This window comes from Centruroides vittatus, unplaced genomic scaffold, assembly GCF_030686945.1.
Source record: "Centruroides vittatus isolate TY-2023 unplaced genomic scaffold, ASM3068694v2 contig_290, whole genome shotgun sequence".
NCBI lineage: Eukaryota > Metazoa > Arthropoda > Arachnida > Scorpiones > Buthidae > Centruroides > Centruroides vittatus.
In genome coordinates this window covers 1,678,619-1,750,707 of record NW_027121846.1, presented here as the reverse complement: position 1 = coordinate 1,750,707, position 72,089 = coordinate 1,678,619, and the positions used below count along the sequence as shown (strand labels likewise).

Sequence of the window (72,089 nt, the reverse complement as noted above, 5' to 3'; positions counted from 1 at the left end):
CCAAGTGATACCCAAAAAGTGTAACATTAAACTTCTGTAATATTGATGTATGTGGCCACATCAGAAATTTCCTAACAATGTGACATATATTCAATATTGCAGCTCTCTGTAGTACCAGACATATATATATGTTACCGGCCAAACCCGATTTCAGGCCAAACTAGTTTGTCCTAGGCCGAACTGATGTATGTATTATAAATAGGTGCCAGTGTAAAAAAAAATGATTTTGTGTAATTTGAAATGCCACCACAGTACACCCTGTAAAAATAAATAAAAGATAAAATATTTTATATGTTACGCTAAGAAGCACAAATAAGTTCATTTTTAATTTCAGTTTGACTTTAAAAGTTATTTTTATTATTTCGTTTAAATTTTTGAAAATATTTTCAAAAGTTAATTACCTTTAAAAGTGCATGGCTTAAAAAAAAAAAAAATACAAACTGATAAGTCCTGATTAGCTTATTTTTATTTTATAGTTTTGTACAAGTGTTGTGTCACTTCTAATCAATAATTATATCATTTGATTTCAAGTGATAAAACAGTTCACTTTTATCCAGGAATCCCAGGACAAGCAAAAGACCGGGAAATGAGAAACCCTAACAGCCATACTTGGACCAGTGCTGATTTCACCACTGATGGCCAAAAGAGACTTATGACATATTTTTCAAATGTGAGCCTCTGAGACATCAACTGCAATCTTGTTAAAGCAGCTGATGTCTGAGCCATTATCACTATGTGGGTTCAGTCATTCATGGCTTCATTTCTCTCCATAAACGTCTTTGGAATGGGTAACCTTACCAGAAGCAGATGCTCCTGCCAGCTCTGTGGTTCATCAGAATTACTGAGCTCTCTCACCACAGCAGAGTAGTGACTGGCAAGAGTTATCATCATCATTTTCATTATTATTATTATTTAGATTATTTTTATTCAAATATAATTTTTAAATTTTTTAATATACCTGGTACAGTTGCTTTCTGAATTGCAGAAACCCATCTTTCTTCATTATCATTTCTTTCTTGTATATAATTTAAAATCCTGGAAAATATAAGATTAATATTTTATTGTATCAGAATAAACAAAGTTCTATTTGTCAAAGTTACAAAACCTACGATCCCCATGCTCTATAGCCTTCTTGGTATTGCATAATAGACCAGAAATTATGTAATTCTTCAGAATGAGGTTGTGTATTTGGTCCAAATAATTCACAAAGTCTAAAAATAATAAAATATTTAACATTTGTAAATATAAAATATTCATACATATATTATGTAATTTAATTTTATACAGGAATCTAATTTTAACATTTAAATTATTTGTAATAAATTTCTTTGTTCACAACATTCTAGAAGAAAGCAAAATCATTAGAAATGTTATAAAGATTCATTTTAAGTGGCTATACAAGGGTAGTCCAAGAAGTACCCGACCTAACAAAGAAAACAAAATATTTGGGAAAACATATCTTTATTTTTCAACATAGTCTCCTTTTAGCTCGATACACTTTTTCCAGCAATGTTCAATAGCTTCAATCCCCTGTTTATAGTGAAAACTGTGGAGCTTCTCAAAATAGCCATCAACCGAAGAGTCCACCTCTTCATTGTTGGCAAATCTTTTACCACCAAGCCATTTTTTCATGTTTGGAAAGAGAAAATAATCCGAGGGGGCTAAATCTGGCAAATAGGGTGCGTGAGGAAGCAATTCAAACCTTAACTCATGGATTTTTGCCATCGCAATAACAGATGTGTGAACTGGTGCGTTGTCTTGATGAAACAACACTTTCTTTTTCACCAAATGTGACCGTTTTTTTCTTGATTTCATCACTCAGGCGCTGCAATAAATTTGCATAATACTTTACGTTGATTGTTTTTCCTTTTTGAAGATAATCAATGAAAATTATCCCATGCGCATCCCAAAAAACTGATGGCATGACCTTGCCAGCAGATGAAACTGTTTTCACCTTTTTTCGAAGCTGATTCTCCCCTTTCAGTCCATTGTTTTGACTGTTCTTTTGTCTCAGGTGTGAAGTGATGGACCCATGTTTCATCCATGGTTATGAATCAATGCAAAAACTCGGCTTTGTTGCTATGAAACATTGCCAAACACTCGACTGAAACATCCTCACAATACTGTTTTTGTCCCAATGTGAGCAAACGCGGCACCCATCCTACGCACAGCTTTCTCATGTCCAAATTTTCAGTCAAAATGCAATGTACAGCACTTTTTGAAATGCCTACTATGTCTGCTAGCTCTAGCACTTTGAGTTAAGTCATCCAATACCATTTTGTGGATTTTTTTCACCATTTCTGGCATGGTCACCTCACTTGGTCAACCACTGCAATGTTCGTCTTGGCATCTCGTATGGCCTCATTTAAACTCTGTAACCCAATATTTTATTGTTGTAAACAAGGGAGCAGACTCCCCCAGAGTAGAATCTAGCTCAGCTTTAATATTGGTTGGACTGAAACCTTTCAAATGAAAGTATTGTATCACATAACGATAACCAATTTTTTCCATGTTTACAAATTCACTGAGATTGTTCACTATTGATGGCTGTCAAACAAATATTGAACAATGTAGCATCTTCTAACTTCAAACTTAAGCTTTATGAGGTTGATACTTTCGAACACAGTCGTTTTTTCAAACAAGTACTGCCATCTATATGTCAGGTCAGGTACTTCTGGGACGACCCTCATATGTGTTGTGATAATTTTACTTGTATAATGTAATGTATAATGTACTTGAATAATCTACTGTGTTTTTCCTTCAGAAAGAAGATCCAAGTCAACCCGTAGGGGCAAAGAAGGAAGATCAAAGTCAGCCCATAGGGGGGAAGAAGGAAGATCCGAGTCAGCCCATGGGGGGGGCGAAGAAGGAAGATCCAAGTCAGCCCACAGCGGTGAAGAAAGAAGACCTGAGTCAGCCCAACAGGGCGAAGAAAGAAGATCGATAGTCCATGCTTGGAAATGGTCAACATGAACAACTTATCCTGTTAAGAACTCTATTGTACAGTATATCTATTGATATGTGATCTGATATACTACTGAGTGTCTACTGAGAATTCAGGATTACTTATAATTATGTAAATTCGTGAATCATATTATAAAATGAAATATTGTATTCTCCTGAATCCTATATTGGGTCAGATTTTATAAATAATTTTATTCAAGTTTTGTGTTTATTAACAAAAACTATTGGCTTAAAATTAGTTAAAATATTTAATGGAATCATATAATACTCGACTTCCTAATGCATTATATATATATGAGGATGTTTGTTAGTTTGTTTGCTATGAGCACCTAGGCTGTTCAACCAATTGCTACAAAACTCAGCAGTTATGTTCAAATAGTTCTAACTTAGATAATGTTGTACATCTCACCCCAAATTATCAATTGGATTTCTATACATCAATTAATTACTGTCTACATTTGATTGTTAGCTTTACACGTAGCACCATCTACTGGAAAAAATTTAACAAGCTAATTAATTAAACATAATTCTTACAAAAAAGGATATAATTTTTAAAAATATATATTATACTCTCTGAATTACTACAACAATGATATTTTGCAAAATAGATGTACCATTACGCCATTACTGTGACAGGTAGCAGGTAACCCTTGCCTGCGTGTTTAGTAGTGTTTTGCTCCTGTACATCATACTTTTCCAGTTAGCAATAGAGTCGTGTTGGTTATGTATCTATCCCTATTCAGAAGAAAATTTTTGAATTGAAATAATGTGACTTGCGGTACAAATCAGAAGTTCACATATAGTTATCCTGGTCCTCTTGCTCTTATGCTTTCCATATATGGTCTCAACTTTCATCTAACTCTGTTCTCCAGATTCAGAAAGGACAGAGATGGATGGATAATAGTGAAAATTTATAGGTCTACAATTTTTTCAAATTGCAGCCCAATAAGTACCTTCAAGTAACCAAGTGGTTAAATAAGTTAACGTTCAAAAGACTTGATATAAGACTTAAGGTTATCAACTTTGATCACGTGTGGGATCATTGCAACCTATCCAACACAGATCACATTCAATTATTAATAGTAGACCAGTATTAATTAGAAGTTGTTGACCATCTTCTCTCCCAGGAGGAGGGCAACTACTGCTTTTGGTCGAATTAACTTCAAACTCCATCTGCAACAGCCCCTTCTTCCAATCGGACCCACCGGTATGGTGGTATTCAAATAGGAGAATTACAAAATACGAGGTTGCCAACCTGCTCAAAATATGATTTGTGTTGTTTTCAAGAATTCTGGGATTAAATATTTGATCCATTTCTCACAAAATTTGATTGACTGACAGACCACCATTTGATATTCGGCAGTGAATGAAACAGTTGTTAATGCTAACATTAGAAAAAACACAATATCTTAAATTTCTTACAATATCGTATTTTCAATTGGTGTTTACTTGACCAATGAAATTGTGCCATTTCATACCATCCAAGTATCATGATAAATGTGACAATGGAAAGCTAAAATAACCAAACTCTTTACATAGTTTTTGTTTTAATATTTGTTATATCATAGTATTTGATTTATATAACTACAAACATTTTTCTTACGTAAATGTTTATCACCCCAAGTAACCAATCTGACACATTTTAAAAATTCTTTATTCCTTTTCTGTACATATTGTAAAGAATTTTTAAAATGTGTTAGATTGATCAATTGTGTAATAAACATTTATGTAAGATAACGTTTGTAGTTATATTTTATTATATCATAATATTTGATTTATATAACAGAAGGGTTAGAAGCATAAAATAATCTAATAATCTTAATGTTTGTACTTATGTTTTGCCCAAGCAATCCCGAGCTTACCTGCTAGTCTTTTATATAATTACTTATTATTTAAAAATAACTACTAATTAATAGAAATATTTTAGAAAATTCTTTTTATAAATCAGACCTAGAAATACGTCATTTAAAATGTTTGTTATAGACTAATTTGAAAAATTGATGTTCCTTTCTTATAGACCTAATAAAAGATATGTTTGAGCTTCAATAATACTCTAGAGCAACGTTTCTCAAAGTGGGCGATAACGCCCCCTTGTGGGTGGTGAATAAATCTAGGGGCCGCTGGAGGCAGGGTATTGAACGGTGATCAAAGGTAAAAGTTCCCTTTCTTCTGTCAAACGGATAAGAGGAAACATTGCATTTAATGTTTTCCAGATGTCAAGAACGATGTACGGTAAGGGCACAAAATGTGAGATTCATAGAAAAGTTTTCCTAAGAATATTTCCAATCCTTTCTCACACGGGGGGCGTTGGGTATAACTTTATGGAACAAAGGGGGTGGTGGATCGAAAAAGTTTGAGAATCACTGCTCTAGAGCAACAGTCGGCAACCGGTGGTCCTAGGACCATTGATGGTCCATGAGAAAATTTGGGTGGTCCATGGAAAAATTTGGACAATTGTTCAACTGAAGGTTATGTGAAGTATTACAAAAGAAATGCAAAATGCTTAGTTGCTTTTTCAACTCTTTGGGGTTTTTTTATTTGAATCTGAAACCAAATATGAAGTGATTGTTATCAACAAATAATAAACGATAAACAATACTGTGAGTGCGATTGTCATCCTTCCTGGAAAAGCACTAAGAATCCATAAACTTATTTCAAACAAGCAGCAATGAACTTTAGGCTTGCATTAATTTGTTATAATTAAACACACGAGTTATCATGCCACTTTTAAATGCAAATTAATGGGTTAATGTTACCTTAGGATCCAAAATAGCAACCGGGGAAATTTTTCCCTACTTCGGAGAGTGTGACGGGGAAAAAATTTTTCACTACAGTCGAAACGTCGACGACATGGGGATTCTTTCCCATTCGGTTTCTACCCTGCGTTCGACATTGCCGAGTATCCTGTAACCTCGAAACGGAGACGGTAATGTGTAAATTTGCGACGGGAGAGGGAGCCGTTTTGTGACGTCGTGCGAGAGTAAAATCGACGGGAAATTCGTAGGGGTGTTACGAACGAATATGCAAATGCATGATCTGCGACGTGATTTCTGTTCATTTCTGGGCAATTTTATGCAAATCGACTAGTTTCCTGTTGGAATCGTTTACTGCTGTGTTGCGACGAATTGTGTATTGGATTAATTGCTGTGTTTTTTTTTTCGTAACGATATTTCATCTGCACACAAATTGCTATCGGTGAATATTTATTATTATTAATTCCTCCAGTATTACTAAGTATTGTTATTTCTTTTATTACAATTTAATCCTAAAAGTTAGAGAACCAAGTAATCAGAAATTAAGGAAAGACAGTGTTTTTTTCCTCTCCTTACCTCCCCGCGTTTAGTTTATTCCCAATTGTCCGATAATGACTAGTTTTGCCGATTTGAGTTGCAACGACAAATTTTGGTCGAGATACACTTCCCGTGATTTCTACAAGTTAATGGAAGACGACTTTTTGGAGCTAGGTTAGCCTCCCCGTATCGATAATGCATCGAATTTTGCTGTAAAATTAAGCATACAGCCGACCGAGTCCGTTTGCATTCATTGCGATGAAGATAAGAAATGCTTCATATGTCAGGTGAATGACAGATCAGAAAACACTGTGAATTGGATCGTTTGTAAATACGTGAATTCTGACAGTACGATAATAATGGACGAATGGAAAGGATATATGCACATTGATGACATAGAAGGAGTAGCGGTCGAACATAGAACAGTCAACCATTCGAAAAATTTCGTTGACCCCCAAAGAGGAGATCCTACTCAGAATATCGAACAATCGAAAAGTGAGTAAAAGACTCCTCTTTTTGTTGTTTTTTATTGTTTATTTCGGTTAAAAAATCTGCGGAGTCTGCAGAGAAATTCAAGATGGCGGCCGGAACCGCAGCCATCTTGAATGCAGGGGAAAATTTTTTCCTCGTCGCAGTCTCCGAAGTAGGGAAAAATTTCCCCGGCCGCCATTTTAATTAAGTATCATATTGTATCATAATGTTAATGATGTAAATAAAAATTACTAATTTAAATAACTGTTACTGTAACATGCTGCTATTTTTGGGAATAACAAAACTGCTTTATTTAATTCACAATAAATATAGACAAAAATAATTAAGTTAAATGACAAGTAATATGGCAATAGAATGTTTACAAACACAACTTTAAATCATGCGATTTTTTTCTGTGGAAATTTAATTATAGGTTCAAGTGTGCCATGAGATTAAAAAAAAAGTTGAAAAATATTGCTCTAGAGCAAGGGTCGCCAAACTTTTTTGATCATCGACCCCCTACAAGTATTCGAAATCTCACATCAACCCCCACCAAAAAGTTTGTGTTACAAGCAAAAAAAAAAAGCACTTACTATTTTAATACATTTCTTTTAATTTTGTATTTTTTTTTCATTTATTGTATATGTGTTAATAATAATTTTTGTAACTGACAATCAGTAAGACAGAAAAACTTGATCCTTAGCTTAAGCTTAATAATCGACCCCCCAATAATGTTATATCAACCCCCAGGAATTGATATCGACCACTTTGCCAACCCCTGCTCTAGAGACTAAATAAATTAATAAAGTGAAATAAGTAAAAAATAAAAACTATAATTGTAAAATATTTTATAAATTTAGAACTTACCCAACTCTGACAAATGGAAAACTTATTAGTTTGGCTGTTATTGTTCCTATTATAGGTAACATTAATACCTAAAATAATGTATTTAACGATTCTTTTAGTAACTAATAGCAACAGTATAAACATAATAATTATTGTAAATCATACTTTTTGTGAAAGTCTTGGATAATATTTATCTGGAAATATTCCTACAACAAAAAATTCTTATTATAAAAAAAAGTTTAATTAAAAATTTTTTAATATGGAACTTTTATCTTTTAACTAAATATTTTACATGCCTACAGAATAAATAAAATTTCCAATAAGATTTGTTGTTAATGAAAAAACAACAATCTTATCATTCATGTTATTTAGATTTTATTTTGAATGTTGTCTGGTATTTATATACAGTAGAGCGTTGTTTATCCGAATCAATTGGGAACTGGGGTTCATTGGATAACTGACTTTTCGGATAACCGATTATGTATGAAAAAATATATTAACCTATCCGATGTTGAAATTTTTCTCCGTTGTGTGTCGCTTTGTGTTGAATTTTTGTTGATTTTAAGCCTAACGAAAATTTTTATAATAATAATCAAGGCTATTGTATCAAAAATTATTTCTTTATTTTGTACAAACAAAATAAATATACTGAAAAATATAAAAACAAAAAATTATACTTTAGAAGTTTAGTATCAAAAACATTCAATTCAGCACAACACAGTCCGACTGGAAAGCTTTCGGTTGACTGGCTTTCAGATAAACGACGCTTTACTGTATATATATTTTCTTCTAACATAAGATTCTATTACTTAAATAATTCACTTCGTTGTATTAAAAAAATATTTCCAAATATTTTTTTGAGACATTTTGTTTTTAAATGCAAGGAAATGACTATAAAGTATTACCTCCATTAAGAAGACAAACAGAATTAATTTTAAATGGAAGAAGTTGATTTTGATCTCTGAAAGTAAAGAACATTTTATTAAAATAAAATAATATAATCTCGTTTAACAAAAATTAAAAAATCTCTTTACGAAATAGATAATAAATAACTTTTAAAATATTTACAAAATTAAGATTACTTTATGAAAATTTAAAGCATTATTGAAAGTTATTAAAAATATTTCTGATTAGCTAAATATTGATATATTGATATATCTAAGGCCAGGAACACACATGCGTAAAATTTCGCGTAAAATCTAACGTAAAACAGAAAGCATAAAAATTTTTCTGAAATTTTGGCTGAAACAGAAATGAAAATAGAGTAGAGCATGTCTCTACTTTTTATGCCAAAATTCCTCCAATAAAGAGAAGTCTTTTCTGTGACGTCAAAGTAGACACGTGCTTTTTATTCTAACAATGGCAGCAATGAGGGTTAACCCTACAATTGTGACGATCTCAAAAAAACAAAAAATAAATGAAATAGAGGAGTTTATCGAATCCATTCAACCACATCAGTGTCATGTATAAAGCCACTATATTTAAACAACATTTATGGATGGCTATAGGTGCAAAATTTCAAACAACAGGTAGGTCTAGTAGAATTGATTTATAGGCTTAGTATTTAGATTACATGCATGTTCTTTATTTAAATTCGGAATAAAAGTGTATTAATTTAAATTTTCTATATTATAGCAGAGGAAGCAGAAAAAAATGGAAGGTACAAAAAAATAGATATATGACAAGAAAAAATTAATAAAATTAGCACTGTTGGTGGCAGTGGTGTTTCCTATTTGGTCAGAATTTTTACGTATGTGTGTTCTGGCATAAAAGCGTAAAACAGAAACTGAACTGAAAGCTGATTTCTGATTCAGTTTTCTGCCACACAATTTTACACATATGTGTTCGTGGCCTAAAGCTAGAGAAAGTAAAATTAAAGATCAAAAATCAAATTAATATTTTGCATCCCTTGATGATAATTAAATGATATATTATGTATTATTATGTAGAAAGTATTTTAATTTCTAATTAAATGCTACAGAATTATTCTTTAGCAGAGAAAGCTGTTTAGTTCTCTGTGCTAAAAAATATTTCCTATTAAAATATAAGAAACATAAACACTTATCTGTGAAAAGGATGAATCCATTGTCTTATAAAGAAAAAATCTTAACAAATTTCTCTAACTTCAAAACTTTATTAAAAAATATACATTTCTACTATAATACAATTGCAGTCTTGAAAATCATTGAATACTACAATTGTAATTATTTAAAACTGTGTATTTATTTAACTGATCTGTGAAGTAACAGGTACTTCACAGAACAATTATAAAGAATTTTAGTTTCATAATAACAATGAGATTCCTTTTACTATATTTTACTATATTACTTTGCTTCAATTTGTAGCTCTATTTTTAAATTTTAAAACTGATTTTATACAAAAAGTCAGAAAAAACAGTGATGAAATAATCAGTAATAATTTTTTTATAAGTTTAATTCAAATTTTTTATGGATTTGAAAAAAACAAAAAAAGCTTTTAATTAAATTTTTGTTAATACAGTAGAGCATTGATTATCTGAACACTGATCAACCGAAACATTGGTTAACCAAAAGCATTCCAGTCGGACTGTGTCGGGACGTGTGTCGTGCTGAATCGATTTGATACTAGATTAACTTCTAAAGTATAATTTTTTATATTTTTCAATATATTTATTTTGTTTGTACAGAATAAAAAAATAATTTTTAATGATACAATAGCCACAATTATTATTATAAAAATTTTCGTTATGCTTAACATCGACAAAAATTCAATGGGAAGCGACACACAATGAAGAAAAATTTCAACATGGGATATATTAATATACTATTATTGGGATATACTAATATACTATATTAATAATGTATTTTTTTGTACATAATTGGTTATCTGAAAAATCAATTTTCCAAACAACCCCAGTCCCCAATTGATTCGGATAATCGATGCTCTATTGTAATTATTTAATTTTCTTGTTTCTGAATTTATTATTACCTCTTCTTGAACACAAAAATGGAACTATTCCTAAATTAAATAATATATTTATATTTACAATATGCTATTTTTATACTTTTCAACTATGTCTATGTAATGTTCCATAATACCATTGCATATACCCACCCTGTTAATTACATAACACACATTGTCAATGAAACCCCTTAATTGCACTAAAAAATAATACACAGCATGGAGTACTGAATGTTACATTATTTTATTAATTACATATATAATATATAAAGTAGTGATATAAAATATGGTTTGCTATGAAACACTTCAGAAACAAAAATGAATCATTCTGTTACCCGAGGTACTCTAACTTTATGTAAAATTTTTGAAAACATTGCAACCTCCTTGTAATGCATCATAACGATTACCTTCATACCCACCATCATATGCATTATGTAATTTATGGACAACCATACATTTGAAAACAAATCATTAAAACAGTCCATAATTTGACAGAATTACAATTACACTAAAACTAAAAATCCTTTAATCCATTATTATCTTGTGAATTACAGCAAATATGCCTTTTGAATATAAAATATTCCTGTTCAGATTGTATATTTATGAAATACATACACTTAATGGCACAATTAATTTTGCTTGACAAAATGGCTAAGTTAGATAAATTAAGACTTCTGTATCTGCTAAGATGTTCATTTATATAATATCCCAGAAAATATTTTGTTGCATATTTATTATTTATGGTTTTAGAATAAAGGATTATCAAAAAAATAATACATACATTGGATTGAAATAAATGTTATTATGTACAGTAAAATGTAATACTTGAACAATTTTTAATTGAAAGATATGTACACTACAAACTAAAAATCATTTAAATCTTAAAATAATGACTCCTGTCAAAAATTTTAAAAAATCAAACTAATAAATTATAGAAATCATAAGTTTCATTTAATAGGAATGTTTTTAATCCTCACATCAACTATATTCTAAGAACAACAACTTCTAAACAATATTTTTTTAATATTGAATTGGAAAGTTTGAAAGTATTCCTAAATAAAACTGTCTTCTATACTTTTGTCTTGTCTTATCTTGTTTTATTTTTAAATTTAAATTAGTTTAAAAAATCTACTATACTACAGGCAGCATAATAATGCATATAATCAAAGAACATGTAATAAGTAAACTTTTTCCAGAAACTATTTTTAACAAAAATCATAAAAATTTTTCAAACTAACTTTTATATTGTCTTCAGAAATCATACAAACAGCAAAAATTATGAAAGGTTTCAATAATATAATATAGGTACAAAATATATATAATGTATATTAGCAAATAAACTACACCTTCAAATAAAAATCACAGTCCTATTCCTACAAAATGAATAAATGCCATGGCATTTAATTAAAACATTAAGGGTCGATTTACACACAACAGTGACGTGCCAGCACAGTGCAGTAAGCCTCGATAAATATCACACATAGCCAATCAGAGTTTCATGTACGACACTTGTATGATTGACAGAATACAGATCATGTGTCATAGATAAAACTCTGATTGGCTATGTATGATATTTATCAATGTTTATGCATCAAATGGTCACTGTGCCAACACATCACTGTTGTGTGTAAATCAACCCTAAAACAAACAGTTTTCTCAAGTGTGCACTTTCACTTGTTGATTTGGCTGAGTCCTTAGCAAATAGTGTGACAATATAGTACAGTAGATTACAGTATTGAATGCATGTTATTGTTCACTAAAGTTTATTGGAACACAATAAATTAATGCTTATTTTGTTTTTTCGATGAAAATGCATCACCAGAATTGTCAACCACAGCTTTACTCTATTTCACCTATTATATGAAATGGAGACAAGTTTCAACTATTGATTACCTAGTGCTTTAACACTTCTTCTAGCAATTATTTTCTTAAAAGACAAACAATTTTTAGCCTCTTCATCAGTCCTCTTCAGGTATACAAGGAAAAAAGAATCTAATTCAAATTATTTTTTCTGCTTGTATACTTATTTCAGCTGATAAAGAGGCCAAAAATGTTTGTTTTTCATAAAGATAATTGCTAGAAGAAGTGTTAAAGCACTAGGTAGTTATTAGTTATTTCATTTCCAGCTTCTATTTGACAAGTTTCAAACATTCGCGTAGCATATTATACACAAAAACTAATGGCCAATAATGTCAAACTGACAAAGTTTTTATTAATTTCTTTCATATTTATTACAATAATGACCCATTTCAATGCCATTCAGATAATCTGAGTCTTTACATTTTTTAGAATTATATATTCTAATCATAGTATACATTTTACTCAATACCAAAAAATCTATAATAGTCTTTCAAAAAATAATAATGGTTAAAAGAACATTTAAATAAATAGAGCAATGGATACATTTGTATACATGAAGCACTGTCCATGGATATTGATGATGGACTTACTAGTTAGTCAAATAGCAATCAAAATGCATTGTCAAAATGACATCTTTTATACAAAAAAATTATATCAAATGATACTCCTAAAAATTTATCTGTCTTGATTTTCTTATTGAAATTTTCTTACAAGTCCAATATATATTATATTGTGCATTGTCTGTCTATGTAATTGTTAATAATACAGTAGAGCGTCGATAAGTGGAACGTCAGTAAGTGAAATGGCCGGAAAGTGAAACGATTTTCAGTCGGACTGTGTCGTGCTGAATCGAATGTTTTTGATACTAAATTTACTTCTAAAGTATAATTTTCATGTTTTTTATATTCTTTAATATATTTATTTTGTTTGTACAAAATGCAGAAATAATTTTTAACGATACGATAGCCTCGATGATTATTATAAAAATTTTCATTAGGCTTAAAATCGACGAAAATTCAACACAAAGCGACACGCAACAGAGAAAAATTCAACAGGAAGCGATACGCAACGGAGAAAAATTTGAACATCGGACAGATTAATGTATTTTTTCGTACAAAGTCGGAAACTGGAACAAATCATTAACTGGAAGGACCCCAGTCCCCAATTGGTTCCACTTTTCGACACTCTACTGTATATACTTTTTTTTAATTTTAAGGAATAACAACACTATTTTTTGAATATTTTATCAGATCAAATAATAATAAAAGTAAATACTTCAATTCACCTGTATAAGAGTTCTTGAGCAACAGTATCTCCATAATCATGTGCTAGTATATGAACATCCTTGATCTTTTCAAATGATAACATTTCCTGCACAATGTCTGCTTGTTCAAAAATTGAATAGGAATGAAATCTCTGTAAATTAACAAAATTTAATAAAATATAATTACATTGTTTTGGTTGGAGATAATATATATTAAATAACTTTTTTAAAATTCTTATTTAAAATATTTTCTTGAAATACAGTAGAGAGTCGTTTATCCAAATCAATTGGGGACTGAGGTTGTTCGGATAACCGATAATGTACGAAAAAATATATAATTAATTTCAACATTGTAAAAATTTTATACAATTTTATACAACATTTTATATTTCAATGTTGAAATGTAAATAATTTCAACATTATAAAAATATATAATGTTGAAATTTTTCTCCGTTGTGTGTCACTTTGTGTTGAATTTTCATCGATTTTCGTCGATTTTAAGCCTAACGAAAATTTTTATAATAATAATCGAGGCTATTGTATCATTAAAAATTATTTCTTTACTTTGTACAAACAAAATAAATATATTGAAAAATATAAAAACATAAAAATTATACTTTAGAAGTAAATCTAGTATCAAAAAAATTTGATTCAGCATGACACAGTCTGACTGGAAAGCGTTCGGATAACCGGTGTTCGGATAAACGACTCTCCAGTATTACATAAATGAATATTAGTCTTAATGTAGCTTATACTAATTTAGACAATAATTTAGATTAATGTGTAACTAATAGATAAATCATCCAAAGATCTAAACTACTGGATTATTAATAAGCTATAATAATGCTATTCATTAGAAAATAAAGCCTGAAAAGAAATTAACTGTGATAGATAAAGGCAAATACAGCGCCGGATTAAGCCTCTAGCGGGCCCTAGACAAAATTTAAATTGGGGCCCCATTTAAATAAGTTGCTTCTAAACAAATCTTATATAATGTGACATTAGCGTAGCTAGCATGGGTGACACCCGGTGCGGATATCGTGGTGTCACCCCAAGTCACACCGTAGTGTCACCCTTTTTAACTTTTATAAAACACTATTGAATTGTAATATCTTCGCACTCGAGCAACTTGAATGCTACATCGAATATGCGATGTCGCGATGTATAAGTTTAGATTTAGAAAATAAATCATAACCATACAGCGAGAGATCTCGTGGCGCACATTACTTCTGACGCATGGGTGGCTGTTGACCTTTTTTTTTTGTTGTTTTTTTTTTTTAGATAATAGCTAGTCTAACGGAGCTTAGTAGGAATTGTTAAATACAGCCTTTTCTTTTAACTCACTTTGAAACATAGAAATCTTCTGCACTGAAGCCAGGCCCCTCCGAATTACGGGCCCTAGACATTTGTCTACTTTGCCTATTCGATAATCCGGCCCTGGGCAAATATATAAGTATATTGAAAAAAATTATCAAAATTTACAATGTTTTTTCTTTAAAATACCTAGATCTATTTAATTTCAAAACTAAAAATTATTTCTTCATATAAAGAATTTAACATCTGTTAGTCATTTCTGACAAAAGTGACATATCTTTTATATTTCAGATAGAAAATTATTAAAAAAATAAAAAAATATTTGATATTTGATTTTACATTAGAATATCTAGTTTAGATATATGAATTTGATGCATGAAATGCATGCAAAAGTTTTCATGTTAAGATTTATTAAATTCAAAAAGAGGAAGATGAAATAAAAAGTTGAAAAATAGATGAACTGATGCATTAAATATAATTGTGTTGAAATAATTATATTAAAATCTGGAAATAAAATACAGAATTAATAAATAAAAAGTTAAAGTATCACTTTACCAAAAACCAAAAAAATTAATAACAACTTCATGATAGAAACATGCTTACCAATCTAAAAAGTTCTGCAAAACTTCTTTTTGTAATTTAATTTTTAAATTAAGAAGGTCATTAAAATTTGTTTTGTAATAATTTTAGTACTGAAAGTATCTTTGATAGAAGATCTCCAGAATCTAACAAATATGTTTCTTCTGAAAATGTCTTAATTTAATGAATATTTTTTCATTTACTACAATAGGAGCATATTTATTTTGTTCTATAAAAACTTCACAGAAAAAACAATTCCTTGAAGGTAGGAAATCTCTGATGTCTATAGACAACCATATATACTTGTAAAAGAGATTTTATTGTGTAACACTTATTTTTCTTTTACCTGAATGAAATATGTTCCTAACATAAAAAAGTTAAACTTATAATCTGTAAACTTTTACTACAGTATTATTTATCTTTACAGACTATAAAATCTGAACTAAGAATTTCTATATAAAACATTATCAAGCTGATTCATTTGTATATATTATGCTCAAAGATCAAAAATGCTCAATAAGTGAAAGAAATGATCAGAATTATTGTATTACAAAAATAGCCATCACAAGAAATTTTCTTGTCCTGGATGTTTATAAAAAGATCATTACACATTCGTTTTTAAACATTTTTGCACTTTTTTAAAATGCCAAGATACAAAATTTGTATTGGGACTGCTAAAGATGACCACAATGCATCCAGCAATGTCAACATACCACAATGTGTCATATTCATTTCCTGTTTATTCTGTACAACAAATAGCAAATTCAGGATATATGATAAATATGTATGATTAAATATGTATAATAATTAAGAACATTGACCAAGCTCAATTACTTTTGCAAGTACTATTAGAACAACACTTAAATTGATATCTTTTGAATAACATTTTCTCTTTTTATTAATGCACTACTTCTCACAATACAGCTCTTGAAGTAAGCAAAGCTTTCCTCCTTACTTCAAGACATGGCCCATATGAATAAAAAAAGCATTACCTTATTCTTGTAAAATTTGAAGAAAATCCTTCAGCTGTATGAATAAAAATAGAAGCAAAACCTTACACTTATGAGCATGAAGCAAATGCTTTTGAATAAAGGTTTCACTTTAGTAATAAGTATTCCATATGAATAAAAGTAAGTATTTACTTCGAATTATAAGCATATCCTTCAAAATACATGCATCTAGTCAGACAGAGACTCAACTGCAAAAAGTGTGGTTTGTTATTGCTTTTATCTAGGTTTATTTTCTGTTAATGTTTAACCATAGCTGAAGTAGTTAAATATTATTATAAATCTCATTCTTCTCCACAAGTCAGTGATTCCAAGGCATTATTTAGGTTTGAATGGTTGGCACAGAATTTTTTAGAAGTGACAACTGAATCATGCAGTGGTGCACTAACTTCTTTACAAAAGATGAAAATATGTTTAAGATATTTTAGCTGATCCTGGATTCCAAAAAGGCATAAAAGAAGAATTTGGTCTAAAGCAATCAACAGCATCAATAACTGTGAGTAATGTTGTGGAGAAAATAATAGATCGGGCTGATTGTTGGATAAAATTTCCTAGTTTGTTACAAAAAATGAAATGGAGATAAAAATAAAAAAATAAAATAAATAATATTTTTTTATTTGTTTGTTTACAATTGTTTACTAGAATTCATAATATAAATTAATGGTTTCAACATGAATGTTTTCACACACATTTTTTCTTTTAACTTTTGTAATTTCTATAAATTTTGTGTATATCCTGTCTACTCAGACCTTGTTTATTAATAGGACTTATTATACTAGTCTATTTTCTGATTAGCAAATAGAGGAGAACTTAGTCAAAAGTCAAAACAAAATATGGTTATTTTCACTTGTTCACGAGATATTTTACACTGCTCCAGCATTAATGACATCTTAAAAGAGCTAAAGTGAGTGGAAAATTTTGCAATCAAACACAGGTACAGTTAAAAATTTATTCTCAACATAGCATGCAATCTGGACAAAAACATAAGGACACAACCACAAGCACAGGCAAGTAAACTCATAGTATTAGATTCTGATAGTAGGTATATACATTAATTGCTAAATATAAAGAAGTTCATATAACATAGAAATGGGAGGCAACAGTATACAGATTACTTACTGGTTTATCACTGTATCCAAATCCCAAGAAATCAAGAGCAATTATCCATTTAAATTTTTGCTTCAGATATGGAAAAATCTGTAATAAGTGAAAAAATGAAAAATATTATTGTCAGTTTAATTTATTTCAAATTTATGCAAAATAAAATCTAAATTAATAATTTAAAAATTAACAACTCAAAATTAGGAAATTTGGGTAAATATCACATATAGTTTGTAATGTTAGTACTAACTTGTAAGTAAAAATCCATTTGATAATTTAATTCAGTCTGTTAACAATTACAAAGTATGTCTGATTAAAAAATGAATTTTTGGAAATGATGACAATCAGTAGAATTTTCAGTTTTTTAGAGTCAAACTTAAATGTAGCTCTCTTCTAAATAGTGCCAACAAATATTCACAAATAAATCTTTTTCATAAATATTAAATATAAAACCATTCAGTATATGTGAATTATTAATTCTATGGTTTGGCATTGATGAAACTTAAATTTGTACATAGACTTCATTATTATAAATAATTCTGATTGTTTGAGTTACTTTGATTTAGTACCAGTTTCAGACGCAAATAAACTTGGAACTAAATTGAAGTTTGGTTGTATGTTATGTTTTATTTTTGTTCAATAAAATTCACAATGGCAGTATTTTTGTTCATTTTAACAAAGGTGTAATAATTGAATAAAAAGCATATGCAAGTAATATTGAAGTATATCTAATTAGAACTTGATATGCTTTTAGTTACAGAGTATAAACCTCTTGTAAAACTAAATAACATTATAATATTGAATCTTGTTTTCAAGAGATTGATGCATGCAAATTCATATTGCAACATCTAATTTTTCAAAGCCCATTTTTACCTAACATATGGCATTACATAAACAACAAAATGAAATCAAGGGGTGGTCTGTGCCAGGCCTGGACTTTTAAACAGTCAAAAACTCAAACAAATTTGTTCAAACATGAAAATCAATTAATGCATGAAAAGCGGGTCCCCCCCCCAAAAAAATAGTTGAGTATGTGTCAGAAAAAAACAAATAAATTTATTATTATTCTATGACCGACTATGTACTATAATTAATAATAAGTATGAAATAAGTTAAAGAAAATGAACTGTACAAGTTATAAAAACTCAATGATACTTTATCTAATCAAAACCAAAACCAAAAACAAAAGTCATCTTAAAATCTTTGCTTGCCAATCACATTCACTCAGGAACTTCACCATGTCTATCTTCAGTCTTGTGGGATTTTTTATACTCCCTGGTGTGATGTAACTAACAGCTGAGCCACTCCAACTCACACTAACAATTGATATTTTTTTAGTTCTTCACAATATTTTGAATATTTGTCATTATCTATTTTTATTTTTAATTGTCTGCTTGGACATTACTCATTAGTAGGACCTTGTACTGGTGTTTAAAAATTTGACACAATAATGAGAGTTAGTTCAGAAAAAACAAATTTTCTTTATTATATCACCTGTAGTAATAATTTCTGACTTCTATGGCCACCGTCCTGCCATGGAAGTCAGAAATTACTACTACAGGTGATATAATAAAATTTGTTTTTTCTGAACTAACTCTCATCATTTTGTCAAATTTTTAAACACCAGTACAAGGTCCTACTAATGAGTAATGTCCAAGTAGACAAATAAAATAAAATTAGAAGGACAGTAAGGCATTTATAATTTGTCATTATCATTCTTTTCAAAGAAAAACTTAATTCTAATTTTTTGAAATCAGTCAGAATTGGGATTAAGAGACCATTCTTTTATTCGAAAATCACTCAATCCGAGAAGCCCTAGTAGATTGGTGACATAGGAGGTATGAGTATCAGTCATGGTAAGACTATTAATTTTTCAAATTTAAAGTTTTCTTTTTCAGTTGGGTATAGAGTTTTTGTCTTTAACAAAATGAAATGTCCCCAAAATAAATAATAACAAGAATAAATAAAAACCCCAAAAATAAAAGTAAAATTTTGATTCAATTCCTTACAATATTTTTGTGGATGGTGAATGGTTAGGCTCTAATAAATCTGAATCTTAAGTCAGCAAGTTGTGCATCTCTAGCTTTTGACATTCCAGACATGAAAAACTAGTGCTACTCATCAGTAAATATACTAGCTTGAATGTAATTTTTCTTTACTACACATGATAAAGTATAGAGTGATCATAATTAAAGAGTAGGTGTTCAGAGTATTAAAAAGTATTTTGTATATAAAAAACAAAGTATAAAAATAATATATATATATATAATTAATATACACTGGTCTGTAAAACTTAAGTAACAATGTGATTTTTAAGCAGACAGCCATGAAATTGTAGAAAAGGGCTTGTTACAATCAGTACAATAAACACTCAACTCAGTAGAAAGGTGATTTGTATTCAGGAAGAAGACATCACAGGTGATGTGAGAGCACGTAGAATGTGTGCAGTAAGTGCACGCAGCACAAGATTACAATAAGAAGGAGGCTTTGATTCCGTATTGTATGCATTCTATTCATTTTTTCACTAGTTTTTGCTTTCTTCATCCTTTAAGTACAAAATACCATCTCTTATTCTGAATTTCATGTCTCCCAAGGGATTTCTTGTGGAGTTACAGCAAAAAACAATTGCTTAAGTTTTGCACACCAGTGTATTTATCACAAATAAATTACTACTTGTTCATTGTTCAATACTACTAAATTCATTGTTTTTAAGAGATAACAATGAATACTTTCTGTATAATAATTTCACTTTTAAGTGAATATAAATCACAATAAACACATTTTCATTTTACTTCTTACTTACTTTATACCAATCATAACTTGAGGTTGGAAATCCATGTAGACATACGACATTTCCTGTACCATTTCCAAGTTCAACTACAATTAAAGTAAATTATAATACATTAACTTTAAAAAATTTATATTTCATAAATATAGGAATAGTTTTCAATATTCAAAATGTAATTGTCATTATATAAGACATTCTACTATAGCAGAACAAGATCACTGAACAAAATTATATAGTTACTTCTGACCTAAATATAATGTAGCTTTATGAAAATTTTTGATGGTCAGTTTAAACTTAAAAACTGTAGAAATGTATTTTGAATCTTACAGAAAATAAATGGAGAATCTAGCCAAAATGATAAAAATATGTAGATGACATAATTCCATATATCAAATGCTTTAAAAAAAATACATACAACATTTCAATGTGTTTATAATTTGTAATTGACAAGACTATGTCTTGTCTCTAAAACCATGTCAACAGCTTCACACCTTAGATATATAAAGGAGTACATGTCAGGAGTTGCAATTTGGCACAGAGTGACTCACTAAAACCTTTGACAATCCAGTAAAAATATTTAATTGAAATAACAAACGTTTTCAAACTTAGTATTCGGTCTTCATCAGGTTTACAAATACTGAGATTCTAAGAACAGTTATATGCAACTATTTAAAAAATTTTTTAGAATGTTTCCAATCTTGCATATAAAACTGTTGTGCACTAACTATTTAACGTACACTTCCATCCCTTTATTTGTGTATATGTTATGGACAAAGTGATTAATACGGGCATTATGAATAATGACCAACAAAATCAGGCATTGTAATAAATTTCAATAATTTATCAAATTGACTGGTCATTATGAATACTGCTATCACCTAGTTGGGCAAAGTGATAATAATAAGTTGAGGAGTGATCATACGACATACGCTAGCCAATCGGCACTCAGTTGCGCGTGCGTATTGCATTTAGTACTGAATTTGGTGGCAGTTGCGACTGTTTGTGCTCTCGACAGATTTCTCCCGAAGGGAAGCCGCCAGCAGGCCGCAGATTGTTTAACGTCACTAGTTATTTATTCATGATAGTTCTTGAACACACATATCAATATCTAGTAATGTTAAACATTCGGCGGCGTGCCGGCGGCTCCCCTCCAGGAGAAATCCGTCAAGAGCACAAACAGTTGCGACCACCGCCAAGATGGTGCATATAGGTAAAATTTTACCATTTACCGTATTTTACGGACTATAAGACGCACCTTAATTTTTAAGCAATTTATAAAAAAAAATACTTATAAGATGCTACGGACTATAAGACGCACCTGAATTTTGGAGGCAATTTTTCGAAGAAAAAAGTGCGTCTTATATTCCGTAAAATACAGTAATTAATATAGTTAATAGTACTTAGTTTTAAAAGATTACATGTTCTTTTTAAAATACTTTGAAATAATTCATAAAACATAAATATTTCTAAATGAAATAAGCGAAGTTTTTTTAATCAAATTTTAAATTCGGTACTAAACACGATACGCACACACAACTGAGTGCCGATTAGCTAGCGTATGTCAGATGATCATTCCTCAACTTATTATTATCACTTTGCCCGACTAGGTGATAGCAGTATTCATAATGACCGGTCAATTTGATAAATTAATCAATATTTATCACACTGCCTGCCCTTTTTGGTCATTATTCATAATGACCGGGCATTATGAATAGTGCCTGATTAATCACTTTGTCCATAACATATATAATAATTATATTCTTTAGTTTGTGCTATGCATGCTACATATGTTAGCAACACATATGCATCCATGGCAACACACGCACACAACAGTTTTATACACAAGATTGGAAATGTTCTAATAAATTTTTAAAATAGTTGCACATAACTGTTCTTAGAATCTCAGTATTTGTAAACCTGATGAAGACTGAATACTAAGGTCAAAAACGTTTGTTATTTCAATTAAATATTTTTACTGGATAATCAAAGGTTTTAGTGAGTCATTTGTATATTTTCCAGTATCTTTACAAGGTGATTAACCTTTTCTCATGGCACAGAGTATTTAGTGCCCAAATCGTGCACACATGAAATAAACCAGCCTTGTAGACAGTCAGGGGACAGAGAACCGGGTCGAAAAAAAATACAAAATGCTGAGACTGATTCTACAAACAGGCATGAGTGCAAGATTTTCCACATGCATTGCTCATGCTCTCTGAGACAGTCTCGTCCCAAAAATGACTTTGCCGTTTTACTTCTTTATATTATTTTTTCATTTTATTGGACATTTGTTATCAAAGTTAGTCCCTAATCTTTGAACTTTACATGTGTAGTCTAATATATAAAAAAAGTCTGTTGATTAGTTTGTTTGTTCTTTATACATCTTGACACAGTTTAAACAAATGCAATGAAACTTTTCAGGAACCATTCTTTCATCCAAAAGGAAGTCAACAATTATTTTTGGTTGAATTAACTTCAACTTCCCACCTGTAACAGGCACCCTTTTCTAGCTGACCACCAGAATGGCAGCATTTGAATAGGAAAGTTACTTAATACAAGGTTACCAACAAGCACAAAGTACGTTTTTAAGGGTTTTTGAGGATACTGAATTTAAATATTTGGTCCATTCATGAAAAATGGATCAAATATTCGTGTTTGTCTATTTTCTATAACAGGAATTTAAATTTATATTAAAAATTTTTTGTATAAAAATAAGTTCATATGGAAATAATTTGAAATTGAAATACCTGTTAGTAGTAAGTTGTGTGATGTATTAATGATCATGAGAAAAATGTAATGTATTAGTGTAATACAGTTGCATAAGTCAACACCTGGATAACTCGACACTCGTGGGTTACGTAGTCAGTTTTTTGTGGTCCCAGCCAACTTACATAGGCATTAATGTTATTAACCTTAAAAACTCAGTTTACTCGACATTGTTTAACTCATCACCACTGGATAAATTAACATACTTTTTCTGTTTCACACTTTTTAAAATTCTGATAAGTCGACTCCCCCCCTGAAAAATGAGTTCACACCACACAGCTTATTGTATGAGGTGAACTCATTTTTTCAGGAGGGGAATCGACTTATCAGACATCTAAAATGTGTGAAACCGAAAAAGTACAGCTGACCCTTGATAATCCGACATGCTCAGTAGTCCGACGCACCTCCCGTAAAGGTCACCATAGTCCCCGTCCTATTACATGTCTACTTGCACAGAAGGATGTCGCGACATGAATCTCCCCACCCAATTCTTACACGATGACACATTTCTTGTGTTTTCCGTGAGCAGTTCTGTACGTACTGTATTATTTATGCCTATACATACTGTATGTACATTTATTGGCTTCCATATTTCTTTTAATAAACATGTTTTAGTTAACCGAAATGGGTGTTTCATTTCCATATTAACCTAGGCAGCATTTTACTCATAAAATGTAGGAATATTGTAGGCTACTGCTAGCAAAACATGGCCAAATATGTAATTACTTTTGGTAATCCGACACCCTTTTGGTCCTATACCTGTTGGATTATCAAGGGTCAGCTATATGTTGATTTATCCAGTGGTGACAAGTTAAATGATGTCGAGTAAACCGAGTTTTTTAACATTAATAACATTATTGCCTATGTAAGTGGACCTGGACCACAGAAAACTGACTAACCTACAGTGTCGAGTTATGCGAAGTCGACTGTATTTACCATAAGTAAAAATTTAGTGTGTATCACTACTGACAACATTTCCATGCAGCCTTATATATATGGAGCTTGGTAGTAACTGGCATATCACTGGCATTTTATATGTAATGTTTTTGAATGATGTCTGGTCTCAGCAGTTGAACCAGTAAGCATTTCTGAACAGAACCTAACAGAAGCACTGGTAATAGATATATTTCAAAATGTCCTTGTTATTATTGTGAAAAAAAGACAATAAATCATCAAAATTTTTCAATAATCGGTTATAATTATTTCTTCATAATTTTTTAAAATATATATATTTTTTCCCATTCATTGAAAAACCGATATAATCCAGCAAAATCCCATTTATTTTTCTTGGGGATACTATAGATTACTATCTATGGAATTTTGGGACTTTGAGTATATATCTGAACTGAGGGGACCGAAGCGAGTTCAACAATACTCTACTTTTGGACCGGAGACAAAAAATAAGAAAGTTATCATACTTTTTTAATGCTTTCATTCAGATGGCACCGTAATTGCTAGTGCTGCCATCTCACGGTAAAGTCTGCAAACAAATTTAAAAAAAGCACTCTGAAAAGCAAGAAATTGCACGAACAGTCGAACACCACTTCCTTTCTTTTCTTTTGTTCAAGAACTACCGTGAATCAATAACTAGTGACGTAAAACAATCGGCAGCCTGCTAGCGGCTCCCCACCCGGAGGGAGTCCGTTGGGAGCACGAACAGTCAAACGCTAGTTCCTTTTTTTTTCCTTTTGTTCAAGCATCGCGACAGTACGGTCAGCTTGTAGTACTAGCCAACCGTAAGCGATAGCGAGACTGAGGAGCTGTAGCCCCCGAGGTTGACAAGCGCGAGGGTGTGCAAAAAAGACAACTAGAACTGTAGACGATCAGTGTGCTCATGGATCAACATCTGCCTTTGTTGAAGGTATATATCAGGGGTGGCCAACTTTTGTGCACATAAGATCTACTTTTTATCGTAAAAATGTACCTACTTAGACTATGCCTATGACTTGTTGTCATAGGCATAGTCTAAGTAGGGAGGGGGAAGTGTGAAATACATACTATGTTTATACACTGTTTCAGTACGAAGTGCACTCACTACTTGTGAGTCGAGTCATAACTGCATGCGCACAGTTGCGTTCGGTTACAAATATAATACATTAAGTCAAGACATTGCTAGCGATCGACCAAAATTGGCTTGGCGATCGACCGGTCGATCGCGATCGACTTGTTGGCCACCCGATATATATGGCCAACTTGCCAGACTGCCTGTTAAACACGCAACAGGCTTAGTGTAGAGAGCGACGCAACTCCCGATCATCGCACGATCACCGAAAAAAAGAATGATAACTTTCTTGTTTTTTGCCTCCGGCCCAAAAGTAGGGTACCATTGAACTCGTCTCAGTCCTCTGAGTTCAAATATATCTCAAAGTCCCAACCAGTCCAGTCCATAGGTGGTAATCTATAGTACACCCTTTTAATTTATTCTCCAATATGCATTTCGGGCCTTTTAAGCCCCTCTTTAGTTGAAATATAATTTATAAAGAGGGGCTTAAAAAGCCAGAAATGCATATTGGAGAATAAAGAAAAATGGAATTTTGCTGGTGATTGTTCTCTGACTCAGGTTTAATAAGTCTATATGATATCTGGGTTTAGAAAATCTAGGATTTACTACAATTAATCATTCTCAGATAATCGAAGGTACTAATCGAATGTTTTTGCTACTTATATTGGTACATTTTTCGGTAATTAGGTAGTTATTTCATATATTTATTAATAATTTATCAACTTCTTACCTTTATAAAAGATTATAAAATTGTTAAATTTGAATCTACGTCCAGTTGATTCCCATTGATAAAGTATTGGAGATGGAGGCAATGGAGGATAATTGACATAAATTGCTAAAGCAACGGCAATTATTACTATAATACTATTCAAAAAGACAGACATTATAAATTTAAACAATAATTTAGTAACAAAATCACGTTTTGAGGAATATGACTAATTCAAACAGAAAAGCACATGACATCTGTTTACAAATATCAGGTTGCCAATTTCAATTCAGATATTTAAAAAAAAAAAAAAAAAAAAAAACAAAAAACTTTTTGTGAACTGAGATGGATAGAAGTTAGTAATGAGTGTTTTTACTTAAACTTTTATTTTTGAAAATTAATCACAGCAAATTGTCATTTGACTCAATATTTTATAATTTTATTAAATAGCGGCCGGATGGCCGAGCGGTTAAGGTTCGCAGCCTGCCGCCCTGGGGGACCCGGGATCGAATCCGGACGGGTCGAAAAATCCCCAGGAATTTTTCGGGGGGTGGTGCATCCGGATACGTCCCTCACCACCCGGCCGCCCCATTGTGGGCCTGGCCGAACCCATAATGGGCTTGCTATAAGAGGCCCTCTTAGTGCCCACGGGGCGAAAAGAGTTACAAAAAAAAAAAAAATTATTAAATATTAATCTTTCTTTTTTTTAACTCTTTCCGCCCTGTGGGCACTAAGAGGGCTACTTTTAGAAGGCCCATTATGGGTTCGGCCAGGCCCACAATGGGGCGGCCGGGTAGTGAGGGATGAGGCACGACATATCCGAACGGACCACCCCACCGAAAAATTCCTAGGGACTATTCGACTCGTTCGGATTCGATCCCGGGTCCCCCAGAGCGGTAGGCTGCTATCTTGATCGCTCGGCCATACGGCTGTGAATATTAATCTTTCAGCTGATGTATGGTTGCGAAACATGGGCGACTCCATCCGAAATGAGGTCCTCTTACTACAGAGGACCTCATTTCGGTAAAGGAAACTCCATTTTTATTATCCTTCCGGAACCACGTGACAACATTTCACAAACGTCTTTTTTAAACTCTTTCTGCCCTGTGGGCAATAAGAGGGCCTCTTTTATGAAGCCCATTACGGATTCGGCCAGGTCCACAATGAGGCGGCCGGGTGGTGAGTGACGGGGAGCGACATATCCAAACGGACCACCCCAGAAAAATTCCTGGGGATTTATCGACTCGTCCGAATTTTAACCCAGGTCTCCAGAGTAATAGGCTGCCACTTTGACCACTCGGCCGGCAAAAAAGGTCATCATGACTTTCCTGGAGCTGGCGTGCACGGCTTTCGAATTTTTCGGTGGGGTGAATCCATGTGCTTCTATTGTTTGCTCTGACGCTCTCCAGCTCAAAATGATGACACCATGTTTCATTTCCTGCGACAATACGGGTCAAGAAACGATATTCTTCATAGTGATACCATTCCAGGTGCTGCAGTGATGTCGACATTCTGTTCAACTTCTGCTCCTCCGTCAGGCTGTGGGGAACCCACTGCGCACAGATTTTCCGGAACTTCAGATGTTCTGTCAAGATGGCCTGAGCGGTACCGTGACTAATGCCCAACATGAGCCGAATGTCTTCTACCGACCGCCGTCGGTCAGTTCTGACGGCAGCATCCACCGCAGCAATGACAGAAGGGATAATGACACGATGAACCTGTCTTGGCCTACTGCTGTCTTTCAATGACACCCTGTAAGGAACAGAGTCCGAGCTGTATTTTTATTTCTATTTTTATTTTCTTTAATTCTATTTTATTTTGGAGATTATGTTTAGTTAGGGCGAAGGTTCCATTACTCGCGCGCAATTGCGCTTACCCGACTCGGAAGTTCAAAGGAAGTACCGCTGAGTGGGGGAGACCCCACACACAAATGTTGAAGACTCGCTAAACCATAAGCAAAGACATCTCAAATGTGTAAGCAGTGGCGTAGCGTAGTGGGGCGGCAGGGGCGGCCCGCCCCGGGCGGCACTTTTAGGGGGCGGCAAAATTTCACAATAAATAATAATATCTTGTAAAAATACCTAAATAAGGGGGCGGCGAAATTTTCCTCCGCCCCGGGCGGCTAACACCAACGCCAAATATTTAAGACACGTGTTATCTATCTATTGTGAAAATATTTTTAAAGAGAAATAAACTTGTGTATCGATTGAATGTTTCATGTAATCATAGCGCCAAATATTTAAGACACGTGTTATCTATCTATTGTGAAAATATTTTAAAAAGGAAATAAACTTGTGTATCGATTGAATGTTTCATGTAATCATAGCGCCAAATATTTAAGACGCGTGTTATCTATCTATTGTGAAAATATTTTAAAAGAGAAATAAACTTGTGCATCGATTGAATGTTTCATGTAATCATAGCGCCAAATATTTAAGACGCGTGTTATCTATCTATTGTGAAAATATTTTAAAAGAGAAATAAACTTGTGTATCGATTGAATGTTTCATGTAATCATAGCGCCAAATATTTAAGACGCGTGTTATCTATCTATTGTGAAAATATTTTAAAAGAGAAATAAACTTGTGTATCGATTGAATGTTTCATGTAATCATAGCGCCAAATATTTAAGACACGTGTTATCTATCTATTGTGAAAATATTTTAAAAGAGAAATAAACTTGTGTATCGATTGAATGTTTCATGTAATCATAGCGCCAAATATTTAAGATATATGTTATGTATTAGTATAGTTGTTAAAAAGTATATCGAGTGAATGTTATATAAAAATAGAATGTGAAATATTACTAAAATTCTAGCTTATATACTAATCGGAATAAGAAAAAATCTGGTTATTACTTATCAAAATCCTTAAATTAAATATTACGATATTAAATTAAAAGAAGCTGTAAAAATCATGCTACTTATCGTGATTCTACTGTCTGGTGTCGGGAAAAAATTGTCCAAGTTAAATTTTAATTTGAAAGTCGTTAACCTGAAAGTAATATTTTTGTAAAAATTTGAAATAAGTTTTATGAGAGGAAAGATGAGAACTTACATAGTTGGTTCTGCTTAAATTATATATCACTTGATGATACTGACCCTTTTTTTTTTTTTTTTTTTTTTTTTAACTCTTTCCGCCCTGTGGGCACTAAGAGGGCCTCTTTTTAGTAGGCCCATTATGGGTTCGGCCAGGTCCACAATGGGGCGACCGGGTGGTGAGGGACGGGGCCCGACATATCCGAACGGACCACCCCCCGAAAAATTCCTGGGGATGATACTGACCCTGGCCATAGTGTTCCTTTAACTGTCGTATTCGACTTCGATACTAAAATTAAATTTAACTGAATAAAACATTGCGTATTTTATGTATATTTGGCAGAATTTCGCTTCATGTATCGATATATAATTAAGATGTTGCGTATTCATTGTTACAGAAGACGCTTTCTTTTGTCTTTTGTACTTGGTATTGTTAATCAAACACGAAATATAGCTTTGAAATTCCGGAATTAAAGTATTTTGCGTAGAAAATTATAATGTACATAAAATATATTAAGAGAACTAAGATTATTTATTCAACTGATTCCTGTCTAAACTATTGCACATTTACCGCACCTTCATTTTAATAATTTGAGAGTTATTATCTTAATTTGAAGGAAAATAAGCTCGAATATAACAAAAATCTGTATATAAATCAATCTCGCCAATTTAATTCAGCAATAATTTGTATAAATATCTCAACTTGAAGACATAAATATGTTTCGGGTCGATGATCTATTAAAATTTATACTCAATATTAATTATGTAAACAAAAACGAAGGATTACTTACTTCCGTGAGATTTACCGAAACAGAATTCAGCTGAAAACTCTCTGAAAAGAAACAATAAAAATTATCTACAAACAATATGAAAAAGAACAATTGTAAAGTATTGTTAGTTGAGTATTATCTCGCATCAAGCGCGTCACTTATTACGTCGAAATTTCTACGATAAACCATTTAAGTCATTACTACAAATATTTAATAAGCTTTCAATTTCGTATAATTCAGATACCAGGGATTATCTGTGCACGACATTTCAATTATGTTTACAGTTCATAACGTCGTAAGGAATAGCGTAACGATAATTTTACGTCCTTTCTGTTAAAAACTTGTAGGGAATGCACCGGTCAAAGGCGATAAAAGCGTAATTTTGTTTCAGAAAGTTATGAAATCACCGAAAACAAAAAAATAAAAAAAATAAAAAAATTGTTGGCGTCGGACTGTTCGGAGTTCGAAAGTTTTCGAGAAATACGTCACACTGTGACTAAGGTTTCGAAATAGCAGTGTGACAAAATGTCGTCCTGCAACACACGTCGTGGTACACATATTGTCCGATAGAAAGCATAAAGAGATTGCACTTGAGAAAGGATTGTAATTGGAAGATTGTAATAAATTTGCGAAAAAATGTCAGTGTGAGTGGTGAATTTGTGGAAAATCGTATGCATTATAGAAAATTACAAAAATATCTATGAAATTTTGTTTCAAATATAAGTTACGTAGTTATATCGGAAGAGCTCAGAATTAGTGGCGTAGCGTAGTGGGGGCGGCAGGGGCGCCCCGCCCCGGGCGGCACTTATAGGGGGCGGCAAAATTTCACAATAAATAATATCTTGTAAAAATACCTAAATAAGGAGGCGGCGAAATTTTCCTCCGTTTCGGGCGGCTGACACCCACGCTACGCCGCTGCGTGTAAGAAATCTTAATAGAAGGTTATGTAAAAGGATTTAGCGAAATTGTCGGGAAAAATGCTGACCAGGAGAAAGAAAAAAGATTGTTAGACGTTAAGTATGTAAATGAGGGGGTGGTTCCAGAGAATCATTGTGACGTCACCTCACAGCATAAAACAAGCCATGTTCGAGACGGAGGACGAGGTGAGCTTCCAAGGCGATAATAGAGGTGAATCGAAGTACCTGTAGTTCCTGAGCGATAGATTGAAAGAGAATTCTTGAAGATTGACAGAGTTGGATTCGAAGGAGTTTTGGCTAGAAAAGGTTCCTTGTATAAGAGGTGACGGATAAGGTTCTAGTTGGTTAAGATTCTTTGTACGTATAAGTTGATTGACCTTGTCGGATTTCAAAGGGGAATAGTTGTAAGATAAGTTATCGTCTAAATTCTACTATCTCAAACTTTGTCGGTCTTTTCAGAATTGCTTGTCTTTATAAAATAAATCGTTTGTTTTTGAATTTTAATACTTGTACAGTACATAGTGCTATTTAATAGTTTTATATTAAAAACTTGTTTTGTTCTTTTTATTGATCTTGTAGCTAAATGCCATCATTGTACTGTACAGTTGTATTTTATATTAGAATATACATTTTTCTTTATTCCTTTTTCCTGTTACTATTATCTTCCCTTCCTGGAATCTTCTCCCAACCGGTGCTTAACGGCGCAACAGCAGGTGATCTCTTAAGGACAATGGGACTGTATGCGGCCCTCGGGTAGAACGGGGACCAAGTGGTCATTCTTTGGCTAAGAGTGGACGAGAAAAGACGCGCCAAAGGTAGCTTTCCACCACGTTTTTGGGACCACGTGGAGACCGAGGGAAAGAAGGAAAATCCCGATCGAAAAAACGTTCAAAAGTAACTTTTTCTCCAGAAATTTGTTTTAGAGAAGAAATTAACTTTTTTCGTCCAACATACATACACACATTATATGTATCGCATCGTAATAACTCCGAAATATTTGGGTAGCCCTTTCTCTTTTCATTCTATTCTTTACTTTATTCTTCTACATTTATCTATCGTCCTACATCAGTTGTAAGATATACATAAAATTAAATTTATATTTTAATTACTCTTAGTAGACTTTTTTTTTTATTTTGTAAAGAAAGGAAGCATCGCGAGATTTAACATATGTCGGTATTCTCGCCATAGTGTCTGTAACTATACTAATATATATACCTGTCGGGGAAAGATTTTTTTTTCTGGCATCCCACAAATTCCTGTATCCTGTTACTGGAATTTTTAAAATCAATCTTTAATTCGCGTTTCTTTTGTGTACGGTATTCGCGCACTTCAGTCTTATAATTTTTTTTTCCGGAGCCAGCATGTCCAGGCCTGGCTTAAAGTTCCCGGTAGTTTCCCCAACGGTAACGATCCTTTTTTTTCCATCTGTTTTCAATAGATAAGTACTTTAGACGATTTCGAGAAGGTCGGGTTGTATTCCACTCAAACACACGTGCACGTGACATACTGTGTTCGCCATACACAGCAGACATTCGGGCATGAATTTCACTTCCTGATACTCCTTCCGCAGACGACAACAGACATCTGTTCCTCTCTTCCAGTCTCCATAATGATGTAAGACGCGCACACGACTCGCCGACCTCACTTCGAGCACGTCTAACAGACAAATGGCATAGCGGTGAACACTTGCGCTGTTCCTTCCTGATTCCCAATAGAGAGCACTTCCACGCACGCGCACACACATTGTGGTGTCCCTCTGGTGACGAATTAATTTAAAAAAATTTTAATTCGTTACCAGAGGGACACCACAGAAATCTACATTAAACAGCGCTCCTCAAGTAGATATAAAAGTCTTGAAGTCTCCTACTGGATAGGTTAAAAATTGAAGATGTCTGTAAGATCCTCCAGTTTCCGAATTTTTTACTTTTGTCTTAATTTGGGTGTTTTTAATGTGTTTTAAAGGAACGATTTTAACCCGGCGACTTAGCAGCCTCAAAGGAAAGGTCCGGTCGTCAAAGGGTGTTCTGGAATACGTAAAAGAAATAAATGGTGGATTCAAAAATATTTTTTGAACAGACTGTGTCTTCTTGGATCGATTAAGAAAATTGCCTAAGGACGAAATTAGGCAATTTAAGTGCCTTCTTGCACAATGTATAGTGAATTTAATCAATAAATTTGAATGTCTCAGTCAAGTCAGTGATGTGAAGACTCCAACTCGTGCTAGTCCGGCCAAACCACCTGGAAATATCGCCACTGTAGCTGAGTGTGTGGCTGAAAACTGAGTTGACTGACTGAGTTGAAATCATGTTTTGACTTTTTTGCGTAAAATTGATGCTGTAGATGCAGATGACATTTATTTTCAACAAGACAGCGCCACCTGCCATACAGCTTGTGAAACAATGGCTCTATTGCATGAAAAATTTTCTGGACATGTGATTTCTCGAAATGGAGACTTCAATTGGCTGTCAAGATCAAGCAATTTAACATCATTAGACTTTTTTCTTTGGGGCTACGTTTAAAGGAAAAGTCTACATTAATGCTCCAGCAATGATTCAAGTACTCAAAGACAATATTACAGCTGCTATTGGCAACTATTAGCCATTTATTATGTGAAAACGCGATGAAAAATTTTATCAAAAGAATGACCATTTGTAAGAACTGAAGCGAACATTTGGCAGATATTGTGTTCCATTACTAATCTCAGTTTGTACTTTGGATTAAAATAAAAATATCACCACTTTTCACAAAAATATTGCCTTTTTCTGTTGATTTAAAATGACACCTCTTGTTGAAAGACCGTATGTTTATTGCCGTAATTCTTGTTAATATCCCTTGCGCTAGAATATTTTTTTGTTTGAAGAACACTCTTTCTATTGCAAATTCTTGCCGTTAACTCGTTCTTTGTACGTTGCGTTGCAATTCAGTATTATACGAAGGAAAAAGTTCGAAGTACATTCCATGTCCAAAAGTAGTTATGAAGGCGAAGAAAAATATCTTGATAAAGTTCAACCATATTTGCGGAATTTTTTTTTCGTGTGCGGTCCCTTTATTCGCGACGGTTGCCATTTTAATACCGTTTGTTGGCCATATGTTGATTTTGGAGAAAAGTACAGACTGAGACAAATTGCAATAATTTTTTTGAAAGAGTATTATGGCTGATTTTATATTTCTGATTACTGTGGATTAGGGTTTCTGAAACGGGATCCCGGGATCCCGGCTGTTTTTTTTACCCCGGGAAATATCCCGGGAAATTTTTCTCATCCCGGGAAATCCCGCAATTTTTTTAAAAGTTCACTTTTTTCTTATTTTGTGTTAAGATTGAAGAAATTTTACAAATAGAAAGTATAATTAACTCATAAACTGTCAGAATGCCGGAATGCATTTATATTTATTAATTTAAGCCTGCTTATTAGTTTTTTTGTTAATATGTCTCAAAAATAAATAATTGTTGAACTGCGGGCTTTGTAGTAATCCTCAATTGATACGTTCTGAAGTGATTCCAACAGAGGTTTTAAAAATTTGTTATATATATATATATTTACAGAAATTTTGCGAAAAACAATTCCTTACTACCACCTGCAGTGAATTATCTGGCAGAGTGAGAGCTCTGTATTCTCGCGATTATTATGAGCACAATTGCAATTGAATAAAATAACAATGTGGAACGTTTAACCTTTACCATAATACTACACATTCTATCTTTTTTTTCTAATTTTTTTTTATTTGTGAATTTTCTACGTAATTCAAAAGTATTTTTAATACATATTTTACACATCATTATTAATACGATTTTGGAGGTTGTAGAACACTTAAATTACTTTAAAAAATGAAAAATAATGATATCATTCGATTTCAAGATATTTTTTATATTTTAAAAATAATTTATTATATCCCGGGATTTCCCGGGATCCCGGGAAACAGTTCACTTTTATCCCGGAATCCCGGGACAAGCAAAAGACCGGGAAATAAGAAACCCTACTGTGGATAGTGGGAGAGAGAGATAGCGATATGAACCTATCATTAGTCTTCAGTTTCATTTAAGTTTGATTTGTAAAATAAAAAATAAATTATTGTAAAACAGATTCCTTCCTCTTATTTTAGGTGTTGACCTTTTGATATAATTTCAGCATTATACACTCATGGGGAAAAAAAAATTCAGTCTCTGACATATATAGGCCCACCAGTGGCCAAGCAGTCTTCGTTCCCTGAACACTTGGAGTTCGGTTGTGGGTTTGCGCCTCGCTCGGACGGGCTAGCCACTGAAGTTTTTCAGGTTTTCTCCACATATATAACGCCTAAATAGAGGCCAGTTACTCTAAAAAAGACCTCCCGGAAGACATTCCCCTAGGCAGATCGCCCAAGTGTTGCATTGCCATAACTGAAAAAAACAAACTCAGAAATATATAAAAGTGAACAAATTTTGCAATCAACATTCTGTAGTGCTCAGTTACTCTGCAACCAACTTGATAATTCACAAAATTTTCATCTGTGAGTATAGAATCTAAAATATCAAAGTATCTTGATGTATTTTTCTATAACAATTGAAGATGATTTTCTGAGAACTACAAAAGTTTAAGTGCTTGAGAAGTTAGATATAGCAAGCCTCCTCTTGACACAATATCAGGTAACATTGTTATTCGGCCATGAATTGGTTCATCACAAATCAAGGAATCTATACACGATTCACATTTTCCATCTATAAGATATCGACCAATGTATCCACCAATATAATTAAGAATGCAATCTGAAGTTTCGACATTTGAATAATCATGATCAATATTCACTGATGATTGTGATGATGAAATTATATCTGGATTAGTGTGAGTTTCATTAATATGCTATGTATTGCAGCGCCATCTCTGGCAATTCTTATATGTTATGTTGGTAGCGCGCCTGCGCACCACAATTCAGTTCTGTACCGCTTCTTGTTCAGTAAAGACGTGCTTGTTACTTGTTCATAAGAATCCGTTTCCATCCTTCTTAATCTAATTCCGACGACCATACATACCATAATCCTTCTTATAATTTCTTCAATTCGATTATTTTACTGTTACGTTTATCTTTTTAATAAATAATATAGTATAACTATAGTTTTCTTAACATGAAATACCGATGCTTAATTATTTTGCCCATCAGTGGCCAAGAGGTTCTGTTCCCTGAACACTAGGAGTTCCGTCGTGGGTTCGCGCCTCGCTAGGATGGGCTGATCCCGCAGAGTTTTCCAGGTTTTTTTCACGTCTGTAATGCCTGAAAAGGGACCAGTTACCCTAAAAAAAAGACCTCCCGAAAGACTCCCCTTAGGCATATCGCCCAAGTGTTGCGTTGCCATAACTTAATAAAACAAACAAACAAACTTAATTATTTCTGACCTGTGGGCACTAAGAGGGCCTTTTTTAGTAAGACCATTATGGGTCGACCAGATCTACAATAATGCCGCCGGATGATGAGGGACAGGGATCGACATATCCGGGAAGGTTCACTCTCCGAAAAATTCCTGGGGACTTTTCGACCGGTCCGGGTTTGTTTTCGGGTCCCCAGAGCTGAAGGCTGCCAAGTTAGCCGCTTGGCCATCCGCCTCAGAAAATGTCATGTACCAAAAATAAGGTTAGCACCATTATGCTAGCTTATAATGTATTAATGATCAGATCTCCTCTATAAAAATATATAAATAAAATGATTTAGGTTATTAATATATTTTAAAATATTGAAAAAGTATAATATTTTTTCTTTGTTATTAAGTACTGGCAACATAAAGTCTTAACCGAAGATGGCCGCCGTCTTGCGTGTTCGGAAAACATTTTAAATCTGTAATTGTTGGAAAGAAGCTGGAATAAATTAGAATAATGGCTTTGGCGGAAGATACAATATTAATATTTGTTACTCAGGCAAGCTATTTTGGATATTTAATCCTACTTTTGCCGTGATATTCGGATATTGTTTTATAAACACGACATCCTTATCGATCCTAACACGGTTGTCAACGTCAGCTAGTGTAAATTTAAAGGGAACAATTGCATCTATTACATTTCAAGTAATATAAAATATATTAAAATACTGGAAAAATAAATTGTAAATCAGTTTCAAAAATTTTATAAGCAAATTCCATAATTTTATAATGTACAAGTCACTTTAAAAGTTATAATAAACTAATATTCATCATCTGTCGTATTAATTCAAATTTATCATTTGAGTGTTACCCTTTGTTTCAATATTATATTTTATTGTAAAGTAATAGTTTCATCTTTATCAAATACTAGAGTAACAGAAAGCAAAGGACAGTACTGTTAATCGGAGTTGGAAAAGCAAATAAAATGTAGTGTTATAAATGTTGATAAATGTTAGTGAGGTTGCGGCTGAAGTTTTCATCTCTAAAACCTGAATGTCGAATGTCAAGCTCTGCTATCTTGTAAGCGGTGCTTGACGTTTGACATTCATGTTTTTGAGATGAAAACTTCGGCTGCAACCTTGCTGTTATTTGTTACAGATAACTTCTATCTAAAAGCCATATATTGGGGATGAATATTTTGCATTAGCTGTCTATGCTTGTTCTTTGCATTGAGAGAGTTAGTAATACTATAATGAATTTCTGAGAGATTTCTGAAAGAAAAATTTCTAAGGATGGTATTAAATATGCATTAGAATTTAAAAGTGAATTCAATGTGGTAATATTGTTGAAACGTTTTAAAATTACATCAGTTTATAACTTTTCATTTGTAATCTGATTTAATTTTATGAGCCCAATTCAAGCTCTGAATCAGACATTTGGAACCTTATTAGAACTGTAGAGAATACCTATAGGAGCAAAAAAGTCTAAGGAACCTTACTTCTACAAGCGACCCTTTGCAAGATACAGCCTCCTAAACTTGGGTCGTGTTGTTTTGTTAAGACTGTCACACTTTAACTATTTAGCCCACACAACTATCCATCTTTGAATAGCACACTTGACTGTTCATGGAGTACTTGATGTTATATGGTGTTAGGGGGGTGTGGGGCTTGCCCCCACCTGGGCAGTGAGGTGCGAGCGATAGTAAGCACTGAAGCACATGACTACATGCAGTGTGTCAGTCAAGGCTCACTATTGCTTGCCTTGATGATATGGGGAATAGGCAGTATACTGATACATGTTAAAAACTGACTTTTGGAGGTAAAAAATCTTGCAAAGGGTTGCATGTACAGGTGTGGTTCCTTTGACTTGTCTGCTTGCATCCAGAACTGTCATATACATAATCTATTGGACTAATAATTTTTACTGATGTTTGCAATTGACTCCTAAAATTGACTCCTGAAAAGGTTTTATCAATGCCAGGGGTCAATGTTGACCACTTTGGGAATCCTGGTATAATAATATGACTAAAGTAACTTTAATGAAGCATTCCACCAAAAGTATTCTTTCACCCTGTCCAGACATCCGACCAAATCCCCAACCTTGAAGCCCTGTTAATTTAATGAAGCATATGAAACCTGCTAAAATACTAGTGTATCAAGATACAATAGGGAAATGAGATATTTACTATTTTTTCAGTCAGCCAATGTGGGAAAAATATAGATTCTCGAGCATTACAGAAATTGACAAAACTGACTTTTACTATAAGATAAAATTGACATTGTAATATTCACTAATTGTTTTTACATAATGTTTCAATAAGAAATTGTACATATAGTGATTTTTTGATCTTCAACCTTTCTGTTACAGTAAGCATAATCTAACAAACATCCTGTATTGAGTTACCTTAATGTTTTATAAATTTTAGGCATTATTATCTATCCGTAATTAAATTTAAAATGTCACATTTTATCAAAATCAACTACACATATTGACTACCAAAGGAATGATATTATTTTACATTTCAGCCTTCTATACAGAATGTAATGCTAGTACCATATTGCAAACAGTTCAATATACAGGAGCTGCTGGAGATTTTTTCCTGGGTCTGGAATAAACTTTAGGATTCACAGTGGTTTCTACCCCTATGAAATTAATGTTATTTTTACTAGTAGAAAATAAAAATTTTTAAGATTGCATTTTACTAATGAAGAAATGGTCTACATATTTCATTTGTTCGAAAAATAAATAAATAAAAAGCCTGTGAAGAGGCAGAAGAGACCTGCTCTACCTATTGGTCTCATACAAGCTGTCAGTTGTCCTGTCAATACAGTACAAATAGTACAAATAATATTTCTGGATATGGATAAATTGTAATCATTTCAATTAAATGCTACCAAAGTATTACACATATGCATCTCATATATAAAATTGTAATGAAAATTCCTTTATGATTAAATTTATCAGGTGGTCAATTTTTATACAGCTATATAAAAATTGTTATATAAATAATATATATATATATATATATTATTTATTTTATATATTATTTTATTTAAAGATTTATATATATAAATCTTTGAAGTATAGAAAATACAACCCAGTATTTTTAGTAGCAACTGTAAAATTATTTATTTTCCAACAAAGAATGTAATAACTATAATTTTTTCTATTTAAAAATGATATTTCTTTTATAGCTGTTTTATCTACATTAACAAAACTCAAAACATTGTAGATATAAAAAGATATTTTAAATCTAAAATACAATATTCTATAAAGATTTAATACATGAAATTAGAAAATTTTTAAAATGTATGTTATAAACAATTTAAATTAGAAATTCATTTCAAGATTATTTTATTTTATAATTTTTTAATGGTTTTTACCTCTCATTGTTTGACTGTGTGTAAAACTATTAAATTAATGTTAATTAAAAATATAACTAATGCATTGACAAAATGAATATCATTAATTTTATTTTGTTCAGGAAATTTTATATCAAGATATATTAATATGAATGTAAATTCTACAATGCATATCTTTATCTACCGTTCTACATGAAATTATAAATAAATACATGAAAAACATGAACATTTAAATTAAAAATAGTCATCTGATTTTATTTCTCACTTTAATATTTTAGTGTTTCAACTTTTCTCATTGAAGAATAAATTTAAATTTTAATTATCTACTGCTAAAAACTTTTAATGTGACTTATCATTGATGTGACTGTTTTATATATCAAAAACTACTATTTTGTAAACAAAGATTGCTTATTTGATTAAATCATTTTTATAATACTTCCTTGTGAGACTTACCAATGTTTCTCATTACTACTAAATATTAAATTAAGAAAAATATTAAGATTTTTTTTGGAAAAAAATAATAATCAGTGATAAATAATGTAGAAAGTGTTCCAAGTTAGCTGTCTTAGTTCTTATTTAGTTCTATGAGGTTCAAATTTTGACCATTTAGTGTAGGCCTATATTTTATTTTAAAAATTATCAATTTGAAAATTAGATTACTATTATTGCTAATTAATAGTTATATTTCTCTAAATTTAACTTAAAAAACAACTATTGTACAGAGCTTTCTTTTTATTGTTAGCAAAGATGCTTGCTCTCATGTATATGTAAAATATATCTAAAATATGAAGAATAAGGCAGATTCGAAAATCCAAAAATGTCCATTTTGTTTTATAAAGTTGTCTTAAACATTACATGCAAATAATAACGAGATATATGTATTCTTAGAAATGGACTTTATGGAGTAGAGTGGTTATCTTGTGTTTTACATGAAACTTTTGTTGTATTTTTTTTAGAAGATATATTACGGAAGAATTTTGTCATTAACAAAAATATATTTACGTAGTGGTTATAAGTTTGGAATAAATAAGCTTAAATAATATTAACATGATTATATTTCTATATTGATTGTTTGAAAATTCTAGTGAAATATACTTTTAATTCAAACTCCATATAATCAATAATAAAGATCTGAATTACATTAATTAATTTATTTAATAAATTCTACAAAACATTAGAAGTTTTGTTAATTTACAAAATGTTAAAAATTGTGACTCGGATTGTGAAATTATTTTAGAATTTAATAAATTTGCTATTTTTTTTCAGATATTATTTTTTGCTGTTGGATGGGTGTTTTTCATGAAGAAGCTGTTTAAAGATTATGAGGTAGCATTTTCTATTATGCAACAATATTAAAAGCAAATTTTATTCAAATACTAATTAATTATTAACATGTTAACTGCCATATGACATGCCAGCAGTCGTACGAGTTAGGGCCTCACAGAGCCATCCGACTGCCGGCCGTCACCCCACATTGCTATAACCAATGTAGTTTCACTCAAGGTTAAATTATCCTGGCTTCATAAGATGATGTTTTACATGCTAGTGGTGGCCTCTCGTGGACATCTATGAAGTTGGTTTCTGACTGCCGGCCGTCGTATGGCCTCATGAAGTGGTCCGACGGCCGGCTGTCATAGTTTTTTTAAATAAAAAGCTATTTTATATCTAATAGTGTTTTTTTAATAGTGAATAGTTAAAAAAAGGAAAAAATATCGAAAACTAGTTTAACTATTCTCTTTTGTTACATATAAAGTAATTAATATTAAATATTTTGTGGTCTTATAGTCTCCGGTTTCAGGCCATACGATGGACAGTCATCGTTGATATATTTTTTTTATCTTCACTCTACCGACTGTTATATAATGACCCTTCTACTTATATCATAATAAAATATTAAATATCAAATTTTCTCATTGTGGCCTGAAAAATTGGAAAATATCATATTACAGTTAGCCTGATAAAATGCAAAATATCATATTACAGGTGGCAGTTAACATGTTAATAAAGTTAGTATTGAAACATTTTGGTTAATATTACCTTAGGTCCAAGATGGCGGCTCGTCTCTGATGTCAGCAAGGAAACAGTGGGACGCACGTTCTAACCTAACCTAACATATTCTAATAAATTACCATAATTATTAGCAACCAAATTATCAGAATAGGTTAGGTTAGGTTAGAATGTGCGTCCCACTGTTTCCTTGCTGGAATCAGAGACGAGCCGCCATCTTGGCACCTAAGGTAACATTAACCAAAATTTTTGCTAAGAGATTTTTTTAATTTGGTAAAATTTAAGAATGATTTCAGGAGTTGGCAATATTGTAATTTTCAAACGAAGAAAATTACTAATTATTAGTGTTTCATAAACCAATTTGTATTTCGACTGATCTTTTATTATTTGTTCTCAACTACAAAAATGAAATCATTAAAGATACAGGCATGAGACAATAGATTATTTAATAAAGTAAATATAATTTATTGTAAAACTGTAATTTTTTTCATATTTTCCTGTAAAGCATGGTAATTATACAGCATTTATTCACAAGGCAAATGTATCAATTACAAACAATTGATTTAAATCTTATGTAATAAAAATTTAAACTAATGTTTACTTTTAATCTTTTGTGAATTGAGTTATTTTGGTAAGCTAACTTTAAATTGCCACTTATAAATCTTTATCATCATATTTGCCTGAATATAATTCAATTGTTTCTTCTGAATTTTAAGTGTGAAAATCCATTTTTGATCTGACTCATTTGAACTTAAATATGGGTGTTGAAAAAAATGATAGTTTGTGTATTATGTTCTAGAAATATTTTTATAATATAAGACTAAAGTTAATCTATGGAGCAATATTCTATAGTCTATACTTTTCTCTGTGAGATTGCAAGAAACTTTTTCATTAAGGTGTTATGTGTGGCCTGTGATTTGTTCTTAATGGACAGAAATGAGTTGTTGAATGTAGGTTAGGCGTGAACAAAAATGAATCCAGTCAAAACGAGTATCTGAACATTCTCATAAAAACTTTGACGCAAAGTGCAATCTTGTGTGTCAAATACACTGAAAAAAAACAATAATATCAATAGTAAAGGTGTGTATTTGTTTTTCATGTCTGAGAAAAATATATGTGATTAGAGAAAAATGAAGTCCTTACAGGAATAGTTTCTTCAGACAAGGAAATTGCTTTGTGGGCCTAAATCTGACCACTTTGTAGTGGTTGACCAATGGGTGATAGAGTTTGTGTATGATAAGCATCATGAAGTCATGGCAATAACAATGGACATCATACCAACATACTTTCAACAAGTAGCAAGAACACTTGACATTTCTAGGAAAAGCCAATTTGCAATTATAGGCTATATTTACCCTGTTCTCTGTGTAATATCTAATTTTTATGTTAATAGAACACAATTCATGGCAAGTAACAGTTGGTGCATTAAACTAATGAGAACTGGTCTAACACTGAGTTGGAGGACATCACTTACAAAGATTACTGGAAGAATATACTGACAAATTGTTAGAATTTCTATGTTTCATGATTAATCTGAGAAAGACGCACAGTAACAAGTGAGAACAGATGGGAAATGCCAATTAAACACCTTTCTGTTTTGAAATGCCTGCAAATACAACAATAGATGACATGGGAGTTAGATTAGTTATTGTGAAAACATCAAGGAATGAAAAATTGTGTTTTACTGTCATGCTGCATGCTTGGGGATGTCAGGAAACTTTTTGACAATGTTTTGTAATTTTAAGATACAAAACATTGTCAAAAGAGAATTTTCTGAAGGGAATAATTGTAACATGCTATCCAAAAAGGTGGATGGATGAATCTCTGACAAAAGAATGGGTTAATGTTGTTTGGAGACAGCAATCTGGAGTACTACTGAATTAGAGGAGCCTTCTGGTTTTAGATGCTTTCCAGGCCATTTAACTGATGTTGTGAAAACAAAAGTTAGGAACCTGAACACAGACATTTCTAGTGGAATGACATTCCAATAACAGGTAAGCTTTTATTTTGCAGTGTTATTATGCAATCATTGGTAGAAAAACAGTATACAGTAGATTACTATATGTGGTGGTGAATGGCATTTGATGTCTCCACCAGATACCGAGTTCGCTAGGAAGCCAAGGAGGTTGTGCAGGTAAAAATCACATTTGTGAGTGCCAATGGATTCAGACTCAAAACACCTTTACAGATTTTTCCATTTATTGATACAGAAATTGTCGTTTACATATATAACCTCCTTTTGTCTACTTCAGTAGTTCATCCCACAAAGTTGTAATTGGGAATTAGAGCAATAGTTTACTATGAGTACAGATGATGCCAGGCCCAGGGTGAAGTTGTTGACAAGGTGGACAGGGTCACTTAATTCAGTGATTTGTCAAACACTTATGAAGGTGTAGGACAGTGACTTTTGGGTTTTCAAGTGATGAAGTCGTGCACTTGTTAAGTGCCACAAAAATGGAGAAATATTTGACGACAAATTGCTGCAACATAGAATTAATTTGTGTTCTGTGGCTAGATCAAGAATGTGCTTGAAGAGACTATACTAAGTTGACTGATAGATGTGAGTGGATTAACAGAGGAAGTGGATTGGTTAGGGAAGAACTGTCAGAGAATCATGCCATGCCATGACATGGAGATGCAGGTTTTTATAGGATTTATCTGCAAACCAAATAATTCAATTGGTCTCAAATCTTCTTCACTCCTTCCTGATTTGTTCTTTTTTTGTGTCCTGGTAGAACTAAACCTGATTGGGTCACAAGAAAGATTGAGCCACAATGTTAACTCAACACCATATCTGGGTCTTCAATCATGGGATGTTTAAACAAACTTTGGAACTTTTGCTCGTATTTTAATAAGTCTTGTTTTCTTTCTTATTTGTTAACATTTTTCATTAGGTGTTTTGCAATACTTTTATTAAACAAAATTTTTTATGGCATTTTGATTTTGCTGTTATTTTGTCATATTTATGAGCACCAAAGTCACCAAAGTTCATCTTTCTGGTCTAAATTCAGGTCATCTGAGACTTACATCAATTATTTTTTTTTATCTTTGCAGTGTTTATATTTCACAAAATTCCTTTCCTGAGTGGAAAGCTTTTCAGCATAATTTAGACCTCATCCAAAGGCGGGGTTTAGACCTCATCCAAAACCTCATATGTATACTCAGAGGAGGTCTTACTATCATACTGTGGCTATATGCCATATTGTATGCTTTTGTTTTTTTGTTTTTATAATTTTCCCTGTTTTTTGTTCCTTCCAACTTATAGAACTTTCGAATCTTAATTCTTCTTTCTTGGAAGTGAGGGCCACTTCCTAGAATTTACCAACATATTGTATGTGAGATTATCTGAAGGCATATGAAGCAAAGGAAGGTTACTTTTGAGCTGGTTCTTGAGGAGAGGAGACCATGAAAAAGAGCGCAACTTTACAGTGTCTGGTGCCTAAGATTCAGGTGAGGCTAGAACTTTAGCGGGAACTTTGAAATTTCTGGGTTGAAGTTAGTGTGTTAGAGTTGGCATTTCAGCTTGACAAGTCCAAATGTGTGACCAGCTATTGGAATCAAATATACAAAAACCTTTAAGAACAAGGGAAAGAAAAGACAGAAGTGAGAATTTTGTGTTTAAGAAGCTTCCACATGGCCCCTCACTGTAACTGAATGTTTGTACAGTACTATCCCAATATTCTTTCCTGTCCTATCCACCGTCTTTGCTGCTTCTTGCTTTCTACCTTCCATTTCCCTTCTAGGTATAAATTAGTGTTAAGGAGAAATTTTTGTAAATAATATTTTCAGTTCCTTTTTTGCAAATTACGATAATTTATGTAATTGTTCTACTGATGACTGGATTTGGGTGACTATTAATCAATACCCCCTCCCTTTGTACTGTACTTTTTTTATTATGTATAATAAATTCATTTTTCTATCTACTTCATGTGAGTGTAATTAAGAAAGGGTTTTTTTTTTATTGACAAGAGCAACCATCCAGCCTCTTCGCTTGCCAATTAAGAAAAGCCTGTCTTAATTATCACAATACACTCAGCATATGGTTCTACACAAAAGATATGTGGACAATGTTCTCATAACTTGGCATCAGAAACTGAATCTACAGAATTTTTTCAATGTCATCAGCAATAACCCATAACGACAATCACCTTCAGGTTGAGCAAGAAAACCATCTTATAGCCCATTTCTTGGGCATTCTTTTTATTTTACAACATGGACAGATTTTCACAAAAGTATATAGGGAACCCAAATATTATACCTGTTTTATATCTAGTGTGTCCCTAGATCTATACCATTTCAAGATTATAGACTTAGTAAGAAGAACATTTGTGCACTGCTCCAACATAATAGACAGAATTTAGGAGATTGAATATTTAAAGCAAATCACAAAGAAGTTAATGTGTTAGTTAAAAAATATGAGAACACACTCCCAGAGACACAACAGGATGATGATATGAGGTTCAAGACATGCGAAATACAATCACATCTTAAAAAACTGCATAAGGAAATAACTTTTGTAAATTAATTTAAGATTGGATATAGAAGAAACCCCAGAGTATGTAACCCTCTTGTGAATGAAAAGGACCTTCCTGATAAGAATTGTATTCCAGGGATTTACTCTATCCTCATCAAGGACTGCAGGTTCAATGCTGAGTGGGAGTACATTGGTACAACAGTGTGCTCCCTCACAATGAGAATTAAAGAACATGAAGCAAATATAAGCTGATACAGTTGACCACTGCCTTAGTGGCATTTGAGATGGAAAACAACATCAATTATTTTTATCTTTAAATTTTTCTATTTTTCTAAACTGTATTAAAAATTATTGTTTTCCTTTATGTAAATGAATATAAAAACTACAAATTCTAGAAAAAATTCTTTATGATAAACTATATCTCACACTTTAGTTGTTTCAAATTTTACTCTTGTTATTGCATTTATTTTCAGTTGTTCAGTTATCATTATTAAAGTTTCATAATCATTAATATTAAATTATTACTACTGGGTGGTTAGTAGTAGTAAATAATGAGCTAAAAAATGTTAAATTCAGTTTCAGCTCATCATTAATAAATGCTTATAGTTATTTGATTTTAACAGAAAAATTCTTTTCAGGTTCACCACTTATTTGTCCAATTAATGTTCTCTGTAACATTTTCTTTATCTTGTACAATGTTTGAACTCATCATTTTTGAAATTCTTGGAATCCTTGATTCTAGGTTTGTTTGATTATATATGAATATTATTAAAGTAATTATAGTATTTATATCATTGTTAATATATATTTAATATCATATTTTATTCTTTTAGATCAAGATTTATTCATTGGAAACTTGGACTCTATGCTATACTCTTCATGCTTATTGTGCTATTACCATTTTATATTGGTTATTTCATTTTAAGCAATGTGAGATTTGGTAAATACATATTTTGTTATGAATAAATTTAAAATAAATGCTCCTTAATAATTTGCATTTTTTTTTTTTAATATAGTTCAAAAACAGTTTATCAAACCTCTTACAGTGGCAGCATGGCTTGGATTTATTTATTTGTTTTGGAAAATTGGTGATCCTTTTCCAATTCTTAGTCCAAAACATGGTGAATGATAAAAGCATTGGATATATTTTATAAAATGGTATTTAAAATTTGAGAACCAATGAAATATTTTTAAAAAATTTAGGAATTCTGTCTATTGAACAAGGGATCAGCAGAGTTGGTGTAATTGGAGTGACACTAATGGCTTTATTGTCTGGATTTGGTGCTGTAAATTATCCTTATACATCCATGGCATATTTTATGAGGTATAATATTTAAAATGTGATTATTTTTAAAAATTTTTATTATGACTTTTAAAAATAAAATATTGAAAAATGTTTATTATATCTATTTAATTAAATTTTACAATACTTAACAACCAGATATTCAACAAAAATAAATTAAACACTTCAATCAAAAGCCTTAAATTATATTCCAGTAAGATTTAATTTGAAAAAAGGTTTTTTCGTCTAATGTTTTCAATCTGCAATTGGAGATCTTCTTCAGGCCTGTATATTAGACGATGGAATGATTAAATCAAACAATGATGTTTTTTGAAAAATTAAATGAAAGAAATCCTTGAATTATATAGAATAGATTAATAAAAATACTTTAAAAGATAAAAATTATTTCATAAAAGAACTCTTATCTTAAAACCGATGGAGTCAGATAATCAAAGTCTTTTCTTGTTTGTATTATTAAATAATACATGGAAAATTAATTTCCCAATCTTTTCTGACATATGGAGGCTGAGAACTCACAAAACTCTAATCTATTTACTTTAAAACCGAACTAGAGCTAGGACTAAAAAAATTAAAGACAGACAGGTTAACTTTGAAAGAGAAATTTTTTTATTTAGTTTACGTTACCCCAAATGCATTTCGCCATTATCGGCCTCCTCAGTAGGGATTTTCACAAAAGGATCTTGGTACAAATTAGCCATTAGTGGTAGAAACATCACCCATACAGTGAACATCACGTTTACAGTTGTTATATCTGATCAAGCTATCCCAGCATTCTGCTGGTATTACACCAGTATTCAAATTCATTACACTAGTTTGCATAACGATTGCATAATGTTCTTTAAATTTTTGTTTAACTACATTTTTTTCCCGATGTAATATTTTTATATTATTAATATCGACATAACAATTATTCGCGTGACAATGTAAGAACACTGGAGAAGTATTAACCTTGAGACGTATCGAAGCCAGGTGTTCCGACAGTCTTACTTGTAGTTTCCTTTTTGTTTCACCAACATAAAAATTTGGCGTTTGACATGTACATTGAAGTCGATAAACCACCCCCTCTTCTTCTAATAATTCTTTTTTCACAGAAGATCTTGTCATAAGTCTGGATAACCTATTTTTTTGAATCGGAGCTAATTTAGTTAAATTATTACAGAAAGATTTTTGATATTTTTCAAAAAGACCTTTAATGTATGAGAAAGAAACATACTTATTCACATCCTGTTTTTTCTTTACTTGATATCTATTTTCTAAATATTTACCATACCAATTCTTTAGAAGTCTTCTCTGGTAGCTAATTTTTATGTTGGTGAAATGAAAAGGAAACTACAAGTAAGACTGTCGGAACACCTGGCTTCGATACGTCTCAAGGTTAATACTTCTCCAGTGTTCTTACATTGTCACGCGAATAATTGTTATGTCGATATTAATAATATAAAAATATTACATCGGGAAAAAAATGTAGTTAAACAAAAATTTAAAGAACATTATGCAATCGTTATGCAAACTAGTGTAATGAATTTGAATACTGGTTTAATACCAGCAGAATGCTGGGATAGCTTGATCAGATATAACAACTGTAAACGTGATGTTCACTGTATGGGTGATGTTTCTACCACTAATGGCTAATTTGTACCAAGATCCTTTTGTGAAAATTTCTACTGAGGAGGCCGATAATGGCGAAATGCATTTGGGGTAACGTAAACTAAATAAAAAAATTTCTCTTTCAAAGTTAACCTGTCTGTCTTTAATTTTTTTAGTCCTAGCTCTAGTTCGGTTTTAAAGTAAATAGATTAGAGTTTTGTGAGTTCTCAGCCTCCATATGTCAGAAAAGATAGTTGTTTTTCATAGTAAATTTTCAAAATATTAAAAAAAAAACAAGAAAAACTATATTGTCAATTTGTGAAAAAATTTACAAAAATGCTTAAAAATAATTTTATATAAATACTATAAATCTGATTTTATGTACAAAGTTATGGTTTCAGTTTGCACGAAAAAAAACTATCATATGCAAGACAATCCTTATATGATCATGTGACCAAATATGACTTGACAACATGATTTAGGGACAGTATAACGAAAAGTTCTCAGTTATATTTATATAGTCTTTAAATGTTTATTTTTTAATTGTATATTTTTTGTACCACTATTAATTTTATATTTACTGTTACTTTTAATTCTGTTTTATATATTTTGAGAATTTCTTCCATTTAATTTTTCAAAAAACATCATTGTCTGATTTAATCATTCTGTCATCGAATATACACTTGAAGATCTTCAATTGCAAATAGAAAACGTTAGTCGATAAAATTTTTTTTTGAATTAAATCTTACTGGAATATAATTTAAGGCTTTTGATTGAAGTGTTTATTATATCATTCCAGTCTACTAAGTGGTGTTTTAACTCTTTTAAAAATGAATATTAATAGTTAAATCTACTCAAAAAAATTTTTTGAACAATCAATTTATTTGCTTTATTTGAAAATAAATTGCGTTACTGATTAATAGGGTATTTGTTAAATATATTTATAATATCAATACTTCCACTTTGTAAATTTATGGTTAGTTTGTATTGAAAATATATGATGAAAGTATTTTTCCATTAATATAATAAACATTTTAAAAACAACCATTAAGATGAATCATAAAACTTAAATACTGTATCTTTAACTGAAAAAATAATGCAATATAGTTCTCAAACATTTATTATTATTCACATTGATTTATAAAATTAATATTCTTTTGACTGCTGGAAAATATAACTTTGTACATAAAATTAGTTTTATAGTATTTATATGAAATTATTTTTAAGCATTTTTGTAAATTTTTTCACAAATTGATTATTTATTCATATATATATATTTTTTGGCTTTTTTTAATGTTTTGAAAATTTATGTTTTAAATGTAAAAACAGTTAACTCTGCTTGTTGTAAGGGACTTGCTTATAGTACTTTGGAACTTGCCTAAATTGGTAACATTAAGCAGAGTAAGTAAATAATGTTAAAATTAGAGGATATTCTGGTTTTATTGACTTTAACATTAAAAGGACATTAAAACTATTAAAAAATGTATAACTTGAAGTTTTATTCATTATAATTATTATTGTTTATTAATATGTAATTCATTCAATATTGTTTGTCTACTAGCAACTTTAACAATAGCTAACATAGTGCTAGTGATTTTGACTATTGTATTTTGACCAAATAACCCTTAAAATGATTAACATTTAAAGCACTGCTTAAGACTGATTACAATAACTGATAATGATTGTATGTTTTCAGTCACATAGTGAATCTTATAGCATGAAAAGAGAGTTAATTTTGAAAAACTTAACATTTTGACTGCATGAGAAGCACAATGGTGCACAGCGAATCTACCAGAATAGCCATGAGTATTAATGGTTGATTCTCAAACATGTTTTAATAACCAGAGGAAGCAGCTTTTGCTTTTTAGATCAATGTAACTTTTATGCAGCTCAAGTTCTATTGTTTACAGTGCAGCTGTAAACAATAGAAACTATTATTGGTCCGCACCTTATTGAATCAATGGTTGATTCTCAGAGCCTGAAATGTTCGTAATTGGCATCCAATGAAAGGCAATGAAACATCAGATAAAATATTTATATTTCTTCAAAAATTTCAACATTACTGTAAATTTTTATTGAACACAAAAATAACTGATTTTCTGTAGTTATGACTGAAAATATGAAAAGATGGTCAAAAAAGATTCAATGCAGTATTTGGGCTTCACATCCTTTCAGTTAGTCCAAAAGAGCTTCTAATTTGGAACCAATTTCTAATTTGCTTGGATCAAAGACCACGATTATTCTGTACCTGTTTGAATTTCAAAACAGCAATTAAAACAATAATTTGTATTACATTTTACACAGTGGTATCTTGATTGAGAAGTTTTAGATTGTTCATGTTTTGAAACTTCAGCTATGTAAGTAGGGTTGCCACCTATCTGGGTTTCACTGAGTTATCTCCGGGCTCCGGGTTTAATTAATATTTCTCCACATTGTGCAAGAAGGTTCTCGAAGTCGGTTTGGAGTGGGTAGAAGGCTGTCGAAGTCAGTTATTTCACTGGAATAACCGACTTTGAGAGCCTTCTACCCACCCTGAACTTTCGCAGTTGTGGGGAATGAAACAATAGAGAGCAGGAGGTCCTCAGGGCAAGTTCCCATTAGTTGAGACACTTTTGGCCGAGACATCTAAGAAGAAAGATGTGCGATTGGTGAGAAACACATGGAGAAACGAAACCTCTTTCCTAAAAACTTATTCCTTCCTAAGATCTTCTTATTCTCTAATCTTTTTCTATCTTAATATTAAGTAGGTTAAGAATATAGCCCATTCAAATATTTTTCAGTAATTAATCTTAAGGACGAAAATTTTAAATACCAAGATTTTATAAATGCTGCAAAACATGTAAATGTAGAATTAGACGCTGATAAATTATATGATGACATCTGTCTTCTTAAAAAGATCATTCCTTCCACCAAATTGCTTGATGTGCCAACTGATAAAAAATGAATAAAAATATTTTCCTCTAATGTTTTCACTGAACTACCCAAACTTGTTGGTAAGATTCTATCGATACCTATAAGTAATGCATATGTGGAACAAATTTTTTCGATTATAGGAAATACCTGGACAGACAACCATAACAGGATGAGGGTTGAGCTAGTAAAGGCAGAATTATGTGTAAAGCTTAATTTTGACATGAGCTGTCGAGAACTTTATGAATTCATAAGAAAGCCAGAAAATGCCGATCTTGTAAAAGCTGTGATGTCAAACAGGAAATATACATGGAAAAATCTACATAAATAAATAATTAATTACACATATACCATTTTGCATCTTGCATATTTTTATATTTATTTGCTTGTATTTATTTTATACATAAATTGTTAGATTTGTTTTTTATTAGTTCATAGTTTTATTAGTTTTTTATTAGAAACTACTATGTGATTATTAGAATTGTATTAAATTTGTAGAAACTTGAGTTTTGAATTTGTTAATTTATATAAATAAAAAGTTGTATATGTATACATATGGGGTTTTATTTTTGTTTCTTAAATCATCGTCTCCGGGTGAGACTAAGTTATGAGGTGGCAACCCTATATGTAAGCCAAGTGAATCATATGATGCTTCTCAGCTCAAAACTGGAAAAAATTTTGCTTTTTGAGAAAAATATGTTCATTGACTCTTAATAACCTTATTGCTATCCTATTCAAAGATAAAACAATTCTGGCAAAGGACCAAACTTTTTATGATTACTATGGCAGTCAACATGTTAACTGACTAATAACATAGATAATGATAGCTTATTGCGATCACCCTTGTGATCACAGAAAGCAGAACTAGTTGTATTTTATAAAGTATTTAGGGTTTGAATTATTTGATGAAAAAATCATTGAATTTTAATTGTTTTGGGTAAAATAAAGAATTATACAAAAGTAACAGAATTTAGAAAAATAATGAATGACCTATAAGAGGAAAATAATCATTAAATTATTTAAAATATATACTTGTATTATTTTGATTTAGCATCTTTTTTTGCCTTTCTGCTGTTATATGAATGGTTTATATTTTCTGTAATGTTGATATTTAGATATTGTCCCATTTAGTGTTTTGCAGGTATTTTGTTGCAGTGACTATTTGTTATCTACAGATTTTTTTTTAAAAGAAAGAGAGAAAAATATGATAAGAGAGCAAACCTGTTGATGCTAAGCAACAATTAAACCAATATCAATACATCATCATTATTACTCTATTTCATAAAATGTCTTAAATATATGACATCAGTTCTTAGTTATCAAGTATTTTTGAGTTTGTGTAAAATGTTTGTATTCAGAAAGTAAGTTCTGATTGATCATAAAAGACACCAATATCTTAGACATTTCTTTATTGTTAAAAGTGTACATGTATATTTCATTGTTTCAATGTAATCATCATTGAAATATGGGCACTTTTTATATGAAGGCAATAAACTGTTTTATCTTTTAATTGAAAATATCAACTACCAGTTTGTTAAACTAACCAACAGCTGTTCTGATTATACATGTAGTCTGTAAAAGTGACATGAGTTGAGTATAGTTGGTAGATTGTTACCCCAAAAGGAAAGATATAAAAGGAAAACTGCAAATATGTCCAACATATAAATGTATGGACATATAAATGTTGGACATAGTTGCAATTCTCCTGCAGTTATCAGATATTCATAATTTTTCCTAGAAATGAGCAAGAGGATTAAAACTTTCATCTGCTGTTACATAGTGTTATGGTGTTGTTTTTACTTTCCCAGCAATGAATCCCCCCAAGATTTTTTACATTTCTGGATTCAGGACCTTGCAATGTTGGAAAATGAAAAAAGAATTTGGGGAATTTCTTTTTGTATGTATGAGTATTGATTGTGTGTGTGTTGTGTGGCGCACAATTTTATTTACCCACTTTGAAGCTTAATAATTCTTGTATCTTTTATCGAAAATTTCTGAAATTTTGCAGGAAATTTTTTTTATTTGGGTATTGATGCTATTAAATTTTGGTGAATGAACGTTGAAGGGGTGGGGAGATAGAGGGAATCATGTGTCAGACTTAATGACAATTTCACTTGTTATTAGCATTTATAATTTTTTTTATAAAAACCATTCCTATCCTCAAAATTAAGCTTTTGTCCATTTTATAATGGTTAAAAATATAAAAAAATTTTTTAAATAAAATATCATAATAGATGGCACCACCATAATTTAAAATTTTTTTGCTGGAAAAGTTACACAACTCATTGCTGGATTGTTTCTAAATAAATTTTTGAATCATGAGCAATGATATACACAGATAAGTAGTGCAATGAAATTATTGTGGCCAATGCATGTAACTATATCAGAAATATCCAGCACAAATTATACTTATTAAAAATAATTTTTCATTATTTTTAGTAAGTATAATTTGTGCTTGATGGTTCTGGTGTAGTTATGTGCTTTGGACTTAATTAAATCCAGTTTTATATAGTACATAGTTAAATTATTGTGGGTTATTGAAAAAAAACTATGAGTAACTAGAGTTCTGATTTTATGTTGCTTTATGGCAATGCTGGACCTCACATTGCTGCTTGAATAAATCAATTGCTGAACCTTCCTGATAAAAAGGTCATTATCATCACAATATAGTTTTGAACTGGCCAGGTGGCTAAGGCAGATAATACTACATTTGCACACAATCCATGACTCACTTCGATCTCGATTTACCTACAATCTGGATTGTGACTGTCGCCAGTCAAACGTCATGCTGTTCTCACAGGCAGTCCACTTGAGAAGAACCTGGCTATCACACATGATGATAAAACTGACATAACTATGCAGTAAGTCACAAACACCAACAAACAAAATGGAAGTTTTGGTTAGAAATAAATACTTTTTCTTGCCATATATCTAATAATAGACAGATGTCATTGTCTCTCCAAATACCTTTTTTATTTCTGTCAGTAGCCTGACGTGTTCCGCAGCCATCTTGTATTTTCTCGCGCTCATGGGATTGTGGGAACTCTTATGACTGGATCTAGTTTCAAGAACTCTTGAGTCAATTGCGATTGAACCTCGTTTCAGTCGAGATTGAAATGGTCGAGAGAGGTCGCACCATGGCATAGTCGCCAATCTTGATCACAATCTGGATTGAAATGCTCAGTGCGAACGGGGTATAAGACTTAATTTTGGAAGATCTGGGATAGAATCTGAGTGAGCAATTCCAGGAATTTTTCATGGATGATTTATCCTAGATAAGTCAGGTCTCATCCCTCATCTCACTCGTTCCCATTGTGGCTTGACTGAACCCATAATGGGCACGGGAAAGAAGGTCCTCTTAGTGTCCATAAGAAAGTGTCAAAATGAAAAGGTTGATCTTATGTGAATATGTATTCTGACTTCACTTATATCTGTATTTGAACACAATTTTAGCAGGACATTGATTCAACAACATTGTGAGGTGATAGCAGTTGTAGAAGATTGGATAAGAATCTGACAGCAAATTTCATTAACAAAGTGATAAAAAAAAAAAAGCTTATGCTATAATATGAAAAGTAACTCAATTTGAGAAGTGATTATGTTGAAAAATAGGTAGATGTGTAAACTTTTGGCAATAAAGAAAAGTCTAAAACATTTTATTTATGGTTAGTCAGAACTTCTGTGATAAGTTCCTAATGACATTCATAGCTGTAACTGCTAGAAACTTATAGATATGTTTTGAATATTTATATACTTTTTATAATATAAGAAAGTAATTGTCTTAATATTTTGTTTATTTGCCAACTATATACTTTTCCAACAATAATACTTTAGATTACCTATGATTTAATATCGGAGTCTTCCTGAAAGTAAAGTTAATTTTTAGTAAGAGTTATTAGACTGTATATATATTATTTATGTTCTATATCAAAGTTGAGACAATGTTTATATTTTTTTACTACTATTGTTTGATTGTTTATTGATAGAAACAAACAAGTGAGAGGTGTTATGTATTAAAATCATGTCATTGATCATATAAACTGAATATTTTTGGTTAAAAAAAAAATGCGAAGTCATTCTATTTTCCTAAACATAAAAATTATATTTTGAGAAAGACATCATATGAAAATAGAAAATATTTAAACATGATTTGTGTTATTTGTGCAATTAAACTTAATAATAATAATAATAACAATATATGTATTATTAACATTAATGATATTAATTACTAATAATTTATAAAAATCTATAATTCATTAATCTATAAAATATTTTAGATAAAATATTACTAATACTAAGTTACATATATGTATATAAACAGACCTGTGACTCCTACAGATATTCAAGCATTAGAGAAAAAGTTGATTTTAACATTAGATATGATCATTATGAAGAAGAAAAGGTATTGTCTGTTAGTTTTTCAAAAAGATAAAAGTAAAATTGTAGTTTAATTAAAAATATATTTTTCTGGTTTGTTCTTAGATTAGCATTGGCTGCACGGGAAAAATTGCAGCAGAATATGGTTACTCGTCATACGTCAGGAATATGGGGAATGTTGAAAAGTGTAGCGTCAAGTGGAAGTGGTGAAAGTATATAAAAATTCTTAATGTAGGGCAGTGTGTTTATTTCAAAATATTAATTTAAAATATTAATTTTTAGACATAAATCAATTACAAGAAGAAATCAGGGGATTGGAAGAGCTCAGTAGACAGTTGTTTTTGGAATCTGTCGACATGCACACTATGCAGGTTTGGTATATTTCATATCATAAATATTATTGTTTACTACTAAGTAATCAAAAATAATATTGTTTTAAAAAACAATAAGAGTTATTTTTAAGATAATTTTAAGAGTTATTTTTACAAACTCGTTTATTTTTAAGAAATTTTACAATTTTTTAAAGATTATTGTTTTTTAAATATACAATAACCGATCCCATTGCTTGATATTTGTTTAATATTGTTTTAGTTTTATTTTGTTTATTTTTTCTAAAAGTAAATATAGTCGACGGCCGGATGGCTGAGTGGTTAAGGTGGCAGCCTAATGTTCTGGGGACCCGGGATTGAATCTGAACGGGTCGAAAAATCCCCAGGAATTTTTTGGGGGTGGTCCATCTGGATATGTCAGGCCCCATCCCTCACCACCCAGCCGCCCCATTGTGTGCCTGGCCAAACCCATAATAGGCCTGCTAAAAAGAGGCCCTGTTAGTGCCCACAGGTTGGAAAGAGTTAAAAAAAAAATATTGTCTTGATATTATTGATTTGTTTAAGCTTTTTTTTTTGTTGTTATTAACATGAAGAAAAAGCTTTTATTTTATATTATTCCTTCTATATACACATATTCATATACTTATCCCATCTATTATCCATATTATACATATTCCATCTTCAAAGTCAAAATTATAATTTAGAGATGCGAAAAATTTTGTTTGAAATGAACAACGTAATTGTTCATTTGTTTTGTGAATTTTTTAGAAAAAACTTTGATAGCATTATATATTTAAAAATAAGAAATTGTTATTGTAATATCAATATATCTAAAATCATGTCACTTTTATAACTGGAAAGTAAAGAACAGGATTAATAATAATTTTAAAAACTTTAATGTTAGTTTATCACTGATATTATTATTTCATCTACAGTTTTGACTCTTTTTTGATGTATTAAATGTTATTTATCATTTATAGTAGTATACTTTGAAACTCGGTACTATTTCAGCAATTATTTGAAAGTAATTAAAACAGATGTTTGAATAAAATTTCAAATTTCAAATATTTCTTCATTCATTGGCCAAAAATAATCCATAACTTCACTTCCTTCCTCTATTTGAATTTCCATAAGACTAGTTTTTGTTCTATATTGATATTTTATTCTATGGTTCCCCTTCCTCATCTTTCTCTTGGTATTAGGTGAATGTGTTTTAGGTTCTGGATTTGGCTCTATTCCTGACACCAACAATGATATCCAAAGCATTTTAATATTATTTACTATTATTTCTAAAGCATAATATTTACTTATTATTTATTTTAACACAGTTATATGCTAATTTCTCTTTCAACAAATACAAATTCAAAGTATAAGTATAAAGCAAAACATGCCAACACACTACCAGTTATGCATCATCCTACACTTGCTTAAGTATAAAAATCTATTACAGAAAATTTTGGTATTTTTTACATATGATAAAATTGAAGTTTTAATTTTGTTACAGGCAGATGTATATAATCTAAAGTAGTATATTATTACATGCTTATTATTTTATATAAACAAATCAACAATTTAAAGTATAAAATGACCATAATAAATGCATTTTTACTATTAAATGTTTTAATTGTTTTCACTGTAAAGTTAATTATAAAATATTAAAATATTTTATTTATTTTTCAGGAAAGAATAGAATGGTCAAAAACATTGAAAGGAAAATATTTCAATTTTGTAGGATACTTTTTCTCCTTATATTGTGTCTGGAAAATATTTATTGTGAGTTTTATTGTTTTAAATTATATATATATATTATATATATATATATATATATATAAGCAAAAGTTTATAAAACTAATTGAATGTTTTTTTGAACAGTCAACTGTTAACATTGTCTTTGATCGTGTCGGAAGAGTAGATCCTGTGACAAGAGGTATTGAAATTGCAGTAAATTACATGGGAATTAACTTTGATGTAAGTTTTATATAATATTTAATTGAGACAATTGTGAGTACAATTATTGATATGTAAGAATCAGAATGTTAAAATATGAGGTAGAATCAAAAACAAACTAAACTTTGGCACAGATTTTATTACACAGTTCAAAGATACATCATACCACCTTCCAAATAAATGCCTTCTGTAGCTACATATTTCTACTGGTATCTATATCAATTGTCAAAATAATCTTGAAGCCAAGTGATGTCTTTAAGGCCTTTATTACTGCTACTTCTGTTTCTGCTGCTGATTGGAATCTGTGACTCTTCAACTTCTTTTTTATTTTAGGGAACAGATAGTTCTGGGGAGTAAGATGATTAGGGAAATATCATTATGTTCTTCTTGGTCAAGGAATGATTAATGTCTGGGGGCATAGTCATGGTGAAGGACCCATTTCTGTCCCTTCCATAAATTAGGATGCTTTCATTGTGTACAGCAAATGGCTGAGAATTGCAATGTATCTTTCCTTATTAAGACTCTGACTTACAGGAATGAATTCAAGTTATATCAAACTACGGATACCAAAAAAACTCATTGTTCTATCTTACAGCTATTAATGAAGACAGGAAATAAAATTGATAACTGTGCACAAGTGTGAACTTGACTTACAAATACTGACATCTGTAATATCTTACAATGCGTGCAATATAAAAATCAGAAAGTGCAGTTTTAGTTTTTTTGACTCTTCATCATATATACTGTAGAATGTATTTATGAAAAAAATTTTTAAGTGAGTTGTATAACTTATCTTGAATTGCTTTGGTTCTGTAAAACAGATTATGAAAAGGAGCAAAATGGGTTTTTTTCTAATTTAACTAAAAATAATGCCATCACTCAATTACAATGATAAATTTAGGTGCTGTTGTTAAGTGTTGTATTCTTATATATCAGAAAATGTATCAAAGCATTTTTTCACTTTTCCAGAAATATTTTCTATTTTAAAAACATGTAAATAATGAAAGTAATTTAAAATACTTTTATGCCATATCAAAAAAATAACAATAAAGTTAGTTTATGATGCTCTTTTAGCATGCTATCTATTTAAATTATAAGAAATGTCAGCTATGTAAGATATTAAAATAATTTTTATATTTAATTCCTTCATTAGGTACAAATGCAAAGCAGTTATTAATTATTAATAAATGTATTTTTATATTAAAATTATATGATTCAGTAAGTATAAATTTAGATTTTTTTTTTCATTCAAATTGTCTTTTAATCTATGATCCAGTAATGGTAAATCAATCTAGAATATGAGTTCATTAAGAGATGTAACTCTATGTTAGTCTACACATCAAAAGTCATAGCAGTTATTATGCTAAAAAGTTACAATTTAATTAATATTTTAACTATTATTTTAAAATGGATTACTATAAGGCCAGGAACACAGATGCGTAAAATTCAGCGTAAAATCTAGCATAAAACAGAAAACGTAAACATTTTTTTGAAATTTTGGCTGAAACAGAACTGAAAATAGAGTAGAGCATGTCTACTTTTTACGCTGTAAAATTTTTATGCCAAAATTCCTCCAATAAAGAGAAGTCTTTTCTGTGACGTCAAAGTAGACATGTGCTTTTTATTCTAACAAATGGCGGCAATGAGGGTTAACCCTACAATTATGACGGTCTCAAAAAAACAAAAAATAAATGAAATAGAAGAGTTTATTGAATCCGTTTGACCACATCAGTATCATGTATAAAGACACTGTATTTAAACAACATTTATGGATTGCTACAGGTGCAAAATTTCAAACAGCAGGTAGGTCTAGTAGAATCAATATATAGACTTAGTATTTAGATCACGTGTTCTTTATTTGAATTCGGAATATAAGTCTATTAATTTAAATTTTCTATATTATAGCAGAGGAAGTGGAGAAAAAATGGAATGTACAAAGGTATAGATAGCCTATATGAGAGAAAAAAATTAATAAAATTAGCATTGTTAGTGGCAGTGGTGTTTTTTATTTGGCTAGAATTTTGACGTATGTCTGTTCTGGCATAAAAGCGTAAAACAGAAACTGAACTGAAAGCTGATTTCTGATTCAGTTTTCTGCCATACAATTTTACACATATGTGTTCGTGGCCTAATGATGATAAAAATACTGTGATAAGTTAAAAATAAGTACAGGTACTCCCTACTTTACAACCTATCTACTTAATGAGCACTCACACTTATGACCAATCGAGTTTCGATCTGCAATTCAGGGAATCCCCTTTCTCAGCTTGAGAGCCAGTCAGTGGCAAATGGTGACATGCACACTAAGCGTACTATAATAGGCTTGCGTGCGTACTATAATAGTCTTATAGTACTATAATAGGCTAATAGCATACTATAATAGTGTTTTTATGAATAAATTTAAAGTTTGTTGCATAATTTGTATAATTTTACAACGATCCTATATTCCTGGTGCAAGCTCCTTGCTTATCGACCAATTCGCTTAATGACGTTGTCGTCAGAATGGAATTCGGTCGTAAAGTGAGAAGTACCTGTATTAAATATAAAAATATGTCATATTAAAGATTTTATTGATATTTGATAATAATATATATCAACATGATTTATATTAAGCCTATTTTTATTTTTAACATTGTTATTATAGTATGTTTGTATCAGCTGGATTTTCATCACAAATATTTTAATTAAAATTGTAAATGGTAAAATTATTATGAAGATTGTTTCAAATTGATGCCAATATTATCTTGCACGAATCTTTTATTGTTGTTTCAAAAAAAATTGAAGATTCGAGTTTTAGCGTAAACATAATAAATACATAAGATAAAGCATTATATCTAGCATAGTAAAATATAACATATATATATTTTATATGTTTTATGGGTTAATAAAGAAACTGATAAATAATTTTGTTTTAAAGTTTAATCAGTGTGCTTAATTAATAAATACTTGTAAAGTTATATACTATTTTGGATTATAGGTAAAATTTTGGTCTCAGCACATTTCATTCATATTAGTTGGAGTTATTGTAGTTACTTCTATTCGTGGCCTTCTCATAACTTTAACTAAGGTAAATATCTTTTTTTAAATAATCTGTTCTATTCTAGCTATTATAAGATGTGTGTGTGTGTGTGTGTGTGTATTTACATATGTATATTTAATGAAATACATTTGTTTATATATTTTGATTTGAGAAATAAAATTAAAATATTAATTTTGTTTACATTTTTACATAGTTCTTCTATGCAATATCAAGCAGCAAATCTTCAAATGTTATTGTTCTTGCTTTAGCTCAAATAATGGTAAGCTGAATTTAAAATATTTTTTTTATAATTTTATAATTTAATTAATGGATATGTTTTTTACACATTTTCTTAATTAAATTGTCTTATTTTATTTTTTTAATGAAACATGATCATGAAACTTTATTGAAGAGAACTAAATACTTTTGAAGAAAAATTGTATTATAAAGTTTTTCTTACATATTTTTTTTTATTGCAATCAAATCGGAATAATAAATAGAATGAAAGTATTAAATTTATTATTATTGTTAATTTGCATACATATTACTTGAATTTAGCAGTAAGAAAAAATAGATATTTACAAATCATTTATAATATCTGATATTACATATCAGATATTATAAACTATTTATCAATTCAGATGATATTACATATCATCTGAATTGATAAATAGTTTATAATGTTTTCAATGCAGTTTCTTCTTCTGTAATGTGTGTTTTTAGTGTATGAATTTGTTATATGTGATAGATAGCTAAGGGAATAAAATCACTAAAACATAAAATTTTGTTTTTGTTCATTCCAAATTTTTCTTGAGATGAACATGTCTTGTGCTACCAAGTAACATCATGTGAATGAGAAAAATGCCATTAAACTGAATGTAGTGATCTATGGAGTAATACACAATACAAACATGGCTCATCTGTCTCTTACTCCAATTAACTAATTTTTTTTATGAGTTTGTGTGCTTTTTTTAATAAAAGCATTTAATATAATATTTTGGTTTTATGAATCCAAGAGTCCAAAGAAGGAAATCTTTAAGTATTAAGGAGAAACATGAAATAAAACTTTTTAAGTAAAAATCCAAAGGAAGGTTGTATCTGAAATTTGTGTGAATTGTTCAAGGACTGCTGATGGTGCGAATGGTGAAAAAGGAGGACAACATGCAAAGTGTTTTTCTTTGCAAAAGTCGTATTTATATTTTTATTAAATGAAAATAAAACATTTTGAATGACTGGACAGAACACTCAAATTATGTACAAACTTCTCCCATAAATCCTGTTATTTTTATTGTGTGAAATTTTATAACATTTTTAGGAACACAATGTATTATAGGGAAATGACTATAATAATATAAATAAAGCATTTTTAAATTATCTTAAAAAATGTCCATATTGATCATTCTTTTTGGACTAATTAAAATATTTTTAAGTATAAAAAAATCCATGTTAAAGGATTGCAAAAAATGATTAATCTTTAAAAAAAGTGAAGAAAAATGGCATCTTTGTCCTTACAACATGAGAATGAAATGAAACTTCACTTATCATAATTTAGATATAATTTTCTATAGAAGAGCATTTTTAGTATGTTAAATGTCATTAGAACATCCCTGTTTATGAATCATACAAATTTTATTTTCTTAGCTGTATGCTTGAGAAGGAAAAGTATTGTATTCATGTCAAATATGATCCTTCAAGATTTTTGAAAATTCCACATTTTGATACCCAAAAAAGTCAAAAAACCAAGGAAAATATTCCATAGATATGCGTGTGTTGATATCTATTTCATTTAATATCTCATGTGATAGGTTAAGAAATGAAATTTGGCATGGTAGCTTGTGTATAAGGAGTATTGATACTATTAATTTTTGGTGGTTAAAGGTCAAGGGGTGGGGAGATAGAGGGGGATTACATATCATATCTCAAGTGGGGTTACTTATTGATGAAGATTTTACTTATTATTAGCATTTACAAAGTTATATAAAACTCATCTCTATACCCAAAATTAAGCTTTTTATCATTTTATAATTGTTAAAAATATAAAAGTTATTTTTTAAAGTATCTCGTAATAGATAGTGCCACATACATTTCCAATTTTGTACTGTTTGCTACTTGTAGTAATTTTTAATGTTTTTTGTCAGAAAAATTATGCAACTAGTTGCTGGATTTTTGAAAATGACATAAAATTTAGGATAGCTTTTTTAATTATATAAAAGATGAATCCCAATAAAATAATTTCAGTGGATAATATTACTGTTGAAACTGAACTGAAGATCACAATTTTTTAAAGATTGATAAATATTTTATGTACATCATTGAGAGGTGTCACACAAATATTTTTGAAAGCATGAGGGCAAACAGCATACAATTATTTTAAAAAAATGTTTTTAATGATGAAAATACTAATATTTTGTTTAATGCTTATATTACAGGGAATGTACTTTGTTTCATCAGTACTGTTAATACGGATGAACATGCCACCTGAATACAGGTAAGTGTTTGCGTGTCACTTTATGAAATATAAAGTTTTTTAAATAAAAAATGTTTTTTACTTTTGTAATAGGTCAATTATTACTGAAGTATTAGGGGAACTACAATTCAATTTCTACCATCGCTGGTTTGATGTTATATTTTTGGTTAGTGCATTATCCAGTATTGGTTTCCTCTACCTTGCACATAAACAATTACCAGAGAGAGAGAGTCTATAATGTAACTATATTGTATTATTAAATGTTATTAAAAAAAATTGTTTTTTTTTAAATTTTATTAATTCACCAAAACTTTAATTGAATAAAATTTAACGTTTTTAATAAAAATGTTTAAATATATTTTAAAGGTACATGTTTACAGAGAATGTCAGAAATACTATATTAAAACGGAATTTATGTAATAATTGCAATTGAAAGTGCTGCTAAGAATTCAGGAGGAAAGCATAAAATGAAATTTATTGAAATTTAATGAAATTTTTCAAAAATCATTCCTTTTTGACTAAAACAATTAATTTATACATAGTGCAATCATAAACTGTTTTTATTTCATCATTTACAATAACATTTCTAGACACTTTTCACCTCAATACATATTTTATGAACTTACATCAACTATATGATGTGAAAGACTTTGTAAAATTTGGATTATAACAGAACAAAATAAAAATTATATTTTACAAAGTTACACAAATAATACTTCATGATAAATTAATTTTATGAATTTTTAAGTTATATCTAAAAGCATATCAAAAGGTATTTCTTTATTTAATTCAAACAGTCATTTGCTGATAAATTGTGTGTGAGATATTTACCAGGTATCAACATATTAACACAGAAAAGTAGTATATATTTTCTGGTGCTTACTTTGTGTGTCAGTTAAAGCTTTTATACACTTACAGCAGTTAAAAGCTCTAACTTTACTTTCTAAATAAAATATTATTTAAATTTCATTTAATTTACTGATTGAAAAGCATACATTTTCCAATTTTTACTTTTTCTACTTTATGGGAACTAAGAGTGCTTTTTTTCCATACCTATTGTAGGTTCAGTCAGGCTGACAATGGAATGGTTGGGTCACCACCTGGCTACTTCCATCATAAACTTAGCCAAACCTGCAATAGGTATAGTAGTGGCAGTAAGAGACAAGGCCTGAGAATCCCAGATAAAACTGTTTATGAAAAATTCTTAGGGTTTAACTGGCTGAATTCTATTCCTGGTCTCCCAGAATGATAGTCTGACACCTAGACAACCTTAGTTTAGGTATCAACTTACTTACTTAGTATTATTTAGGCATCAAGTCATTCAGCTGCCAAAAAAATTAATCTTAAACATTTATATTTAATTTAAGCTTATATATTGTATGAAATAATTTTTAATTGTATGAAAAGTCACTAAATATTTTTTTAAAAAATAAATTTTGTATAACTTTCAATATCAAATTCTATTTTATGGATCTGCATATTTTTAGCTTTATTTTGGATTTGAAATGTCTTAAATATAAACTTTATTTAAAATCCATCTGATGAAGTTACAGTAGACTCTGCTTATTATAATTGAAAATAATGTTAGCAGTTGTATAATCTTATCAGAATTAGCATGTCCAAAACATACAATATGTAAGAAGTTAATGTCCAAAAATTGGATGTTAGAATCATTTTCCAGTTGAAAAACTAAATAGTGACATAAAACAATGTGTATATAAAGAACAATTCCACCAAACTTATTTTTGATTAAAGCCAATCTGCTGAACTATTGGGTTATAATAAGGCTGAGTTAATAATTAGCTTATTATTAACTAATTATTAACTTAGTCTTATTATAGCCTGATAATTCAGCAGTTCAATATACTGTATAAAAGGTTTTTTGTTTAATGTATTTCAGACTATCAATTTTAAGATCAAAATACTTTTAAGACATTCTTGGAACTTCTTTACTCAATTCATTGATTTTCTGAGTTTCAAGTATTAAAAGAATAATAAATAAAGTAGTAATCAGATCACAATATGCCATGATTTATAGATAGAAATTCAGATGATGATAAATCATCTTTGGAAAATAATAAGTGTTAATAGCATTAATATTGAAGTATACAATGATTATCATCAGTATTGTTTATATATATCCTAGGAATACAACAAGATAAAGGAATTGTATTCAACAATTAATATATGTATTGAAGATAAGAATTTAGTTAATTTATATTGGATATAAATATTCATTAGTTGTATCTTTAACAAAATATTTGTCTCTCAATGCTTTTTATTCAACAAATTTTTCAAGCCCTACACATCTCATTCGTGTCAATGACGCACAAATTAACATTCTATAAATAATTAATAGAAAGATCAACTTAATTAAGCAATAGTCTGGACAGCAAATTACATGAAGGCCATTTTTTAAGTCTACTCAATAGGAGAATATTGAAAAGTTATTTTCAGCCATAGTTTTTATAAAATGTTTGACAGATATCGAGATTGCCTCTCATTAATTTCTATTATTTTGATTTACCTTATTATTATTTTTGGTAGTAATTTCAATAATACAGAAGATGTATGAATATTATTACTTTAATTTTTTTATGAATATAATTTGATTTTTGCTAGAATAAACGTTATAAATTTGGGAGTTTATTTTTGTATTAAAAGTATACAATTAAGTTATATTGTAAGAATTACAACTTAAATGTAAAACTTCTGAGGAATTCTTGAATTAAACAATTTTTTTTCCCCTTTCTGTTAAATTTACAATTAACTACAATTGAACTTAATACAGCTTTCAATTTCTTAGCTTAAAAGACCTTTCTTATCTCATATTTTAAAATGAAATATATTTATATTAAATAATTCTTTATTATATTTCGAGTAGAAATAAAAGTAATAAGTGGCTTATTTACTTACAAGCTATCATTTACATTTTGTACTTTGAAAAATAATTTGTAACAAAGTAATTAGTAGAATAATGAATAGTAAATTTTGATTGTTTTAAATTAAATATTTGCCTCAATATACATTGAAAAATGTGAAATTAAACAAAAATTTTATTGAGTAAAATTTAAATAAAAAATTTATTCTCTGTATTTATTTTTTAAAGTGTCGTTTCTTTAATATCCTGAATTTTGAAAAATCTCCACTGACATTTTTCAGAATCTTCAAAATTTGGTTCATAATTTGAAGATCCCCGTCTTTCTCCATTATTATTCGAATAATTTCAGTGACGTTTTAAAAGCTCAGGAGAATGTGAGCATTTTAAATGGGGCAATTTTAAATTTTTTTTCAGCCATACATGTAGATAACAATGGCATGAAATGCATGATGAAAAGAACTGACATTTTCAGAAACACTACATATACCACAACGATATTCGTATGACTGAGCTATAGATCGAAATGTTTCATCAAGACAAATCTTCTAAGGTAAACTATTGTAAGAAAGGCGTGACATCGGAGCATATCTAATGGAAACAATCCAGGTACCATTATCAATTCATCGATCTTTACACACGCTCTTTCCTGCAATCTGCTTTTTCACACACTTCAAGCTACATCCTATCGTCGCTTGTTGCTTAGATTTATCTATATTTAAGTATTGATTTAGTAACCTGCCTAAAAACAGGAATTACTTGGCATAGAAGATATCGAATTCCTGATTTAATTTGTACTATTTGTTTTTATAATCATTATCTCATCATGTAAATGCTAATGTTTCGAATTTTACAAGGTGTTTTTTTGCGAATTAAATATTTAATATATCCACCAGTGGCGGAGTGTATAAGACCATTGAATGCTAGTTGGTGGTCGCGGGTTCGCGCCTCATCAACGAGCTGGCCACGTTTTATAGGTTTTATTCACGTGCTAACACCAAGTGTAGGCCAATTTCCTATATTTCCGGGTTTTATTCGCTTGTCTAACACCTATAAAGGGACCAGTTCCTATAAAAAGTCATCTCACTTAACAGATTGACCGTGTGTTGCGTTGCTCTATCCTATCATTAACAAAATACTTGATAATAACTAGCAGGGAAACCCGGCGTTGCCCGGAAAAAAATAAGTACAAACATTAAGATTAGCGAGGTTAAGGCCGAAGTTTTAAACGCGAAAACGTGTACGTCGGACGTTGAGCACCGCTTTCCCGTAAGCCTAGAAGTTTGACACGTCCGACGTACACGTTTTCGCGTTTAAAACTTCGGCCTCAACCTCGCTATTATTAGATTATTTCGTTCTTCTAACCCTTTTATTATATTATAGTATTTGATTTATATAACTAAGGACGTTATCTTAGGTAAGGGTTTATCACACCAAGTGACCAATCTAATACATTTTAAAAAAATTTTAAATTGTGTACAGTAGAAGAATAAAGAATTTTTAAAATGTTTTAGATTAGTCACTCGGTGTGATAAACCCGTACGTAAGATAAACTTTGTAGTTATATAAATCAAATACTATAATATAACAAATATTAAAACGAAAAGCATATAAAGAGTTTGGTTATTTCAGCCTATCATTGTCACATCACGATATTCGGATGGTACGAAATGGCACAATTTCATTGGTCAAGAAGACACCAATTGAAAATACGATATCTTAAAAGATTTAAGACTGTTTCATTCACAGCCGAATATCGAATAGTGATCTGTCAACCAATCAAATTTTGCGAAAAATGAACCAAATATTTAATTAAACTCGGCACCCTCGAAAACCGCTTAAAACATATTTTGCGCTCACCGGTAACTTTGTATTATGTAATTTTCCTATTCGAATGCCAACATACCGCTGGTCCGAAAGAGAGAAGAGACTGTTGCAGATGGAGGTTGAAGTTAATTCGACCAAAAGCAGTAGTTGCCCTCCTCTGGGAGTGAAGATGGTCAACGACTTCTAATTAATACTGGTCTACTATTAATATTTGAAGTGTGATCCGTGCTGAATAGGTTGTGACGATCCCGCATGTGATCAAAGTAGCTAGTCTTAAGTCTTATACCAAGTCTTTCTGACGTTAACGTGTTTAAATAAAAAAAAAAACCTTCTAAAAATGCGAGAGTCATTAGAATAATTGCTTTTATACGATCCCGTAAAAAATCTTATGAAACCAGATTGCAAAAGTAAACCTTAGCAAAAACATGTAAGTAAACTTTTGAAAGTTGTGGTATAAGTAAAGTGGAAGCAGATTTGACAGTAAGACTCGACATGTGAATACAGTGCATGCCACACAGACTACAACTACAGGAAATTTTGAATGAAGCAATGTCGCCCTGATGATAAATAGGAAAAATAAACATCGGCACAGAAAAAGACTTCAGCTGTACTTTGTGCTTTTAAAATAGTTGCAAGTACAGTAACATTAATTTGGCTGAACGATATAACATTCTAAGCAGTATCAGTGAAAGAAGTTTGAGACAATGGGTTTATCAGTAAGAGAAGATGAAATCGGGAGGGGCGGGATGACCAGGTTTCCTGGTAGTTAATAATGTCCTCGTAAATATCGTGTTTATAGAAAAAATTAGTAAAATTGGTTTGGTTTATTTGGTTATGGCATGTGAGCGATCTGCCAAGGAGGATGCATCCTGGAAAGACTTGTGTAAAGCTGGTCCTAATTTAAGTGTTACTAATGTGAAGAAAACCCAGAAAACTCCGTGTAACCAGTCCGTTGGCGAAACCACGACCGACTACCGGCGTTCGATGTTTCTATCCACTCGGTTACTGGAGGGTACTTGTTGGGCTGCAATTTGAAAAAATTGTAGACCTATAAATTCCCACTGTTGTCCATCCGTCACAGTCCTTCCTTACTATTGAGATTGGAGTTAGATAGATGAAAGTCGAGACCATATATGGAAAGCATAAGAGCAAGAGGACCAGGATAATTATATGTGAACTTCCGATTTGTACCGCAAGTCACATTATTTCAGTACAAAAATTTTCTCCCGAACGGAGATAGATATATAACCAGACGGCCGATGGCCGAGCGGTCAAGGTGACAGCCTACCGCTCTGGGGGACCCGGGATCGAATCCGAACGGGTCGAATAATCCCCAGGAATTTTTCGGGGGGTGGTCCGTTCGGATATGTCGGGCCCCGTCCCTCACCACCCGGTCGCCCCATTGTGGGCCTGGCCAAACCCATAATGGGCCTACTAAAAGAGGCCCTCTTGGTGCCCACAGGGCGGAAAGAGTTAAAAAAAAAAAAAAAAAAAGATATATAACCAGCATGACACTATTACTAATAGGAAAAGTATGATGTACAGGGGCAAACACAACTACACACTACGCAGGCAAGTGCTGTGTGCTACCTATGTGCTACCATTATCAAGTCCTATGTGCTACCTATGTGCTACCATTATCAAGTCCTATGTGCTACCATTACCCCATTACCTATCGAAGTAATGGAGTAATGGCGCATTTATTTCGCGCTATATCATTGTCGCAGTAATTCAATGAGTATAATATACATATTTTAAAATTATATCCTTTTATGTAAGAATTATATTTAGTTAATTATCTTGTTAAAATTTTTCCCAGTAGATGGCACTACGCGTAAAGACAACAATCAAATGTAGACAGTAATTAATTAATATATAGAAATCCAATCGATAATTTGGGATGGGATGTAACACATTACTTAAGTTAGTAGTATTTGAACGTAACTGCCGAGTTTCGTAATAATTGGTCGAATGGCATAGGCATGCATAGCGAACAAACAAACATCCTGATTTATATATATATATAGATGAAGTTAATTTATTGATAAATATACTTTATTTATATAAAAAAAATTATATAAAATTGTTGAAAAAATACAAAATTATCAACGAATTTAAATTTATTACCAATTTTGTGACCAGAATTTCTGGTAATTTTACCTGTAAAAAGGAGAGAATAAATTTAATCACGCTCAAAAAACTTGTTTTTATATAAATATAAGGTTAATGTTACCTATGGTTCCAAAATGGCGGCTCGTCTCCGATTCCAGCAAATAGAAGAAAGGAAACAGTGGGGACGCACGTTCTAACCTCACATATATTCTAATAAATTACCATAATTATTGCCAATAAAATTATTAGAATAGGTTAGGTTAGGTTAGAACGTGCGTTCCCACTGTGTCCTTTCTTCTATTTGCTGGAATCAGAGACGAGCCGCCATTTTGGAACCATAGGTAACATTAACCAAATATACAGTAGAGAGTCGAAAATCGGAATCAATTGGGGACTGGGGTTGTTCCGATTAGTCATTTGTTCCGATTACCCATTATGTACGAAAAAATACATTAACCTGTCCGATGTTCAAATTTTTCTCCATTGCATGTCGCTTCGTATTGAATTTTTCTCCGTTGCGTGTCGCTTCGTGTTGAATTTTCGTCGATTTTAAGCCTAACGAAAATTTTTATAATAATAATCGAGGCTATCGTATCGTTAAAAATTATTTCTGCATTTTGTACAAACAAAATAAATATATTAAAAAATATAAAAACAAAAAAAATTATACTTTAGAAGTAAATTTAGTATCAAAAACGTTCGATTCAGCACGACACAGTCCGACTGAAAATCGTGCCGATTACCGGCGATTCCGATTACCAGTGTTCCGATTAACGACGCTCTACTGTAATATTAATGCGATGATTGATAAATTAATTTTTTAGTCTCGTGACTAGTATAATTTACTATAATTAGTTATTATTATACATTAATACAGCTTAGTTTCCTCATATTTATAGTATGTAGCGTTCACGAGACTATTTAATTACAAGAATTGATCTGTTTATCCCTCCGTTTACCTGAAGATAAATGTTAATAATGTTTGAAAAGTTTGTATATTTAATTATAATTAGTAATAAAATCTAAAAGTTCAACAAGTTAGCGATTTTAATTAAGTTTATTAAAAGATAAATTCATATTATAATTTTATGTCTTTATAAAGTGTTAAGAAAGAATTAACTTAAACAATAACAGCGATGGTTTAGATTTTTAAATATTTATATTGTAAATTATCTGTTAAAAGAAGGAATAAATGTGTCTTGCAGCTACAAACGTAAGAAATATTCCTATAACATAAGTTTTCTTTTTAGAAAACGAGCTTAAAATGACAAGATTTCTGTATTTATACAAGATTATGTCAGTTTTAAATGCGAAAATGTTTGGAAAGAATAAAATAAAATTTTAAAGTGTGTACAAAATGTTTTCTTTTCTAAGAAATGTTTATTTAGATGAAAGAACTGAACATTATAAATTGATAAATGTGTTGTAGGTAATGTTGGTTCGGTTTTTGATGGGATACGATAACGCAACATGTGGCAGATCTGTCATTGGGGTGCTTTCCAAGAGGACTTTCTATCGGAAATTGGTCCCTGTTTAGGTGTTAG

The 72,089-nt window shown here is 30.9% G+C and overlaps 2 protein-coding genes across 3 annotated transcripts in view; one reads left to right on the top strand and one right to left on the bottom strand.

Annotated features, from left to right (window-relative positions):
• The window catches only part of LOC136972393 (mesoderm-specific transcript protein-like), a 27,408-nt gene extending 1,288 nt beyond the window's left edge, over nucleotides 1–26,120 (bottom strand). The window contains exons 1-9 of the mRNA XM_067266977.1: nucleotides 25,920–26,120; nucleotides 20,440–20,513; nucleotides 17,655–17,732; nucleotides 13,657–13,787; nucleotides 8,477–8,532; nucleotides 7,737–7,777; nucleotides 7,593–7,660; nucleotides 1,110–1,211; nucleotides 959–1,035 (exon numbers count right to left, since the gene is read on the bottom strand). Coding sequence (XP_067123078.1) covers nucleotides 959–1,035; nucleotides 1,110–1,211; nucleotides 7,593–7,660; nucleotides 7,737–7,777; nucleotides 8,477–8,532; nucleotides 13,657–13,787; nucleotides 17,655–17,732; nucleotides 20,440–20,513; nucleotides 25,920–26,073 — 781 coding nt within the window. The 5' untranslated portion in view covers nucleotides 26,074–26,120. The remainder of the gene's footprint in view (nucleotides 1–958; nucleotides 1,036–1,109; nucleotides 1,212–7,592; nucleotides 7,661–7,736; nucleotides 7,778–8,476; nucleotides 8,533–13,656; nucleotides 13,788–17,654; nucleotides 17,733–20,439; nucleotides 20,514–25,919) is intronic.
• A 10,257-nt stretch (nucleotides 26,121–36,377) lies between these two features.
• Nucleotides 36,378–64,076, top strand: GPHR (golgi pH regulator). Of its 2 annotated transcripts, none has more exons than XM_067266975.1 (15): nucleotides 36,378–36,505; nucleotides 40,575–40,634; nucleotides 46,428–46,531; nucleotides 46,623–46,729; nucleotides 46,806–46,910; nucleotides 46,993–47,113; nucleotides 55,911–55,991; nucleotides 56,072–56,172; nucleotides 56,249–56,337; nucleotides 57,976–58,068; nucleotides 58,168–58,263; nucleotides 61,220–61,309; nucleotides 61,476–61,541; nucleotides 63,691–63,749; nucleotides 63,822–64,076. In XM_067266975.1, exons 1-15 carry the CDS (start codon nucleotides 36,464–36,466, stop codon nucleotides 63,964–63,966), a joined length of 1,359 nt encoding a protein of 452 aa, XP_067123076.1. In that variant the 5' UTR covers nucleotides 36,378–36,463; the 3' UTR covers nucleotides 63,967–64,076. The 2 variants fall into 2 exon arrangements, with proteins under 2 accessions (XP_067123076.1, XP_067123075.1); XM_067266974.1 differs by having other exon boundaries at nucleotides 56,072–56,178; nucleotides 63,822–64,070.
• The last annotated feature ends 8,013 nt before the right edge of the window (nucleotides 64,077–72,089 follow it).

Coding starts and splice junctions, on each gene's coding strand:
- GPHR (XM_067266974.1), top strand. CDS start 36,464: ATGGCTTTGGCGGAAGATACAATATTAATATTTGTTACTCAG. Junction 56,338..57,975: donor TCGACATGCACACTATGCAG/GTTTGGTATATT, acceptor TTTATTTTTCAG/GAAAGAATAGAATGGTCAAA. Junction 58,264..61,219: donor ACATGGGAATTAACTTTGAT/GTAAGTTTTATA, acceptor TTTGGATTATAG/GTAAAATTTTGGTCTCAGCA.